General features: G+C 52.3%; 4 protein-coding genes across 7 annotated transcripts; 2 read left to right on the forward strand and 2 right to left on the reverse strand.

Moving 5' to 3' along the window:
• Nucleotides 1-13,029: 13,029 nt before the first annotated feature.
• On the forward strand, nucleotides 13,030-24,924 carry KAT5 (lysine acetyltransferase 5; the record flags this gene model as incomplete). Of its 4 annotated transcripts, XM_080707639.1 has the most annotated exons (14): nucleotides 13,030-13,047; nucleotides 13,147-13,213; nucleotides 13,516-13,584; nucleotides 13,672-13,808; nucleotides 14,071-14,253; nucleotides 14,343-14,417; nucleotides 14,524-14,598; nucleotides 15,115-15,363; nucleotides 15,436-15,525; nucleotides 21,416-21,556; nucleotides 21,636-21,729; nucleotides 24,371-24,530; nucleotides 24,628-24,709; nucleotides 24,790-24,924. In XM_080707639.1, 14 exons carry the CDS (start codon nucleotides 13,036-13,038, stop codon nucleotides 24,922-24,924), a joined length of 1,569 nt encoding a protein of 522 aa, XP_080563765.1. The 4 variants fall into 4 exon arrangements, with proteins under 4 accessions (XP_080563765.1, XP_080563762.1, XP_080563763.1 ...); XM_080707636.1 differs by having other exon boundaries at nucleotides 13,036-13,213; XM_080707637.1 differs by having other exon boundaries at nucleotides 13,036-13,213; nucleotides 14,098-14,253.
• A 545-nt stretch (nucleotides 24,925-25,469) lies between these two features.
• RNASEH2C (ribonuclease H2 subunit C) lies at nucleotides 25,470-26,381 on the reverse strand (the record flags this gene model as incomplete). The annotated part of the gene is made up of 4 exons (XM_080708230.1): nucleotides 25,470-25,496; nucleotides 25,779-25,898; nucleotides 25,970-26,088; nucleotides 26,213-26,381. The coding sequence occupies 4 exons, from the start codon at nucleotides 26,379-26,381 to the stop codon at nucleotides 25,470-25,472; spliced, it is 435 nt and encodes a 144-aa protein (XP_080564356.1).
• Nucleotides 26,382-37,654: 11,273 nt separating this feature from the next.
• Nucleotides 37,655-40,636, reverse strand: AP5B1 (adaptor related protein complex 5 subunit beta 1; the record flags this gene model as incomplete). The annotated part of the gene is made up of 2 exons (XM_080693033.1): nucleotides 37,655-40,198; nucleotides 40,487-40,636. 2 exons carry the CDS (start codon nucleotides 40,634-40,636, stop codon nucleotides 37,655-37,657), a joined length of 2,694 nt encoding a protein of 897 aa, XP_080549159.1.
• Nucleotides 40,637-51,420: 10,784 nt separating this feature from the next.
• Nucleotides 51,421-61,763, forward strand: OVOL1 (ovo like transcriptional repressor 1; the record flags this gene model as incomplete). The annotated part of the gene is made up of 4 exons (XM_080707994.1): nucleotides 51,421-51,520; nucleotides 59,309-59,526; nucleotides 61,126-61,315; nucleotides 61,468-61,763. The coding sequence occupies 4 exons, from the start codon at nucleotides 51,421-51,423 to the stop codon at nucleotides 61,761-61,763; spliced, it is 804 nt and encodes a 267-aa protein (XP_080564120.1).
• Nucleotides 61,764-69,662: the final 7,899 nt, after the last annotated feature.

Consider the following 69,662-nt stretch of genomic DNA (forward strand, 5'->3'; position numbering starts at 1 on the left):
GGCCTGCACAACTCAGTGAGACCCTGTTTCAAAAACTAACAAATAGCCAGGCATGGCAGCACACATTTGTAATCCTGGCATTCGGGAGGCTGAGATCGGAGGATCACAGTTTGCGGACAGCCTCAGTTACTTAGTGATGCCCTTTGCAATTCACTGAGACCCTGTTCCAAAAAAAAAAAAAAACAAAAAAAAAAACTAAGCCGGGCGTGGTGGCGCACGCTTGTAATCCCAGGATTCAGGAGGCTGAGACTCTAGGATCTTGGTTCGCAGACAGCCTCAGCTACTTAGTGAGGCCCTACACAACTTAGTGAGATCATGTTTCAAAGTAAAGAATGAAAAATAGGGCAGGCGGTATAGCTCGGTTGAATATACCTGGGTTCCATCCATAGACTTGCAAAAAAAAAAAAAAAAAGACTAAAAATTAGGACTGGGAGTGTAGCTTGGAGGTAGAATGCCCCTGGGTTCCATCCCCAGTACACAACACAAAAACAAATAAATATAAATATAGCTCGGTTTGTAGCTCAGTGGCTACAATATCCAATAACACTACACACACACACACACACACACACACACACACACACACAGAGGCTGTGTGTGCACTTTCTGTCTGTCGCCCGGTTGACTTCCTTTCCTGTGATCTGCCTAGTTCCTGGCCCTGGGAACCAGACCCTCTGGCCCATCTCCAGCACTGTTAACAATGGCCAGTGTTTACTGGGCACGGGCTTTGTGCCAGAGGTGGCTAAACTTTATACAAATGTTATCTCTGATCAAATGCTCAGTCCAGCCCTTACAGGAGGACCAGTGGCATCTCCCCACTGTGGACGATAGAGACAGTGGGCGGCACACCCAGGAGCCACGGCATGGCTGAGGGCCCGGTACTTACACCTCGTTGCCATCTCAGTTGCGGTTCTTGTCACAATGTGGCTGGGGACACAGTGGCTAGAAGGGCCCTTCCAGGACTTCCGGAAGCCTCGCAGTTCCTCTGGCTCCACACGTGCAGCTCAGGTAGCAGAATGCTCTCAGCTGTGGCCGTCGGGGTCCTTTTCCATTTGGGGTCCAGATCTACATAACTCCAGCTTCCATTAGATGGCCCCCTTCTGACCATCTATGGGGCCTTAGAACCACGAGCTGCCCGGGTGTGCTGGCGTATGTGGGTCATCCCAGTGCCTGGGAGGCTGAGACAGGAGGACCGCAGGTTTGAAGTCACCCCAGCAACATGGTGAGGAGACCCTGTTTCCAAACAAACAAACAAATTAAAAAGGGCTGAGGGTGTAGTTCAGAGGTAGAATGCCCCTGTATTCAATCCCTAGCACCACAAAACTAGTCCTCTATAACTTAATGAGACTCTTGCTTAATTAAAAAATAAAATAGAGCTGGATGTGGTGGCACACGCTTGTAATCCCAGAATTTGGGAGGCTGAGACCAGAGGATCAGGGTTCGAAGACAGCCTCAGCTACTTAGTGAGGTCCTTAGCTACTTAGTGAGGCCCTCTGCAACTTAGTGAGACCCTGTTTCAAAATAAAGAATAAAAAATAGGGCAGGGGTTGTAGCTCAGAGGTCGAATGACTTGGGTTCTATCCCCAGACACACACACACACACACACACACACACACACACACACACACAAATTAGGCCTGGGGATGTAGCCCAGAGGTAGAAAACCCTTGGGTTTTATCCCCAGTACCACAAAAGAGAAAAAAATAAAAGAAATAAAATTAAGCTGGGGTGTAGCTCAGAAGTAGAATGCCTCTGAGTTCAATTCCCATTACACACACACACACACACACACACACACACACACACACAGATGATATTGCCACGGAGAAGCGTTGTGTGTGTGTGTGTGTGTGTGTGTGTGTGTGTGTCTAGGGATGGAACCCAGGGGCAATCAACCTCTGAGCTACAAACCCTGCCCTATTTTTTATTCTTTATTTTGAAACATGGCCTCACTAAGTAGCTGAGGCTGTCTGCGAACCATGATCCTCTGGTCTCAGCCTCACAAATGGGATTATAAGCATGCGCCATCATGCCTGCTAGAAGGGCTGATTTAAGTCAAGACCTGCAAGGTCTTTATGTGACGAAAAAGAAATTCAATAAGCACCAGAGACATAAAGATTTATTTCAGCAAATAAAAAATATACATTTGAGGGGGAATATGGGCCACCTTAAAATTGAGAGGTGCCTTTAGGGGTTCATGGCTCTTCTTTTATTATTTTTTGTATACTGGTACTGGAGATTGAACCTGGGGGACATTTTACCTATGAGCTACGCTCCCAGCCCTATTTTATTTATTTTCTTTTTTGTGGCACTGGGGATTGAACCCAGGGGAATTCTACCTCCAAGCTGCACTCCCCAACCCTATTTTTATTTTGAAACAGGGTCATGCTAGGTTAATAGTTTCACTATCTGCTGAGGCTGTCCTCATGTTTGCAATCTTCCTGTCCCAGCCTCCTAAGTCCTGGGACTATAGGTGTGCCACCACGCCCTGCCATAGCTCTCCTTTGCAGGACACTGTGATGGGTGGGTGCAGAAAACTGTGAAGACGACCTCAGTCCCATGGTGATAAGGTGTGGCCTGGTATGGTGTCACCCATCCTCAGGACCTCAGGGCAACCCTGGTCTCTACTCTCTAACAGATAAGCTGCAAAGTCCCCACAGTACAGGTTGCTCAAGATACATTATCTGTCTTGCTAACAGTGCACATGGCAATTACAATGTCTTGTTGTTGTTGTTGTTAACTTTAAGATTTACAGATTTCCCAGGAATTTGGGAGAGACAGGTCTGAGAGAGAGAACTGGTTTAAGGAGTAAAGGTATGAGGAACTTTAGCACCACATTCTTATAACACATACATTTATGTGTTTTTATATATTTATGTACATAAAAATAGGGCTGGAGCTGGGTATGGTGGCACACACTTATAATCCCAGTACTTGGGAGGCTGAGACAGGAGGATCTCACATTCCTGGACAGCCTTGGCATGAGATCTTGTTTCAAAATAAAAAAGAAGAGTCAGACATGGTGCCGCACGCTTGTAAACCCAGTAGCTTGGAGGTAGAACGCCCCTGGGTTCCATCCCCAGGACCACAGAAACAAAAAGCAAAACCCAAAAGTCCAAAACAGTGCTATAGAGCCGGGCATGGTGGCGCACGCTTGTCATCTCAGCATTCAGGAGGCTGAGACCGGAGGATCGCGGTTCGCAGACAGCCTCAGCTACTTAGTGAGGCCCTCTGCAACTCTGTGAGACCTGGTTTCAAACTAAAGAATAAAAAATAGGGCAGGGGGTGTAGCTCAGAGGCCGAATGCCCCTGGGTTCCATCCCCAGACTCAGAAAACAAACAAAAAAAGTGCTATAAATTGAGCTTGATTATACTTGTAATCTTTTGCATTTTTTTTTTTTTAATGGTACTGGGGATGGAACCCAGGGGCTTTTCTACCTCCGGGCTACACTCCCAGACCTATTTTATATTTTATTTTTTTGTTTGGAAACAGGGTCTCACTAAGTTGCTGAGAGCCTAAGTAGCTGAGGCTGGCTTTGAACCTGGGCGATCCTCCTGTCTCAGCCTCCCAAGGGTTAGGATTACAAGCGTGCCCACCACGCCGGCTCACTTTTAATCTTAATACTTGAGAGGCTGAGACAGCCACAGAAATCTAGGGAGACTTTCAGTAATCTGTCATAGCCCTTTTTTTTTTTCCTGGTACTGGGGATGAAACCCAGGGGCATTCTACCTCCCAGCTACATACCCAGCCCTATTTTTTATTCTTTATTTTGAAAGGTCTCACTGAGGTGCAAAGGGCCTAAGTAGTCGAGGCTGTACTCGAACCAGGATCCTCCTATCTCAGCCTCCCAAATGCTGGGCTTACAAGTGTGCGCCACCACGCCCTATGTTTTTTTTTTTTTTTTTTTTTTTTTTTGTGGTACTGGGGTTCCTGGAAGCCCTTCTACCTCCAGACTACACTCCCTGACTTATTTTTACATTTTTATTTGGAAACAGGGTATCCTGTCTCCTAAGCCAGCATGCATGGCTGGCTTCGAACCTGCCCAATCCTCCTGTCTCTGCTTCCCAAGCATGGGGATTACAAGCGTGCGCCATCACGCCCAGCTTCCAGCCCTATTTTTTATTCTTGATTTAGAAACCGGGTCTCACTGAGTTGCAGAGGGCCTCACTAAGTAGCTGAGGCTGTCCATGAACTGCGATCCTCCTGTCTCAGCCTCCCAAAAGCTGGGTTTATAATTGTGTGCCACCATGCCCGGCTGGTTCTCCTTCTTTATTTTTTTCTGTTTCTCTGAAATATTTTCTTCCAGGTATCTGCATGGTTTACCCCTTCACCTGTTTAAACCTTTACTCAGGCCTGCCTCATGAACTTTTATCTTTCTTTCTTTTCTTCTTCTTTTTTTTATGGGGATTGAACTCAGAAGCATTCTACCTATAGCACTTTTTGGTTTTGAACAAGATCTCACTAGGTTGCTGAGAACCTCACTAAACTGCTGAGGCTAGGCTTGAACCTGAGATATTCCTATCTCAGCCTTCCATTTATAGGCGAGAGCCACTATGTCTGGGAGGTGCCTATTCTATCTTTAATTGCAACTTCCCAGCCCAGCCTCTTTTTTTTTTTTTTACATCAACTAAAACTTTTTTCTTTAATAGTTTTTCCTTTTCTTTTACAAGAGAATAATCATTTTATTAATATTATACTACAAAATTATGTAGACCCCATAATTAAAAAATGTATACAAGTAATAGCATTTTCTCCAATAATTCACAATTTTTTACAATTTCTGCTTTTTTTTTTTTTTTTTTTTTTAGTGGTACTGAGGTTCCTGGAAACCCTTTTACCTCCAGGCTACACTCCCAGACACCAATTTTTTTATATTTTTATTTGGAAACAGGGTCTCTTAAGCCAGCGAGGCTGGCTTAGAACCTGTGTGATCCTCCTGTCTCTGCCTCCCAAGCTTGGGGATTACAAGTGTGCGCCACCACGCCAAGCATAATTTCTGCTATTTTGAAACAAGTGTTAAAATTCTCACAATTTGAGTTGTGCATGGTGGCGCACGCATGTAATCCCAGCATTTGGGAGGCTGAGACAGGAGGATCACGGTTTATGGACAGCCTCAGCTACTTAAGTGAGGCCCTCAGCAACTCAGTGAGACCCTGTTTCAATATAAGGAGTTAGCCGGGCGTAGTGGCGCACACTTGTAATCCCCACGCTTGGGAGGTGGAGACAGGAGGATCGCGCAGGTTCGAAGCCAGCTGCGCTGGCTTCAGAGACCCTGTTTCAAAAATATAAAATAGGTCTGGGAGTGTAGCCCGGAGGTAGAGGGGCTTCCAGGAACCCCAGTACCACCAAAAAAACAACAACAACAACAACAAAATATATATATATAAGGAGTTAATAATAGGGCTGGGGTGGGGCGAGGCCGGGCCTGGAGCCAGCGAGGCTGGGCCTGGAGCCTGAACTTGGGCCTGCTCCACAGCAAAGGGAGAGTGGGTTTCTTCAGCTGTGTGGCCAGGAAGCACTAGAAGCTGCTGCTGCCTCACCTAATCTCTTAGCAGATTTCCAGAACCAAGTGACCTCTATTTAAAAAAAAATGGTTGTTGCCGGGCGTGGTGGTGCATGCTTGTAATCCCCGTGCTTGGGAGGCAGAGACAGGAGGATTGTGCCGGTTCAAAGCCAGCTGCGCTGGCTTAAGAGACCCTGTTTCCAAATAAAAAAGTATATTAAAAAAAATAGGTCTGGGAGTGTAGCCCAGAGGTAGAAGGGTTTCCAGGAACCCCAGTACCACTAAAAAAAAAAAAAAAAAAAAAAAAAAATTGGCCGTTGAGTGGATCATCCTGTCAAAGTTACTCACCTTCTGGCTTAACTGTGGAGAAATAGAAGCTCTAATACATTGTTGGTGGGATTGCAAATTGGTTCAACCACTTTGGAAAACAGTATGGAAAATCCTCAGGAGGAAAATTAACTTATCATATGATCCAGCAATACCACCTCTGGGTAACAACCAAAAAGAATGAAAACCAAAATACCCAACTAATGCAAAAGCAACCATGTTCATAGCTGCACAGTTCACCATTGCGAAACTATGGAACCAGCCAAGATGTCCTTCAACAGATGAGTGGATTTCAAAGCTATGGGATGTGTACACAATGGAATTTTGCCCAGTCATAAGGGAGAACAGAATTATGGCATTTACAGTGAAATGTCACCAAAAAAATAAATCAGATGCTTTTTTTAATGTGCAAAGTATTAGCAGGAGGAACTCTAGATGAAGAAGGGACCCTGTAGAGGAGCAATGAAGGTGACATATCTGAGGGGATAAGAGGGAGGATAAGGGAAACTCTTTAGAGCACATGATGTACTTAAACATATCAAAGTCAATCAGGAAGCCAGGCATGGGTAGGAGGGAGGGAGAGGGAAGGGATCAGAGATTGGGTAGGGGCAGATTGGGTGATGTGTGCATGTATATCTCCACAAGTTTTTTTATCCCATTGAGATGTATGACTACAATGCACCAATAAAAATTTATAAAAAAAAATAGGGCTGGGGATGTCGCTCTGAGGCACAATGCCCCTGGGTTCCATTCCCAGTAATGAAAAAAAAAATCTCACAATTTAAGTATCATTAAATATGAATTGAAACACTTAGTATCTCAAAGAATTATCAACAATGGTAGAACTTGTAATTAACTCTATAACTTAAGACTGGTAATACAGCTCCCCTTGCTTATTTTATCCCTTAAATACATTTTACTATATTGTTTTCAGGAGTTCATCTGGGTTGAAAAATTATATCAATTGTGAAGAATCTCCAAGTTGTACAATTTTGTTAAATTTTATGATAACCAGACTCAGACCATGTCTATTTTGTGTGTGTGTGTGTGTTTGTGTATGTGTGTCTCACTGGGGACTGAACTCAGAGGTATTTTACTCTCGGACTGATTTATTTGGAAACAGGATCTTATTACATTGCAGAGGGCCTCACTAAGTTGTTGAAGCTGGCATTGAACCTGTGATCCTCCTGTCTCAGTACTAGGATTACAAGCATGCACCACTACACCTGCCTAGTTTCATGTCTCACTATTGCTGTTATAAAATAATCACCTTGGGGAAGATGGTGACTGAGAAAAGCAGCGTTTACGAGCCCTGCTAAAACTTAAACTGTATTGCCATAAATCAGTGCTGTTCATAGCCAGAAAACACCATCAGCAGAGAAATAAAAAATGTAAACACAAGGGACAGAGAAAAAAAGACTAGTAGAAGAACAACCAGAGACTAGAAATCAAGCCCACAATGCAGCAGTGGGGCTGCGCCAGCACCATCTTCCCTCACAGCACCAGGATCCAGAGAGGAAGGTAAAGGAGCTGAAGTGAGCAGCTGCGGTTCATTCGGGTATAATTCAGCAGTTCTTTCAGGGCAAAGAACGTCTAAAACTCCCAGTGGTCAAGCTCATCACCCCTTCCAGGGGCTCAGAACAGAGCTCAAAACCAGAAAAGAAATACGCCAGCCTCACAGCCGAGGGCGTGGCAGCGGCGCCATATTGCCAGCAGTGCCAGCCTCATGGCTGAGGGCGTGCCAGCGGTGCCATATTGCCAGCAGTGACAGCTAGTTCACCGCGCCCTCGACAGCTCCTGATTAACACACACAATAACCGTGAGTGAAATTGTGGCCCCTAAAGGAGAAATCCCTGTACTGCACACCCAGGGACTTTGCTAATCTCCCTGGGTCTGAGATTTTGCAGTCCAACCCAGTGAAGGAGTAGCGGTGGCAGAGATACCACACCCTAGTCGCAGCTCCCCGTGGGAAAACGCCCAGCCCGAGACCCCCACGGTCTAGTGCAGCCTCGATTAACTTCCTGGGTCTGAGACTTTGTGATACAACCCAGTAAAGGAGTAGTGGCGGCTGAAATTACCACAGACTTGAGATACAGAGCACCCTAAGTGAAGTCATAGTGATCCAGGGAAGGCACAAACTTCTGAAATCATGGGAAAGAGGAACAATAGTAGAGCAATGAATGCCCACAACCCCATATTATCAGAACCTGATAACTCCGAAATTCAGAGATCTCCAGATCAAATCAGGAATATAACTGTAGAAATAATACAGGACCTTTGAAAAGAATTTAGAGAGAGTCTAAAAGGCATAAAGGATGCAATCATTGAGGCCTCAATTCAAAGTATAAACAATCTATTAGACCACATGGAGAATAGAATCTCGCTCCTAGAAGATGATCACTCCAAAAACGAACGCATAATCTATACCTTAGGGAAAAAAAATCAGACAGCAGGAATCTGACATTGAAGAAATATGGGCCCATGTTAAGAGAGCTAACCTAAGAATAATCGGAATAGAGGAGGGAAAAGAAGATGAAACCAAAGGGATCAATAATCTATTTAAAGAAATAATAGCAGAAAAACTTCCAAACACAGAGCAAGAGGTCGATACATAGGTCCAGGAAACGTATAGAATTCCCTTTAGACAGGATCAGAGAAGAGGTTCCCCACGCCACATAATTGTCAAAATGACCAATGTGGAAGCCAAGCAGAGAATCTTAAAGGCAACAAGTGACATTCAGAACCAATTAGAATCACTCCAGACTTCCCAAACCAAGTCATGAAAGCCAGAAGGGCTTGGAGTAACATATTCCAAACTCTGAAAGAAAACAACTTCCACCCAAAAATTTCCTACCCAGCACAACTATCTATCAAATTAGATGGGGAAATAAGAAGCTTCCATGACAAACAGAAACTGAAGGAATTTGTCTTCAAAACCAGCGCTAGAGAAAATACTCAAAGAGATTAACTACAAAGAAGAAATAGGTAATACACACCAGAACCAGAGAAACAAGATTTTCCATCCAGCAGACAACTAAGCAAAGAATATATTCGTGTGTTTATTGGTTAAAATCTTTGGAGATTCATTATTTATTTTAGTCTTTTACCCATTTCTAAATTGTATTGTTTGCTTTTATTGTTGCTAATTTTTAGGATTTCTATTTGGAATACTAATATACCTTCAGATATAGCATTTGGAAATATTTTATCCCATTCTATCCATAACTTTTAACTCTGTTTACATTGTCTTTGGATGTACAATATTTTTAGAAAGTTTGTTTGTTTATTCTGTTGTTGCCTGTGCAACAACATCATATCCAAGAAATCACTGCCAATTTCAATGTTGTGAAGTGTTATGACCCAGGTTTTCTTCTAAAAGTCTATAGTCTTAAGATTTACATTTAGGTCTTTTATCTATTTTGAGTTAATATTTGTATATGGTATTAGGTAAGGGTCCAACTTTATTCTTTTTCATGTAATTATTATTTTTCAACAATATTTAGTAAAAGGATCATTATTTCCTTCACCAAATGTTCTTGGAAACCTTGTCAAAAACAACTTGACCATATATGGAAGAATTTATATATAGGCTTTTTATTTTACTCCACTGGTTTATATATCTGCCTTTATAGAAGTACTACACTGTTTCAATTAATGTAGCTTTATAAGGTTTGAAATCAGAAAATGTACATCTTCTAGCTTTGTTCTTTTTTGAGATTGTTTTGGGTATTTAGAGTTCATATTTCATGTTAGGATAGATTTTTTCTGGAAAAAATGTATGATAGTTTCACCTTAAAAAAAAAAAAAGAAATATCCTCTGGTAAGAAAGAAAGCAAAAAGAAATATCGAAATGTTATCTCTAAGTGATCAAAAGTTTGATATCAGACAAAATGAATCTGTTACGTGAGATTATCATTGTTAATTTTGGATAAATTGCTATAATATTAGATGTCAACCACTAAGCCAAGCATGGGAAGGAGGAGGGAGTGGGAGGGAATGGTGTGGGGTAGGGGCTAACTGGGCGATGTGTGCATGTATATTTACACAAGTTTTTTATCCCATTATGAATTATGAATACAGTGCACCAATTAAAAAAAAAGATCATTAAATGGAAAAAAAAATAAAATAAAATAATCACCTTAAATCTTATGAAGATGAGTGGAATTTAAATTAATTTTACAAAGGTTGCCCAGCCTCTTTACCTTGTTTGATTTTTTGTTTTCTCATAATTAAAGTAATTTACTTTTGTGTGTGTGTGGTGCTGGGGAATTGATCCCGGGGCAGTCTACCTTTGAGGTATACCCCCAGCCCTATTTTATTTTTTATTTGGAAAGAGGGTTTCACTAAGTTATTGAGAGCCTCGCTGAATTTGCGGAGGCTGCGTTGGAACCTGTGATCCTCCTGTCTCAGCCTCCCAAGTACTAAGATTACAAGCATGTACCAACCTGCCTGGCTAAATAATTTAAAAAAAATTTTTTTTTTTCGGTACAGTGGATGGAACCTAGAGGCTTTCTACCACCAAGCCACAACCAAACCCTATTTTTTATTTAATTTTTTTATATTTTATTTTTTGTGGGTCTGGAGATGGAACCCAGAGGCATTTGACCTCCGAGCTATACCCTCTGTCCTTCATTTTTTTTTATTCCTTATTTTGAAACAGGGTCTAAGTTGCGAAGGGCCTCACTAAGTAGCTGAGGCTGTCTGCGAACCATGATCCTCTGTTCTCAGTCTCCTGAATGCTGGTATTACAAGCGTGAGCCACCGCGCGTGGCTTTTTAATTTTTATTTGGAACCAGGGTCTCACTAGGTTGATTAGAGTCTCACTACTTGCTGAGGCTGTCCCTGAACCTGTGATCCTCCTGTGTCAGCTTCCCAAGTACTGGAATTACAAGTGTGCACCACCAAACCTGGCTTCCCAGCTCTGTATTTTATTTATTTTGAAATGGTCTAAGTTGTAGAGTGCCTCACTAAGTAGCTGAAGCTGGCTGTGATCATGGGATCCTTCTGTCTCAGCCTCCAAGTACTGGGATTACAAGCATGGGTCACCACACCCAGCTAAATAATTTAATTTTCAATTTATTTATTAACCCCTCAGAAGTGTAAGCTCCATGCCAGGCAAGGTGGTGCATGCTTCCAATCCCAGCATTCGGGAGGCTGAGACAGGAGGATCGCGGTTCGCAGACAGCCTCAGGTACTTAGGCCCTCTGCAACTTAGTGAGACCCTGTTTCAAAATAAAGAATAAAGCCAGGCATGGTGGCACACACTTGTAATCCCCGCACTTGGGGGGCAGAGACAGGAGGATCACGCAGGTTTGAAGCCAGCCATGCTGGCTTAAGAGACCCTGTTTCCAAATAAAGAAAGTCAGTCTACCACCAAGAGTGTAGCTCAGAGGTCGAATGCTCCTGAGTTCCATCCCAGACACACACACACACACACACACACACACACACACACACACACACACACAAAAGTGTAAGCTCCACAAAGACAGAAATCTATTTTGTTCTGAAATGAATTCCAGGCTCTTAGAATAGTTAGTGCTTTGCGCATGGTGGCAGTTTACTAAATAGGTGCTGAGTGTATGAATGAGTAATGTGTACTATTTTCAGTATCAGAAGCCTCAAATACAGCAAAGCCAGGCATGGTGGCGCACGCTTGTAATCCCAGCATTCGGGAAACTGAGAACGGAGTATGGCAGTTCGCACAGCCTCAGCTACTTAGTGAGGCCCTCCCCAACTTAGTGAGACTCTGTTTCAAAATAAAGAATAAAAAATAGGGCAGGGGGTGTAGCTCAGAGGTAGAATGCCCCTGGATTCCATCCACAGATGCGGAAAAGAAAGAAATAAAGAATGAATCTTAGCTGAGTGTGGTGACACTTGCCTGTAGTTCCAGTTGGGAGGCTGAGATCGGAAGATTAGCAGTTCGAAGCCAGCCTCAGCAACTTATTCAAACTCTGACCAACCTATCGAGATCCTGTTTCAAAATTTAAAAAAATATATGAGCCGGGTGTGGTGGCCCAAGCTTGTAATCTCAGCATTTGGGAGGCTGAGACAGGAGGATCCAGTTCGTGGCCAGCCTCAGCTACTTAGTGAGGCCCTCCACAACTTAGTGAGACCCTGTTTCAAAAAACAAACAAACAACAACAACAACAAAAAACAGGGCTGGGAGTGTAGCTCAGAGGTAGAATGTCCCTGGGTTCCATTCCCAGTACCGCAAACTAAATAAATAAACATTTAAAAATAAATAAAATTAAATCGCTGCGGTGGTGGCACACGCTTATAATCCCAGTACTTTGGAGGCTGAGACAAGAGGATCAGCGCTCATGGACAACCTCAGCTACTTAGTGAGACCTTGTTTCAAAATAAAGAATAAAAAATAGGGCTTGGGGGTGTAGCTCGGAGGTAGAATGTCCCTGGGTTCCAGCCCAGTTCCAAAAAATACTCGTATATAATCATATATATGTATATAAATACACAAAAATAGATATATAAATATACATAAATATAAATAAGTGCATATGTAAATAAAAATTCAATTATACACAAAAATGCATATATGATTATATACATGTGTGTATAAATAAATGTATACATGTATTCGTGTATATAAAATACATTATAATCGTAACAGGATATATTATAATCTACTGGAGGTGGAACTCGAAGGTAAACTGAGTCTGAGTTCATTTCCCCCACTAGGAAAAAAAAACCTTCCGTGAGTCTCATCGCCCTCGGAATGAAGTCCACGAACCTGGCGGGGCACTCACGTCCCTTCAGTCCCACCTACTCCTCCGGCGTCCAAAACAACTCCCCGCCCTCCAGGCTCCCCCGCCGCGAGCACGCGCAGCGCGCTCCCGGCGACGCCTCCCGCCGCCACCAGGAGACGCGCCCGCACGCGCGCCGCGGGACCCAAACACAAGTTCACGTGACGCGCGTCGCGCCCCGTGGGCGTCACGTGACGGACTCAGTTTTCCTCCAATGGCCGTGCACGTTGCGGGGGGTCCGCCCAGGACCTGGCCCGCGGCTCCGAACGCCTCGTCCTTCCGCCGGCCCAACTGGCCGGCTCCCCGCTCCCACCAGACCCGCGACGCCCCTCAAAGGCCCCGCTCTCCAGCGGCTTCTGGAGGCGCGGGCCTGGGGCGCGCTCGGTCCCGGAAGTGACGTCTCCCAGAGGGGCCGGAAGTGGCAGTGGAGGGAGGGAAGATGGCGGAGGTGGTGAGTCCGGTGCCCGGGGCGGGGCGGAGGGAACCAGGGGAGGTGGGTAGAGCCCGAGGACCCCCAGTAGCCGACCCTGGCGCCGCGCTGTCTCCCCAGGGGGAGATAATCGAGGGCTGCCGCCTACCCGTGCTGCGGCGGAACCAGGACAACGAAGATGAGTGGCGTGAGTGACGTCGGGGGGCGGGGCCAAGGGACCTGCGGGCGAGGGGCGGGAGGGAGTGAACCCGAACCCCGGGACGGGGCGGGGCCTCTGCATCCCGGGGCGGGCGGGGCCAGATCCTCCTGTGGAGGGGCGTGGCTCCTCGCTGTTCCGAGATGGACCGGGCGGGGCTTGGGAAGGGGGTGGCACTTGGAGATTGAAGGGTGCTTGGGCGAGAGCTGCTTGAGTGCTGGGCTTCGGGCTCTGGCTGAAGGGTGGAGCCTCGTGGCTTGGCCCATCTAAGACTCCTGCCTGTGTTGTTCTAGCCCTGGCCGAGATCCTGAGCGTGAAGGACATCAGTGGTCGGAAGCTTTTCTACGTCCATTATATTGACTGTGAGTTCTGGGTTTGGGTGAGGTGGGGCTGCGGGGTAGGGGGGGCAGCCGCTGGCATTCCTTCCTGAGCCATTCCCACTGCTGCAGTCAACAAACGTCTGGATGAATGGGTGACCCACGAGCGTCTGGACCTTAAGAAGATCCAGTTCCCCAAGAAAGAGGCCAAGACCCCCACCAAGAACGGACTTCCTGGGTCCCGGCCGGGCTCTCCAGAGAGAGAGGTGGTGAGTAGGCCCCTGATTCACCTTTTCTCTCTTGCCTCCTCCTTCTCTTATGTCTTGGCTTTAGGGCCTCCTGGATGGGCAGGAGGCAGCACCCTCCCTTCCTGATTTCAGCTTGCAAAGGATGGGGGCTAAATTACAGATGTAGCTTCCAGGGCCCAGTGGCTATTCCTGTATCCGAGAGAAGGCAGAGGGTGGGATTTGATCACTTCATGCTGAGGGGCCCCACCTCCCCCTCGCCATCCCACCACCATCCCCACCCCAGAGGAAGACCCTGGACCTATCTCTACAGCCGGCCTCCGCCCAGGCCAGCGGGAAGACCTTGCCAATCCCGGTCCAGATCACACTCCGCTTCAACCTGCCCAAGGAGCGGGAGGCCATTCCCGGTGGCGAGCCCGACCAGCCGCTCTCCTCCAGCTCCTGCCTGCAACCCAACCACCGCTCAACGGTACCCTCAGCAATTCCAGGGACCTTGCTTTCTTCTCAGGTCCCACCTTCTCTACCTTCTGACCCACCTTTCTTGGTTTCTCTCTGCAGAAACGGAAGGTGGAGGTGGTTTCACCAGCAACTCCGGTGCCCAGCGAGACAGCTCCATCCTCGGTGTTCCCCCAGGTAAGCTCCCCAAAATCTCTTCTTCCCTCCCATCTTCTGCTCTCTGGCAGCCTCTCTCAGGCTCATTTCACAGTCTCCCATTCTGTTCTTCTCATCCCATCCGCAGAATGGGTCAGCCCGGAGGGCAGTGGCCGCTCAGCCAGGACGGAAGCGAAAGTCAAATTGCTTGGGCACTGATGAGGTGGGTCCGTGAAGCAGCACCAAGGAGGGCTGGGGGGGCGGAGGTTAGTCAGTGACTAGTGTAGAGAAAGGGTGCACGTCTGTGATCCCAGTATTTAGGAGGCTGTGACAGGAGGATCGCAGGTTCGAACCAGCCACAGCCACTCAGTGAGGCTCACATTAACTTAGCAAGACCCTCTTTACAAGTAAAAATAAAATTGCGCTGAGGGTGTAGCTCAGAGGTAGAATGCCCCTGGGTTTAATCCCTAGCACCACACACGCACACATCCACACACAAAGGGTGGTGGGCAGTGGTGGTACCAGTGGGAGTAGGAGCCAACCACAGCATGGTTCAGGTTGGTCACCAAGTGAACATTTCCAAGTTATGTTTTGTAGTTTTGTTTCCTTTATTTTGGAAAGTGGGGATTATGGTACTTTCTTCATAGAGCTGCTGTTAGGCTTGAAGGAGGAAACTTGTGGTGGGGCTGTGAGCTGTGGTGTCTCCTGTAACCTGGTGCCTTCTACTTGCCCTGGGCAGGACTCCCAGGACAGCTCAGATGGAATACCATCAGCGCCACGCATGACCGGCAGCCTGGTGTCTGACCGCAGCCACGACGACATCGTCACCCGGATGAAGAACATCGAGTGTATTGAGCTGGGCCGGCACCGCCTCAAGCCGTGGTACTTCTCCCCATACCCACAGGAGCTCACCACACTGCCTGTCCTCTACCTGTGCGAGTTCTGCCTCAAGTACGGCCGCAGCCTCAAGTGTCTGCAGCGTCACTTGGTATGAGGGCTCCTGGGAGGCTGCCCTCCCAGTGCCCCCACACCTCGCCCTCACCCGACCTCTTCCCTGCAGACCAAGTGTGACCTGCGGCACCCACCAGGCAATGAGATTTACCGAAAGGGCACCATCTCCTTCTTTGAGATCGATGGACGGAAAAACAAGGTCAGTGAGACCTGGGATATGTCAGATGAGCAGCTCCCTCCTGTCCAGTACACTAACCAGTCTGACCAACAGATTAGTTCAGCCTGTTTTTTATTCTTTCTGAAGGGCAAATGCTGGAAGTCTCTGTTCCCTGAGAGTTCATAGTCCATGGAAGACAGAGTTCCCAGTGTGATAAGTGTCATGAAACAGGATGGGTTAGTAGCATCCAAAGGAAGTGGTCATCAGAGCTTCACAGAAGCCACGCGTGGCAGTGCACGCTGTAATCAAAATACTAGGGAGGCTGAGACGGAGGATTGTAGGTTTAAGGACAGCCTCAGCAATTTAGCAAGGCCATCACAGTGAGACCCTGTTTCAAAATAAAAAGTAAAATAGGGCTGGAGGTATAGTTTACACAAAGAATGCCCTGGGTTCAATCCCCAGCAAAACACCCCCCCCCCAAAAAAAAAACCAGCTTCACAAAGATGAACTTTGAGCCTTTACATGAAGGAGAAAGTGGGTAAGAGAATTCCAAGTAATGGAGTTCTGGGGGCAGGCGCGGATCCAGAGAGCACCTGTGTGAAAAGCAGAGGTCCCTCGTGCTGAGTGCAGAGGAGCAGGAGGCAGGGCTATTACAGGGGCAAAGTTCAGGCGACAGGAAAGGGGCAGTGGGGCAGAGCGAGCAGGTTTGGGTCTCTGCTGGTGGGAAAGAGGAAGAATCTGGAGACCGCTCAGAGATTTTCCTTCTGGGGCAGTGGGTGGGGGAACCAGGCTTCTCAGCTGGTGGCAAAGCTCTGGCTGGGAGGGGAGCTGAGCAGGTGTGCATTAAACACCACTTTGTACTGTTAAGTGTGCCTGGGTACCCTACAAGGTAGGCCCAGCAGGTGGTTTAAAAAGTCTGTCGAGCTGCTTGTGATGGCGCACGCTTGTAATGCCCGCACTTGGGAGGCAGAGACAGGAGGATCACGCTGGTTCAAAGCCAGCCTCGCTGTTTCCAAATTTAAAAACATATAAAATAGGCCTGGGAGTGTAGCCTGGAGGTAGAAGGGTTTCCAGGAACCCCAGTACCACCAAAAAAAAAAAAAAAAAAAAGTCTGTCTTAATCAGGCATGGTGGCGCACGCTTGTAATCCCAGCATTTGGGAGGCTGACACAGGAGGATCATGGTTCATGGTCAGCTTCAGCTACTACGTAGTGAGGCCCTTTGCGACTCAGTGAGACCCTGTTTCAAAATAAAGAATAAACACGCTTGTAATCCCCATGCTTGGGAGGCTGAGACAAGAGGATTGCACCGGTTCGAAGCCAGCCTCAGCTACTTAGTGAGGCTCTCAAGCAACTTAGTGAGACCCTGTTTCCAAATAAAATATAAAATAGGTCTGGGAGCATAGCCTGGAGGTAGAAAGCCTCTGGGTTACACCCCCAGTACCACCAAAAAATAAATAATAAATAAAAATAATAAAGAATAAAAAAGAATAGGGCTGGGTGTATAGCTCAGAGGTAGAATGCCCCTGGATTCCATCCCCAGTACCACACACACAAAAAGTCTGTCTTAGCTGGGCTTGGTGGAAGATGCTTGTCATCTCAGTACTTGGGAGGCTGTGACAGGAGGATCAAAGGTTCAAGATCAACCTCAGCAATATAATGAGACCCTGTTTCAAAATAAAAAATAAAATAGGGCTGGGGGTGTGGCTAAGAGGTAGAATGTCCCTGGTTTCCATCCTCAGTATCACAAAAATAAAAAATATGGTGGTACATGCCTGGAATCCCAATACTTGGGAGGCTGAGACAGGAGGATTACAGATTTGCAGCCTCAGCAATTTAGCTAGACCTTGTTTCAAAATAAATAAAAAGGCCTACGGGTGTAGCTTAAAAGGTAAAATGCCCCCCCAGGTTCGATCACCAGTACCACAGATAGATTAGGTAGATAGAAAGACAGATAGACAAATAGATTGGATAGACAGACAAACAGAAAAGCCAGGGAGGTGTATGTCCTGTAATATAAGTATTGGGAAGGATGAAACAGAAGGATTGTAGGTTCGAGGCCAGCCTTAGCAACTTAGTGAGACTCTACAACCTAGTAAGACCCTCTTTTTATTTTATTTTTTTTTTGGTGGTACTGGAGGTGGAACCCAGGGGAAATTTTAACCTCTGAGCTACATCCCCAGCCCTATTTTTTATTCTTTATCTTAAAAGAGGATATAACTGAGTTGCAGAGGGCCTAAGAAGCTGAGGCTGGCCACGAACCGTGATTTTTCTGTCCAGCCTCCCAAATGCTGGGATTACAAGCGTGAGCCCTATATATATATATATATATTTTTTTTTTTTTTTTTTTTTTTTTTTGGCGGGTTCAGGGATGGAACCCAGGAGCATTTGACCTCCAAGCTACACCCTGTTCCCTTTTTAATTTTTTTTATTTTGAAACAGGATCTCACTAAGTTGCAGAAGGCCTCACTAAGTAGCTGAGGCTGGCCTTGAACCTGGGATCCTCCTGTCTAAGCCTCCTAAATACTGGGATTACAAGCATGTGCCACCATACCTGGCTTTCGAGAGCCTGTTTCAAAATTTAAAAAAAAAGGGCTGGGGTGAGCCAGGGCATGATGGCACACGCTCGTAATCCCAATACTTGGGGAGGGCTAAGACAGGAGGATTGCAGGATCATGGTCAGCCTCAGCAATTTATTTTATCTGGTACTGAGGATGGAACCCAGGGGCATTCTACCTCCAAGCCACACCCCTAGCCCTATTTTTTATTCTTTATTTTGAAACTGGGCCTCACTGAGTTGCAAAGGGCCTCATTAAGTAGCTGAGGCTGTCTGTGAACTGCAATCCTCCTGTCTCAGCCTCCCAAATGCTGGGGTTACAAGCATGCGCCACCCCACATGGCTACACCTCAACAATTTAATGAGGCCCTCCGCAAGTTAGTGAGACCCGGTTTCAAAAATAAAGAATAAAAAATAGAAACCGGGCGTAGTGGCGCACACTTGTAATCCCCGCTCTTGGGAGGCAGAAACAGGAGGATCGAGCAGGTTCGAAGCCAGCCCCGCGTGCTGGCTTAGGAGACCCTGTTTCCAAATAAAAATGTAAAAAATAGGTCTGGGAGTGTAGCCCGGAGGTAGAAGGGCTTCCAGGAACCCCAGTACCACCAAAAAAAAAAAAAAAACAAAAAAAAAACCTTAGCCGGGCGTGGTGGCGCACGCTTGTAATCCCCGCGCTTGGGAGACAGAGACAGGAGGATCACGCAGGTTCGAAGCCAGCCGCGCGCGCTGGTTTAGGAGACCCTGTTTCCAAAATGAAAAATGTAAAAAATAGGTCTGGGAGTGTAGCCCAGAGGTAGAAGGGCTTCCAGGAACCCCAGTACCACAAAAAAAAAAAAGAATAAAAAATAGGGCTGGGGGTGTAGCTCTGAGGTACAATGCCCCGAGGGGGGAAAAAAGGAGGGCTGGGGTGTAGTCCCAAGGTAGTATGTTCTTGAGTTCAAGCCAGGCATGGTGTAATCTTAGTATTTGGGAGGCTAAGATAGGAGGATCTCAGGTTCGAGTACAGCTTCAGCAAGTACTAAGACTCTCATCAACCTAACAGACCGTTTCAAAATAAAAATAGACGCACTGGGCGTGGTGGAGCACACTTGTAATCCCAGCATTCGGGAGGCTGAGACTAGAGGATTGCAGTTTGTGGACAGCCTCAGCTACTCAATGAGGCCCTCTGCAACTTAGACCGTTTCAAAATAAAGAATAAAAACTAGGGCAGGGATTGTAGCTTGGAGGTAGAATGCCCCTGGGTTCCATCCCCAGACCTGCAAAAAACAAATTTAAAAAAAAAAGAGAGAGAAGGAACCTGGGCAAGGCAGCCCATGCTTATAATCTGAGCATGGGAGGCTGAGACAGGAGGATTGCGCAGGTTTGAAGCCAGCCTCAGCTATGTAGTAATCAGCCCATGCTTATAATCTGAGCATGGGAGGCTGAGACAGGAGGATTGCGCAGGTTTGAAGCCAGCCTCAGCTATGTAGTGAGGCTCTCAGCAACTTAGTGAGACCCTGTTTCTGAATAAAATATAAAATATAGGTCTGGGAGTATAGCCTGGAGGTAGAAAGCCTTTGGGTTCCATCCACAGTACCACCAAAAAAAAAAAAATATATATATATAGTATATATATAGGGCTGGGGGTGTGGCTCGGAGATAGAAAGCCTTTGGGTTCCATCCCCAGAACCGGAAAAAAAAAAATAATAATAATAGGAGCCTGGCTTGGTGATTGTAATCCTACTCCTGGGGAGGCTGAGATAGAATCGCAGGTTCGTGGCCAGCCTCAGCTACTTAGGCCCCCTGCAACTTAGTGAGAAACCTCTGCAACTTAGACCCTGTTTCAAAAAAAAAAGAACCAAAAAAAAAAAAGGAGGCTGGGGATAGCTCAGTGGTATAATGCCCCTGGTTTCAATCCCCAGTACCACATACACACATACAAAAGATAGAAATAGGGTAGGGGCGTCGCTAAGAGGTAGATGCCCCTGAATTCAATCCCTAGTATTAAAAAAAAAAAAGGAATAGGTTGCAAGTATAGCTTGAAGGTAGAGTGTCCCTGAGTTCAATCTCTTAAAGCTGTGTCTGAAATTTCTGCTGAAATTGTACGTGCACTTGAAGCAGCAAAATTCATGTTTGCTGGGGGAACCCTTCAGGCTGCTTTTCTGTTAAATTTCAGAATCCCTTGAGCAGGGCATGTGCACACCTTTGATCCCAGTATTTAGGAGGCTGAGGTAGGATTACAGGTCACAGCCAACCTCAGCATCCTAGTGAGACCGTTTCAAAAACAAAAATACACTTGTCGGGCATGGTGGTGTGCGCTTGGAAGGCAGAGACAGGAGGATCGTGCGGGTTCGAAGCCAGCCGCGCCGGCTTAAGAGACCCTGGACCCTGTTTCCAAATAAAAAGTATAAAATAGGTCTGGGCATGTAGCTCGGAGGTAGAAGGGCTTCCAGGAACCCCAGTACCACCAACAAAAAAAAAAAAACCAGAAAAACAAAAATACAAAAGTGTCTAGCTCAGGGATAACACGCCCCTGGGTTCCAACCTGTTTCACTCACTTCTAAGCTGAGCGTGGGGCACATACTTGTAATCCCAGCATTTGGGAGGCTGTGAAAGGAGGATCTTGGACAGCCTCTGTTACTTAGGCCCTTTTCTGTAGGACTCTGAACAGGATTTAGCTTCTCCAGGAGCTTACAGAAATAGGAATCTCCAATTTTGGAGTGTCTGATGGTCCTGGACCTGTAAAACCACAAGAATCACAGGTTCAACTTTATAGCATCTTCTAAGGACTTAAACGAGCCGGGCACGGTGGCGCACGCTTGTCATCCCAGCACTCAGGAGGCTGAGACCAGAGGATCGCGGTTCGCGGACAGCCTCAGCTATTTAGGCCCTCTGCAACTCAGTGAGATCCTGTTTCAAAATAAAGAATAAAAAATGGGGCTTGGGGTGTAGCTTGGAGGTAGAATGCCCCTGGGTTCCATCCCCAGTACCATAAAAACAAACTTACTTCTGCTGCAGAACAGGGTAGTTCCCAGCAGCTGTGTTAGTGTTTGCATTTTGACTGCCTGACTCCCACACAGCAGGGCTTCTCTCCTGAGCCTTGGTCTGAGTCCGACTCTGTGGAGAGGTCTCTGCTGATGGTGGTTAAGTAGAGCAGAGAACAGCAAAGGCCCCAGCAGGCTTGGGCAGAGGTATGGAGAGCAGGAGAAATGTGTCCAGCTTGCCAGCTGGTCACAAAGCAGAGCCAGGCCCCTGGACATTAAGAAGTGGCCGTGTCTGAGCAGCAGGGTGGGCCTGACGGGTGAAGGGGGCCCGGCCCCAGCATGCGTGCTCATGGCCCGTCTGCCTGGGATAGCGCAAGGAAGCTCCCAGAGTGGTGACGGGCTCTTTTTCTCGGCAGAGTTACTCCCAGAACCTGTGTCTTTTGGCCAAGTGTTTCCTCGACCACAAGACCTTGTACTATGACACAGACCCCTTCCTCTTCTACGTGATGACTGAGTACGACTGCAAAGGTTTTCACATCGTGGGCTACTTCTCCAAGGTCAGCACTTGCCTTGGCTGTCCCAGCCCCCTGCCCTGGGCCAGCTCCCTTTCCTCATCCTCTCCTGCTCCTCCTCCAGGAAAAGGAGTCCACAGAAGACTACAATGTGGCCTGTATCCTCACCTTGCCTCCCTACCAGCGTCGGGGCTACGGCAAGCTGCTGATTGAGTTCAGTGAGTATGTGTGTGTCCCCTGTGGGGGCTGGTTCTGGCAGACCCTGACTCATGACTAGCACAGCCCAGTCACCATGGAAGTCAGCAGAAATAACAGCTAGACTTAATCAAGGACCTCTTTCCTCAGGGCAACTACTGTCTCTGCCTCCCCAGTACTGTGATTACAGACATATCACCTGGCTCTTGCTGTTTGTCTATCAAATCTATTTGTCTGCCTTCACTGTTCCTTGGCCAAGGTTCTAAGTATCATCCAACTTCCCCAAATCTAACCCAGCTCTTGCCCAGGGCCTTGGGCAGCTTAGGAAGCTTTAGTTACCTGAGTCTTTGCCATGACAGTTTTGGGCAAGAACCAGTAGCTAACATGTCTTGGGTCCCCTTGAGCCTTGCAAGCAGCAGGTATTCAAGACTGTTAACTAGCCGGGCATGGCGGCACACACTTGTAATCCTGGCATTTGGGATGCTGAGACAGGAGGATTGCAGTTCACGGACAGCCTCAGCTACTTAGTGAAGCCCTTTGCAATTCAGTGAGACCCTGTTTCAAAATAAAGAATAAAAAATAGGGCTGGAGGTATAGCTCAGAGGTAGAATACCCCTGGGTTCCATCCCCAGTACTACAAAAACAAAACAGAAACAAAACAAGAAAACAAAGGCTATTAACTCACCAAACAGATGTAAGCATAGATTTTGGTCTTTTATTTCATCAGGTCAGAGCCCAGAAGTGACTCTGTCCTCCTCACATGCGGTCTCTTTAGTGCCTCCAACCCTGAGGTCACTCCCCCCACACTCGTCTAGCACTCTGAAGCCCAGGAATGACCAGGCTCCCACCTGGGAGACAGGAGGGAGCCTTTAGTTGTTGTCTGGTAGACACAGAAGTTTGACCTGACCAAAGTCATGATCCATTTGAAACATTTTATTGGTTGCATGGTACCAATGGGTCACATTCTCCGGAGAACTCAGCCTGGTAGAGTGGTGGATCCTAAAGGAAAGTTAGTCATAAGATCCCTGTGAAGATGGGGCAAGTTGCTTTTGGCACCAGGGCAGCAGAAGTATGAATCCAGGCAGTTTGAAGGGTGGGTAGATGGTCAGTGGGCAGAGCCAGGTCCCTGTTATGGAGGCCTGTGTGGCCTTGGGTGGATTCAGCAGGAAGGACAGGTGCACCCTGCAGCATTGAGTAGGAACCCAAGTGTAACCCTTGCTGTCTCTTTCCAGATGTCAGCCTGCCTGTCCCTCTTACACAGGTCATTTGGCTGAAGTCAGAGGAGATTGAGCAATACTCTTACTGGTGGGCTGACAAAGATGTGGCCAGCACAGGAAAACAGAAAGGCTAAGGTCTATTATGAGGCCAGCATGGCTGCAGGAGAGGAGGGACTTGACAAAGTAGCAGATGCCCCAGGGCACAGACAGGAGAGTGAAAGATTTGCCAAAGACTTGACAGCGTTGTGCATGGTGATCCCAGTACTTGAGAATCTGAGACTGGAGGACCACAGATTTGCAGCCAGCCTCAGCAATTTAGCAAGACCCTATTTCAAAAATGGAAAAATAAGCTTGTTTGTGGCACACGCATATAATCCCAGGATTCAGGAGGCTAACACCAGAGGATCACAGTTTGGGGAAAGAACCAGTAGCTAACATGTCTTGGGTCCCCTTGAGCCTTGCAAGCAGCAGGTATTCAGCTACTTAGTGAGGCCCTCTGGAACTTAGTGAGACTCTATTTCAAAATAGAGAATTAAAAAGAAAAGGACAGGGGTGTAACTTGGAGGTCGAATGCCCCTGGGTTCTATCCCCAGACCCACAAGAAATAAAAAATAATACCAGGGTGTGGTGGTGCATGCTTGTAATCCCAGTACTTGGGAGGCTGACAGGAGGATGAGGGTTCGCAGACAGCCTCAGCTACTTGGGCCCTGTACAACTCAGTGAGACCCTGTTTCAAAATAAAAGAATTGGGCTGAGGGTGTAGTTTGGAGGTAGAATGCCTCTGGGTTCAACCCCCAACACCACAAAAAACAACAACAAAAAAAACCCAGGTGGTGGTGCCTACCTGTAATCCTAGTACTTGGGAGGCTGAGACAGGAGGAGCCAGGAGGTTGGAAGATCTAAGATTAGCCTTAGCAACCTAGTGAGACAGTTTGAAAAAAAGGGGGTGGGGGCTGTGGTGTAGAGGTAGAATTTTCCTAGTTTTAGCCCAGCATGATGGTAAATGCTTGTAATTGGGAGGCTGAGACAGGAGGATACCAGGTTTGAGGATAGCCTCAGCAAATAGTAGAACTCATTAACCTAGATTAATCTAGCAAGACCCTGTTTCAAAAAAAAACCAGGCTGGGGGTGTGGCTCAGATACGAAGCCCCCAGGTTCAATGCCCAGTACCAAAAAAAAAAAAAAAAAAAAAAAAAAAAAAAAAACTACTCTGCTCTTCATGGCCAAAGGGTCTTGCCAGGAACTGCCTGGCAGCACCCAGAGGTCAGCAGAAGCAGGCAGGAAAGGGCCACTGTAGAGGCCAGCGGCCTGGCCATGAGGACGGGCCTCCCTGGGGCGCCAGGAGCACCTTGGTGCACTTTCTCTGCAGCCTGAGCTCATGTGTGGTGCTTGCCTGCAACAGCTACTGACCTCACCCTTTCCTACTCCTCCTACTCCATCACTTCAGGCTATGAACTCTCCAAAGTGGAAGGGAAGACAGGGACCCCCGAGAAGCCCCTCTCAGACCTTGGCCTCCTATCCTACCGAAGTTACTGGTCCCAGACTATCCTGGAGATCCTGATGGGGCTGAAGTCGGAGAGTGGGGAGAGGCCACAGATCACCATCAAGTGAGCTGGGCTCCGCCCACCAGGGGGGCATGGCATGTCTGTTCTTGGGGACAGATGAAGGGTCTCAGGGACCTGACCTTTACCCCCCCACACACAGTGAGATCAGTGAAATCACCAGTATCAAGAAAGAAGATGTCATCTCCACCCTGCAGTACCTCAACCTCATCAACTACTACAAGGTAGGTGTGCCCGGGAGACAGCTGGGGTGCAGAGGGCGGGCCTTGCACAGTCTGACCTGCTGGGCCCATCTCCTCCCTAGGGCCAGTACATCCTCACTCTGTCAGAGGACATCGTGGACGGGCACGAGCGGGCCATGCTCAAGAGGCTCCTTCGGATCGACTCCAAGTGTCTGCACTTCACCCCCAAGGACTGGAGCAAGAGAGGAAAGTGGTGACACGGCCCTGCCCTTTGCGGTACCAAGAGTCGACAGAACAGGCTGCCGGCCCGCTCCTCTCTGCCAAGGCTCCCAAGAGGCATGTCGAGGGAGCCAGGACTGCAGGCATCTCCAGAAGAGGGGAAAGGCCTGTTAAGAGCCAACTGGTGGCCAGCACCAAGGCGAGCTCAGGGCTCAGGCCGACTCCAAGGTCACCTGGGTGCAGGCCGGGCCTGCTATGAGCCAGGGACCAGAGCCAGGCAGTTGTGTATAGTGAGAATAGGGGTGGGGGGGCACTCTACAAAGGGCTGATGGTTGTAAAAATTTATTTTGTAAAGTAGAGCTGGGGGTGGGGTGCATACTGGTTGCAAAAATTCTGGCTGCTCTTACCCCCAGCAATAAATTGTTTCTATAGACCAGGTCTTTGTGGGATAGCCATGCCAAGCTCACAGGTCCTGTGAAGAGCTCATTTACTGGGATGATAAAATCAGTGTGTCCAATGTGAAGCGCTGGTTTACTGGCGCGACGTGAGGAGATCGGTGGCTTGCAATTTCAAGCTTTAGTTCTCAGTCCTCGGGCACTTGTGCGTGAATCTGCAATGGGAGTCTCCTGTACTTTGGGATCGCTAAGGCACAGTGGCTGGTGTCTAACGGGAGGGATTTAGCTGCTCAGAATGATACCCCATTCTAGAAAGGCCAGGGGAGAGTGGTAAGGGAAGTCATGTTTTCGACGCCGCTCTGTGTCACTCTCCAGAGGCTGGCTTCACGGGCCCCAATGGTGCTCTCAGCCCTAATGTCCCAAACCCAACTAGGGGCAGCGCTCAGGACCGGAGAACCGACAAGGGGCGGTACAGAAGAGGGTCTGTGTTCACTTACCGCTGCAGCGATGCGGGGCCAAGCCAGGGCCCCACGCACTTTGGCGTCGGGGCCGGGGACGGTCTCCAGGCCCCACAGGGTGAAGTGGCTGAAAGTGCCGGTGACTCGGATAAAGCGGTCCTGGAGAAGGGGCCAGGCTTAATCTATGGCCGCAGGGGCCGACCCCCGCGCGGCGCTCTCCCGGTACTCACGCAGCTCCGCTCCGGCTCCTCCCCCTTCTCCTCCGGCTCCAGCACGTACCCCTGGAGCCCGGGCGGCACGGCCACCTCCTCGCCCCGCAGGCAGCGGCCCCGGAAGGACACCTGGAGTCCTGCAGCGGGGAGGCGCGGGGCTCGAGCAGGGAGCGGGGCCGGCGCCCGCCCGCCCCCTGCGGCCGCCCCCGCCCCCGAGCCCGCCCGGGGGAGCGCGGGCGCCGGGACCGCGGGCCGGCTCACCGTCGGGGCCGCGGCGGACGGCGGGCGTGAAGAAGCGCCCCACGGGGGCGGGCCGGCGCCCCGGGACGCCGCACGGCAGGAGGTGCAGCGCGGCGGGGCAGGTGTCGCGCGGCGTGACCGGGCGCAGGTGGGTGCGCCGCGCCGCCGCCGCCTCGTCGCCGCCGTCCATGTCCGCGCCGCGCGGGGGCCCGGCCGGCGGGAGCGCGCGGGGCCTGTCGGGAGCCGCGCGGCGCGGAGCCTGCCGGGAAGGCCTCCTTCCGGGACGCCGCGAAAGCCCCGCCCACGCGCGCCGGGATTGTTTTTGTTTTTCCGTCGGTTCTGGGTTGAGCCCGGACGTTCTGCCTCTGAGCCACACCCCCGGCCGTGTTTTAGATATTATTATTATTTATTTTTTTTTGGTGGTACTGGGGTTCCTGGAAGCCCTTCTACCTCTGGGCTACACTCCCAGACCTATTTTATATTTTTGAAACAGGGTCTCCTAAGCCAGCGCGATCCTCCTGTCTCCGCCTCCCAAGCGCGGGGATTACAAGCATGCGCCACCACGCCCGGCTTATATATTATTTTAAAAGAGGGTTTCACTAAATGGCTGGCCGCGAACCTGCAAACTTCCTGTTTCAGCCTCCCAAGCACGGGGATTACAAGCGCCCCCCCCCCCCCGCTATTTTTGTTTCTTTTTAAAATACGGCACTTGCAGCCAGGCGTGGTGGCTCACCATGCTTGTAATCCAGTTTGGGAGACTGAGACAGGTGGATCGCAGGCTCTTGGTCAGCCTCAGCTACTTAGTAAGGTCCACTCGCAATTTAGTGAGATCCTGTTTCAAAAATAAAGAAAAAATAGGCCTGGAAGGCGGGCGTGGTGGCGCATGCTTGTAATCCCAGCATTCGGGAGGCTGAGACCGGAGGATTGCGGTTCACGGACAGCCTCAGCTACTTAGTGAAGCCCTTTGCAACTCAGACTCTTTCAAAGTAAAGAATAAAAAATAGTCTGGGGATGTGGCTTGGAAGTAGAATGCCCCTGGGTTCCATTCTTAGTACTGCCAAAAAAAAAAAAAAAAAAAAAAGACATGACCAAAGGCTACTAAAACCAGCTTAGAGAGCAAAAGTTTTACATTTTATTAAGATAATTCCCAGCCAGGCGTGGTGGCATACGCTTGTAATCCCAGCATTCGGGAGACTGAGACCGGAGGATCGCGGTTTGCGGACAGCCTCAGCTACTTAGCGAAACCCTCTACAACTCAGTGGACCCGGTTTCAAAATAAAGAATAAAAAATAGGGCAGGGGGTATAGCTCGGAGGTCGAATGCCCCATCCCCAGACCCGGGGGGGAAAAAAAAAAAAAAGATAATTTCCTGTGTTTCCTTCTACATATGGACAATGTTTTATATATTTGTGTTCCCAAAATGTATAGGACTTCTAAAATACCAAAATATAAGGTTATTAAGCTAATGTCATCTAAACAAAATGAAATAGTGATAGGTTTTACAGATTTATATTTATATATGTTTTAAGTACTGGGGATTGAACCCAGGGGCATTCTACCTCCAAGCTATACCTCCAGCCCTATTTTTTCTTTATTTTGAAGCAGGGTCTCACTAAGTTTTGGAGGGCCTCAATACTCAATAAGTAGCTGAGCCTGGCCACAAACCTGCAATCCTCCTGTCTTAGCCTCCTAAGCTTGGGTTTACAAGTTTATGCCTCCACACCCAGCTATATTTATGTTTCTAATTGCATTCTAACCATCTTCTTTATAGAAAGATACAAATGAGATTTGTTTTATCCCAGATAATTCGGTTTTGTGTTTTTCTTATAAAACTGTACAGCTGTTAACAGAAGTACAACACACAGTATCTTGAGATAATAGCTGTCACCTGCAAGACAGCTTAAAAGGATTGGTGAAACTGACCTTTTGGGTATTCAACAACTAAGACTTAGAGAACAATCAGGAAATAAAGAGCTAAAGAAAAACAGCCAGCAATCTAGTAAGACCCTGTTTCAAAATAAAAGAATAAAATAAGGCCCCTGGGTTCCATCCCTAGTAACACACACACACACACACACACACACACACACACACACACACACTCACATACTCACACACAAAGAATGAAAGGAAAAGAAAGAAAAAGGAAAAAAATAAAACAGCCAACATTTTGGCCCTAGATCATAGGACTTTGCTAAAAGCCCTGCGGACTCCAGTGAGGACTCTGACCTTCCAAAGCGGAGAGATTGTGAAGGGCCGCAGATCGGGGGCCACCAGCACATGCTCGGCAAGAACAAGGGTCATCGGCGCAAAACGTCCTCTCTGCTCCAAAGGAAGTCAAATGGTCAGTACGACCAAGACCTGTGTTGGCAGATGGCAAACCGGCAGAGGTGAAGCCTTACCAAGTCCCTGAAAATAACCCTGAGAAGTCTTGACTGACCTTAACAGCAAACATTTTTTTTTATTATTATTTTGGTGGTACTGGGGGGGGGGGGTAGAACCCAGAGGCTTTCTACTTCCAGGCTATACTCCCAGACTTATTTTCTATTTTATTTGGAAACAGGGTCTCACTAAGTTGCTGAGGGCCTCACTAAGTAGCTGAGGCTGGCTTTGAACCTGTGATCCTCCTGTTTCAGCCTCCCAAGCGCAGGGATTACAAGCATGCGCCACCACGCCCGGCTACAGCAAACTTTTTAGAACAATTTGCTTAGCACTGGGCTACCAGCTTGGTTTTGAATACGCAGCAGGACAGTGTAAGCAGAGGTAAGTGTGTTAATCCAGGGGTAACAAAAATGAGCTGTACTAAAGCCATTCATATAAAAGCATCTACTTCTCCCAGGCGTGGTGGCGCACACTTGTAATCCCTGCGCTTGGGAGGCTGAGACAGGAGGATTGCATGGGTTTGAAGCCAGCCTCAGCTACTTAGTGAGGCTCTCAGCAACTTAGTGAGACCCTGTTTCCAAATAAAATATATAAAAGGTCTGGGAGTATAGCCCGGAGGTAGAAAGCCCCTGGGTTCCACCCCCAGTACCACCAAAAAAAAAAAAAAAAAAAAAAATCTACTTCTAAACACACAGAAAAATAAGATGACACCAGTGCCCCAAATCTCCCTCCAGTTAAGTCCTTTTTTGGGGGGAGGTCTGGGGATGGAACCCAGAGGCATTGCACCTCCAAGCTACACCCCAAGCCCCATTTTTTATTCTTTATTTTGAAACAGGATCTCACTGAGTTGCAGAGGGCCTAAATAGCTGAGGCTGTCCGCGAACCGCGATCCTCCGGTCTCAGCCTCCTGAGTGCTGGGATGACAAGCGTGCGCCACCGCGCCCGGCTCGTTTAAGTCCTTAGAAGATGCTATAAAGTTGAACCTGTCATTCTTGAGGTTTTACAGGTCCAGGACCATCAGACACTCCAAAATTGGAGATTCCTATTTCTGTAAGCTCCTGGAGAAGCTAAATCCTGTTCAGAGTCCTACGGAAAAAAAAATTAATCTAAGTTAAAAACGACATGCTTTATAGGTTTCTGTAGTTCATAGGTGTAGCTTTTTCTGGAATATTCACTGCAACAAAGTATCAGGGGAAATAATTATAGATTCAGCTGCCTTTGGTAAAACTAGAAATAAGTAAGTGTAAATTTTACTCCCTACAAAATCCTGAGGGGAATAAATGGAGGATTCCCCCGTCTAGGATACTGATGCAAACAATTCCCAAAGTCCCTGGGAAATAATTTGTGATGCTATTTCTCACATGCTTATGTGTTTTGTTTCAGTGATTGCAAAGCCTTTGAGTACAGACTCCCCAACACGTTCCACTAGTGTTTCTCTTCTGCATAAAACACAAACTTGCCAGGCGTGGAGGGCGACGCAGCTCGCCGCAGCCAGCAGAAGGCACTGGTTCCTGTATTTATTTCATCCAGATTTCAAATCTATTTTTTATGCTGCTTGTCATATAGGGTTGACATGTGTCACAAGACGCTGCTACAAGCTGAAGTGGTGTGGTAACTATCAGAAAAAAATAAAGGAATGATACATGTGTTTCTTTCTTTCATTTTATTTTATTTTTTGTGGTGCTAGGGATGGAACCCAGGGGCTTTCTACCTTCGGGCTATACTCCCAGGCCTATTTTGTATTTTATTTGGAAACAGGATCTCACTAAGTTGCCGAGAGCCTCACTAAGTAGCTGAGGCTGGCTTCGAACCTGTGCGATCCTCCTGTCTCGGCCTCCCCAGCGCTGGGATTACAAGCATGGGCCACCACGCCTGGCTCATGTGTTTCTCTGAAAAACAAAACAAAACATACTTAGCCAGGCATGGCGGCGTAGGTTTGTAATCCCGGTACTTGAGAGGCTGAGACAGAAGGATCATGGGTTTGTGGCCAGCCTCAGCTACTTAGCGAGTTCCACTGCAACTCAGTGAGACCCTGTTTTAAAATAAAGAATAAAAAATAGGGCTGGTACTGCAGTCTCATCCCTGGTACTGCAGTCTCATTGAGTTGCAAAGGGCCTCACTCATGAACCCAAACCCCGCTCCTCCTGTTTCAACCTCCCAAATGCTGGAATTACAAGTACACACCACCATGCCCAGCTCATGCTTGCTTTTTTTTTTAAGGCTTTGTGCCACAAAAAATTTATAAGATGTATATATTATACTTTATACGATGTATATATATTATACTGTGGTCTACCATAAGTGGTTTGGCTTGTAATATATATAATATATAAAATCATTGCATCTTCATGGTCTGTTACAAGTGGTTTGGCTACCTGGCCTCCAATTTATTTATTTACTTATTTATTTTATTGTACTTGGGATTGAACCCAGGGGCATTCTACCTCTGAGCTACACACCCAGACTAATTTTTATTCTTTATTTTGAAACCAGTCTCACTAAGTTTCAGAGGGAGGGCCTCACTAAGTAGCCGAGGCTGGCCGCGAACCCACGACCTTCCTTTCTCATTCTCCCAAGTACTTGCATTACAGATGCACACCACCACGCTGGGCTCCGGCCTCCAGTTTAAATGCTAACAGGTGGATGGCCCAAGGTAATGGGTTAAGGCACAGTGACCCAAACAAAGCGAGAGCCCATAACTTTAGTTGCTGTGAAAGCATCAGCTACAGTTGCTACCAGTTTAACCATAAGAGTTGCCCTAAATGTAGCCTTAGTGGCCAACATAACTACCTCAGTGAGCAGTCAAAATCAGAATGGAAGACAAGTCAGGTAGCTGAAATAACAAGCCGCCACATCTCCTGCATCCCAGACATGGGAACAAATTCATAACATGTCCCCATGTGTTACTACATGGCTGCTGCTCCTTTGAGATCTTTGATCACATTAATCCTCCCTCTCTATTTGGTCTTCACATTCTTTATTTTATTTTATTTTTTGTGGTACTGGGGATGGAACCCAGGAACATTCTACCTCTTACCTACACCCCAACCCTATTTTTTTATTCTTTATTTTGAAACAGGGTCTCACTGCATTGCAGAGGGCCTCACTTAGTAGTTGAGGCTGTCCGCAAACCTGGCTCCTCCTGTCTCAGCCTCCCGAATGCTGTGATTACAAGTGTGCGCCACCACGCCCGGCCAGTCCTCACATTCTTAATCTACTAACCACATTCATCTCTTCTTGTTTAGAGAAAAAAAAGTCAAGCTGCAAATGGCCCTTCAAAGGGAGCCTCACGTCTACCTTCAAATGGCAGACTCCAGTCTACCGGGGCCACCTAAACTGCTCACCTCTGATAGGGTCCTAAACTGCGGCTGCCCCATGATGCCCCCTCACAGCCAGAGGAGCTAAGAACGGTCAGCACCCAATGTCCCGTCCCTAATGGCAGAGTTACCTAACAGGAGGGAGTACTGAGGAGGTAGAAAGAGCCAGAGGGCCACAGTAGAAAAACTTCACTTCCTGAGAGGCAACGTCAGATGCTAACCGGCTTCCAAATCTCCTGAGAGTGATAATGAGATCAAATGTCTCCTGAAAGTGACCAGAGCCTCACAAAACTCGTGATTTCTGCTGATCAGCATCCCAGGAGAGTCCAGGAAACAGCACCTGGAACCCCAACTCATAGAAGGAGACTGAAAGAAGACACGCTGAAAATATGCTGAGAATCCCAGGAGACGCCTCTGGACCCCAGCTGGAAGAGGGGACTCAGATCCCCGAGCCCCACACCAGCCACTCTAGTCAGTGTCTCCAGCTTGGGAACCCCTCCCTTCTGGGAGCTTGCCCCTCCCACAGCTCCAGTTGGCTTTGAAAGAAAGCAGAGAGCCGGGCGTGGTGGCACACGCGCTTGTAATCCCCGGCGCTTGGGAGGCTGAGACAGGAGGATTGCTCAGGTTCAAAGCCAGCCTCAGCTGGCTTAAGAGACCCTATTTCCAAATAAAATATAAAATAGGTCTGGGAGTGTAGCCCGGAGGTAGAAGGCCCCTGGGTTCCATCCCCAGTACCACCAAAAAAAAGAAAGAAAGAAAGAAAGAAAGAAAGAAAGAAAGAAAGAAAGAAAGCGGAGTATAGCTGACAGCACTCAGCCTGGGCAACTCTGGGGAGCGGCCAGAGGCATCCCTGCACACAGGCAGCGGCCTCCGTGGTCACCTGGCATCCCTGCACACAGGCAGCAGCCTCCGTGGTCACCTGGCATCCCTGCACGCAGGCAGCGGCCTCCGTGGTCACCTGGCATCCCTGCACGCAGGCAGCGGCCTCCGTGGTCACCTGCACCTCTCTTCCGACAGACCATGTGGACTTTGCAAGAGAGCAGTTTGCAATTGATGGCGCTTGGTGTGGGCTACTATCAAGTAGCGTCCACAAGGTAGGTGCTGGACACCTGGACCCCCGCTGTCCACAAGGGCACTCTGCCTCTTTCCCCCTCCCCATTCTCTTTACAGTAACTCACCTTTCTGTTTCCATGAGTGTCATTCTTCATACTTTGTAGACAAAATCCCAGAAAGGAAATGTCAGTCTCATCACTACTTGCTGAGGCTGTCCTTGAACTTGTGATCCTCCTGCCTCAGCATCCCAAGTGCTGGGATTACAGATGTGCACCTCCATGTCTCGGGCATGATTTTCTTTTGACATTTTTTGTTTCCTAGTTAGTGGCAGAAAATAGTTCCTATTATGCAAAATCAATCTGGAAATTAGGACTTACATAGTGGCTACAGAAAAATGTTCTATATTAATGTTAAATGTGATGTTCTACTCATGCTTTACTCTCCCCAAATACAGCATGGCAATTAGGGCTTCCTGAACTCCTTTTGACCAGGCAATGAGTACATCAGAGGAGAATGCCTGGTTTGTTTTTTGGGTTTTTTTTTTTGTTTTGTTTTGTTTTTGTGTGTGTGTGTGGGGGGGGTTACTGAGGATTAAACCCAGAGGCATTTTACCTCCAAGCTACACCCCAGCCCAATTTTATGTATTTGGAAGCAGGGTCTTGCTACGTTGCTGACAGCCTCGCTTAATTGCAGAAGCTGGTTTGAGCCTGAGATTCTTCTGTCTCAGCCTCCCAAGCACTGGGATGGCCAGCGTGCACGTCTGGCATCCTGTTACGCGGTGTGCCATGCTGTGCCTTGCCTTTTTCTTTTTTCTTGTGGCACTGGGTATTGAACCCAGGGGCATTCTAACTCCAAGCTACACCTCCAGCCCTATTTTATTTTATTTATTTATTTATTTTTTGTGGTACTGGGGGTGGAACCCAGGGGCTGTTCCACCTCCGGGCTATACTCCCAGACCTATTTTATACTTTATTTGGAAACAGGGTCTCACTAAGTTGCTGAGAGCCTCACTCAGTAGCTGAGGCTGACTTCGAACCTGCGCGATCCTCCTGTCTCGGCCTCCCAAGTGCGGGGATTACAAGAGTGCGCCACCATACCTGGCTCAGCCCTATTTTATTTGGAAACAAGGTCTCACTAGGTCTATGAGAGTTTCACTACTTGCCAAGGCTGTCCTCAAACCTCTGATCCTCCTGTCTCAGCCTCCCTAGTATTAGTATTCCAAGTGCGCACCACCATGCCTGGACCCCCAGCCCTATTTTTTTAATTCATTTTGAGACAGGGTCTCAGACTAAGTAGCTGAGGCTGGCTGCAAACGTGATCTTCCTGTCTCAGCTTCCCAAGTACTAGGATTTAAAGTGTGCGCCACCACGCCCAGCTCTTTTATAACCTTTCCCTTGGCCCAGGAGATAATCAGGGCTCACTTGTGGAATATGATTGTTAACTTTTTTTTTTTTTTTAATGGGGATGGAACCCAGAGGCATTCTAGCTCCGAGCTATACCCTCAGCCCTATTTTTTTTTTTTTTGAGACAAGGTCTAAGTTATGAAGAGCCTCACTATTTGCTGAGACTGTCCTCTAATCTGTGATCCTCCTATCTCAGCCTCCCGAGTACTGTGATTACAATTGCTTGTCACCCCACCCAGCTGCATCTCACTCTTAGGTAGACATTTGACTATTTTGCCACAAACAGAAACTGTAACATTTAAATATATGAATATTTGTTTTTATACTTCTTAAAAATATTTCTAGGAGTACAATGGTAAATTGCTATCAAATAATTTCTCTTGGCAAGTACTGTTGTGAGGATGGGAGAGGGTTCCACTGCCATGAACCTTTTTTTTTTTTTTTTTTTTGTATGTGGTACTGGGGGTGGAACCCAGGGAATTCTACCTCTCTTTATTTTATTTATTTTTTTGGTGGTACTGGGGTTCCTGGAAGCCCTTCTACCTCCGGGCTACACTCCCAGACCTATTTTATATTTTTATTTGGAAATAGGGTCTCTTAAGCCAGCGAGGCGGCTTCGAACCTGCGTGATCCTCCTGTCTCCATCTACCAAGCGCAGGGATTACAAGCGTGTGCCACCACACCCAGCTACCATTCTTTATTTTTATTTATTTTATTTATTTTTTTTGCGGGTCTGGGGATAGAACCCAGGGGCGTTCAACCTCCAAGCTATACCCCCTGCCCTATTTTTTATTCTTTATTTTTTGAAAACGGGTCTCACTGAGTTGCAGAGGGCCTCACTAAGTAGCTAAGGCTGTCCGCGAACCGCGATCCTCCGGTCTCAGCCTCCCAAATGCTGGGATTACAAGCGTGCGCCACCACGCCTGGCGAAAGTCTAGCATTTAACAGCTGATGTCTACATGATGAAACCACCATGAAACTCCGTGAACTACAGGGTTCAGAGCTTCAGACAGCTGAACACGGAGGTGCCCCAGGGTGGCACAGCCTGGAGGGGCTTGCGAGCTCCACGCCCTGCCCTGCGCCTCTCTTCCACCCGGCTGTTCATCTGTAATCCTCTGTAATATCCTTCCAGGGATGATGGCATACACTTGTAATCCCAGTACTTGGGATGCTACGACAGGAGGATCACAAGTTCAAGAACAGCCTCAGAAAATAGTGAGACTCATCAACCTAGTGAGACCCTGTTTCAAAATAAAAATAAAAATAATAGGGCTCAGGATGTAGCTCAGAGGTAGAATGCCCTGGGCTCAATCTGAAGTTACTTACACACACACACACACACACACACACACACATGAATAAATAAAATTTAAAATAAAATATGTAAACCAGGTGTGGCACATGTGATCCCAGTATTAGGAAGCCTGACACAGGAGGATCGCAGGTTCAAGGCCAGCTTTAGTAACCTAGTGAGACTCTTAGCAACCTAGCAAACCCTCTTTCAAAAACAAAAGATACTGGAGATGTAGCTCAGAGGTAGAACATCCCTGGGCTCAATTCCCAGTACCAAAACAAAAATAAATGGGTAAATTTAAGCAAAGTCTTGTCCTGAGCTCTGTGCACTCTCCTAGAAATGGCTAAACCCAAGGGGGAGGTAGTGGAAACTCCAATCTACAGCTTACTGGCCAGAACCAAAGGTTACAACTTGGGACTTGGAATTCGTGCCTGAGGTGTGTGGGGGTGGTCTTGTGAGACGGAGCCTTTGGCCTGCCTGCTCTGCTAGGGAATTAGAGGTCCACTGGTGTCCAGCCCTGGAGATGTGTGGATAAAATAGGTACACAGACGCCAACGGGGATCAGGCCTTACACACTATAAGTGTCTGAAGGGGTGTGTGTGGGGGGTGCCAGGGATTGAACTCAGGGACATGCTACCTCTGAACTTCAGCTCCAGTCCTTTTTTATTTTTTATCTTTATTTATTTATTTATTTATTTATTTATTTATTTATTTATTTTGCAGTACTGGAGATGGAACCCATGGGCGTTCTACCTCTGAGCTACACCCCCAGCCCTACTTTTTAATTAATTAATTAATTTATTTTTTTGCAGTACTGGGGGTGGAACCCAGGGGCATTCTACCTCCGAGCTACACCCCCTGCCCTATTTTTTTTTTATTCCTTATTTTGAAACAGGGTCTCACTATGTAGCTGAGGCTGTGCGCAAACTGTGATCCTCCTGTCTCCACCTCCCAAGTGCTGGGATTACAAGCGTGCGCCACCACGCCCGGCTTCCTGGCCCTTTTTTAAAAATTAATTTTGGCAGGGCATGGTGGCACACGCTTGTAATCCCAGCACTTGGGAGGCAGAGACAGGAGGATCACGCTGGTTCGAAGCCAGCCTTGCTGGCTTAAGAGATCCTGTTTTCAAAAATAAAATAAGTCTGGGAGTGTAGCCCGGAGGTAGGGCTTCCAGGAACCCCAGTACCACCAAAAAAAAAAAAAAAAAGGGGGGGGGGCTGGTAAGTTGGACATGGTGGCGCAAGCTTGTAATCCCTGTGCTTGGGAGGCAGAGACAGGAGGATCGTGCAGATTTGAAGCCAGCCTCGCTGGCTTAAGAGACCCTGTTTCCAAATAAAAATATAAAAATAGGTCTGGGAGTGTAGCCTAGAGGTAGAAGGGTTTCCAGGAACCCCAGTACCACCTAAATAAATAAATAAATAAATAGGGCTGGGAAGCCGAGCATGGTGGCGCACGCTTGTAATCCCAGCGCTTGGGAGGCTGAGACAGGAGGATCTCACAGGTTCAAAGCCAGCCTCAGCTACTGAGTGAGGCTCTCAGCAACTTGGTGAGACCCTGTTTCCAAATAAAATATAAAAAAGGTCTGGGAGTATAGCCTGGAAGTAGAAAGCCTCTGGGTTCCACCTCCAGCAACACACACACACACACACACACACACACACACACACACACACACACGGGCAGGAACCGGGCATGGTGGCTCACTTGTAATTCTAGTACTTTAGAGGCTGAGACAGAAAGATCATGTGTTCGAAGCCAGCCTCAGCTACTGCTGAGTGTGCCTCGGTGAGGCTAGACCCTCTCTGGGAAGCAGAGAGGATGTTCTCTCTCTCCTGCCTTCTGGGCAGATATTCCAGAGACTCGGCCTATCTGAGCAGGAAGGAACTGTGGAGCCCTGCCATCCTGGGGTTTAGACTAGAACTTTCATAGGGCCTATGACCCCACCCTAGTGAACCTACTCCTAACCAGGCTCCAAAAGAAAACAAGCCAGTGAGGGTTGTTGGTGAATGCGGTTTTTATGGCACAGGAGCTACAGGCGCCTTGAGCCGCTCTTCTGAAGCCAGACTGCCCCCCACCTGGCCTCCGGGGACTCCCTCCGCCTCGGAAAGCCCACGGAAATAGTCACCGACCAGAGGCAGCACAGTCCAGTCGTCCGTCCTCAGGGCCACTGGCACGCCGTCCACCTGGGCTGCCGCCAGTCGCAGCAGCAGCATGGAGTCGGGCGGCAGGCAGATGGCTATGTGGTAGCTGGTGGGGGGCTGGGCCACCACCACAAAGGGCTCTAGATGGCGGGACACCAAGGCCTCTAGTCCCTGGGGCCCAAGTGGACACCACACACGACTCTCTGCGCCCTTTGGCAGGCAGGAGTCCCACAGCCCCTCAAAGAAGTCCTGCTCGGCCCCCTCAGGGGGCTGGGGAAAGGGCAGAAAGAGGTCTGCAAAGTTCACGGGCAGGGGCGGCAGGTGGGCGTGGCACGTGAGGCCAGCAGGCGTGGTGTACAGGGCTTGGACATGCAGCCGTGCTGGGGCTGGGCGTCGGGGCTGCAGGGGCAGGAGCAGACGGCGGGCAGGGCGGCCAGGACACAGGCAGGGAACGTGGACAGCCCCCAGGGGTGCATAGAGTTGTCCTTCCACGCGGAAGCGCAGCTCCACGGAGTAGACCGGCTCCAGGGCCTCCGCCTGCAGCTGCAGCACGGGAAGCGGGCCTTTGGCCCTGTAGGGCCCTACGCTCAGCCGCAGCGGGGCCAGGGTCTCCTGCACCATCAGCGCTGCTGCAAAGCCCTGGTTCTCAGCCACCAGCGCAGAGGCCAGTGCAGGAGCAGCAAGTGAGGGACCCAGGGCCACCCCCAACTTGGGTCCTGCCAGGTGGGCCAGGAGAATGTAGTAGAGGCGGGCATGGTCCCGCCCATCAGGGTCCTCCAGCCGCCTGGCCAGTGCCTGCAACAAGTCGGCCAGGCCAGCACCGCCACCCACCCGCAGCAGGGCCCGGCAGACCCGCAGCAGGGCCTGCTGTAGGCCCCAGTGGGTGCAGTGGACGGCCGCAGCCTGTAGAAAACTGAGGGTGGTGCTCTGCGGACCCCCCTCGGCCACCTTTGCCAGCATCTGCAGGTGCCAACGAAGAGCTTCACTGCTGCCAGGCCTGGACACCACCTCCTGCCACAACACCACCCTGAGGGGCTCCCCAAGCTCGGGGCCCACCTGGTCCAAGAGGTCCACAAAGTGGGGAGCCAGGACAGGCCGAGCCCGGTACAGCTGCGCCAGTCCGTGGATCAAGGGTGCCAGCACTGCGGGCTGGCTGGCCAGGCAGCTGGCAACCAGGTACGAGGCCCGGAAGCAGAGCGTGGCCAAGGCCCGGGGGCCACCGTCCAGGGCTGCCCTCTGCTGCAAGCCAGCCAGCAGCTCTTCCAGGTACCGTTGTGGGTTCGGAACCTGGCCTTTTTCCTCTCCCTCGTCTTCCGCACAGAGCAGGCACAGCAGATGCAGGCGGGCCAGGAGGGCCATCGGGTCATGCAGGACACTGGGCATGAGGCCACGGCACAGCGGGGGCCCCAGCAGCATCGGGGCAGCCTCCTCACCTTCAGGGCCCAGTGGCCAATTCTCGGGGAAGCTCAGGAGGCAGTGCAAATAAAAGAGATGGGTGGGCAGGGGCAGGGCTGGGTGCTGGGCGGCCATGGTGAGGCGGTGGAGAAGCAGGGCTTCGTCCTGGGCGGTGAACAGCGCCTCCCCAAAGGCTGCCTTGAGGGCAAGAACCGCGTGCAGCAGCGACAGCTGGGCTGTGCCCAGCAGCCGCACCAGCTGTGGTTTGAAGAGGGTTGGTGGCTGTCCCCGCAGGCCCCGCAGGGCCCAGCCCAACAGCCACAGGAGCTGGGCCTGGGCCACAGGAGTGAGCAGGTAGGAGGCGTCCAGGAGCTGGGCCACCGCAGCCCTCAGCTCCCGGGCCTCCTCAGGGTCGGGCTCTCTCACTGCCAGGCCTCGCTCGCCCTCCTCGGCGGCGGGCCAGCTGGGCGCCTGGGGCCGAAGGTGGGCATCGCCCGCTTCTGCTAGTGTCCAGTCCCAGGGAGCAGCCCCAGGGGAAGAGCCCCTGGCCGTAAGCAGGCCCTGCAGGCCAGCCCCAGACCCGGGCCGCGCCACCAGCGCGTTGCGCAGAGCGAGCGCCAGCAGCAGGCTGAGCGGCTGCACCGGGCCCTCCGGCCCCAGCAGGCTCCGCAGCAGCCCCAGGGCGCCCCCCAGCAGGCCGGGCCGGCCGCTCTCGAGCTCCCGCAGGCACTCACACGCGGTGGCCTGCAGGGGCCGCTGCTCCGAGGCGGGGCCGACGCCGCGGCCCGCGGCCAGGCCGAGCAGCAGCGGCAGCAGCCGGCAGGAGGCGCCCGAGGCGGGGCCCAGCGCGCCCCCCGCCAGCAGCACCGCCGTGGCCGCCAGCAGCAGGGGCCGCCGGAGCGCGGAGGGCCGCGGGGGGAGGAGGGCCAGGGCGTCCAGCAGCGAGGAGGCGGCCGCCTCGGCCGCGGCGGCGTCGGGCCACAGCTGGGCCGGGTACTCCAGGCTCAGGGCCAGCAAGGAGACCTAGGGCGGGAGGGCGGCGGGCGGTGAGGACGGGAGGGCGGGAGGGCGGCGAGCGGTGAGGACGGGAGGACGGGAGGACGGGAGGACGGGAGGACGGGGAGGGCGGGAGGACGGGAGGACGGGAAGGACGGGAGGACGGGGAGGGCGGGAGGACGGGAGGACGGGAGGACGGGAGGACGGGAGGACGGGGAGGGCGGGAGGACGGGAGGACGGGAGGACGGGGAGGGCGGGAGGACGGGGAGGGCGGGAGGACGGGAGGACGGGGAGGGCGGGCGGCGCGGGGCCTACCTTGGCCGGCTCGCTCAGCCTCTCGCTCCGCAGGTCGCTCAGCAGGTCTCGACCCAAGTCCTCCCCTTCGGCGCCCGCCATGAAGGCAGCGGGGCCGGCCCGGAAGGCCGCCAGGCGCTGGGCCCAGGCCTCGCGGCCCGGGGGTGCCATGGCGGGCGAGGGGCGGCGGTAACGGGCGGCCGGCAGGTGCAGACCCGCCGGTTTCGCCGGGCTGAGTAACTGTCCCGCCGCGCCCGCCTCCCTCCGAAACCGCCGCGGGCCGGGCCGGGGCGGGCGAGCGGGGCGGGGAGGGCCGGGCCGGGGAGGGCGGGGAGGGCCGGGCCGGGGCGCCCCCCGCCGGCGCCGGGGCGCAGCACAGGCTGGGGCGGGCGAGGCGGGCGGACCGGCCGGACCGGCCGCAGCGGCCCCGCGTCCCCACGCGGCGGGCGCTGGGCTTGGGGCCGGGGTCGGGGTGGGGCCGGAGCCGCCGACCTTTGCCCGGCGGGGCGAAGCGGGCGGGGCCGGCCCGGAAAAGAGCGGGGCCGGAGAGCAGCGGGCCCGGCTGGGCGGGCGGCGTGGACGGCCCGGCTGGGCCCGGGCTCCCGAGCCGCGCGTCCCCCGCAGAGGCCCGGCCGCCCACCAGCTAACGCCTCCGGCTCTAACGAGCCGCTTTGAAGATGAACCGCCCCCATGGCAGTCCTGCCAGCTCGCCTCCCCGCCCCGCCGCCGCCGCCGCCGCTGCAGGTGGGAGTGGTGGGGTAGCGTGCTGGAGAGCAGGCAGTCTGGGCGCCCAGGGGTTGGGGTGAGGGATGGAGACAGGGTGCCACCCCAGCGACAGGTCCAGCCGGAAGACCTGGTTCCGGCTCCTCTGGGCTCTGGCTCCACAGTTGACTCATAGGCGACAGCCCCAATCTACTTCCCTCTAGGTGCCTCAGTTTCCCCACCTATAAAATGGGGAGTGATGACTCCCGCCCAAGGGGCTGCGGGGTGGAGCTCCTGGTTGATTAAGCCTGAGATGAAAGAGGCCAAGATGAGAGCAGTCTTGGGAGGGAAGGTGGCTTGGGCAGGAGCCCATCTGGTTTCCCTGTCTGAGGCCCAGAGGGCGCTGATAACTGCAGGTCCCAGCCCTCGCCACCCTTGTTACAGTTGAGAGGCTTCCAAGGGCCAGGGAATCTAACGCAGGCTCAGGGGCCCGCCTCTGCCAGCGTCCTCTGCCCACCCCCAGCCCACCTGGGCCTTGGTTCCTTGGGCTGGGGATTTGGAGGAAGGGGCCCCTGCATGTAAGGACCAATCCACATAGACCCACAGAGGCTCCTGGCAGCCCCGAGGCACCAAGGATACCTCGCACAGTGAAGGCACGGGAGACCACAGAGCCCCCGTCATTTACACCAAGGCCCGGAGCCCTCAGAGGTAGAGCTGGACTTAGCCAAGAGCCCCTCACTGCCCGAAGCCACCGTGCACACCTGCTTCCTGTAGCCTCTGGAGCATCCAGGTCCCTGGACCGCCCCGCTCTCACTTGCCAGGCACAGAGCCGAGCTCGGCCCAGCATTAGGCCCACCTGCCCTACCACAAATGGCAGGCAAGGAGTTTCCCATTCAGCACCCTTGCCTCTGTCCTCCTCTTCCTGCTGAGTGTGGCAGCCCAGTTCTGGGGAGCCCAGTTCTTGGAAAAAGCAATGTCAGTTTCCCAAGGGCTCTTGAGCCAAGGTTTTCTCACAATAAAATGGGGTTACAACTAACTCATCTCACTGCACTGGGTGCCAGGGATGTGGGCTGTTTTTTCTTTATTGTAGTACTGGGGATTAAATCCAGGGGCATCCTATTTGAATTACACCCCCAGCCCTTAAAAAAAGTATTTTTTTGTTTCAAAACAGGGTCTTGCTAAATTGCCAAACTGGCATGGAACATGAGATCCCCCGTCTCAGCTCCCCAAGTACGGGGATAACAGGAGTGCACCATCACACCTGGCTACAGGAATACTTTTTAAAAACACAAGTCAAAAAACAAAAACAAAAGCTGGGCGTGGTAATGCACGCTTGTAATCCCTACATTTGGGAAGTTCACGGCCAGCCTCAGGTACTTAGTGAGGCCCTCTGCAACTCAGTGCGACCCGGTTTCAAAATAAAGAATAAAAAATAGGGCAGGGGCTATAGCTCGAAGGTCAAATGCCCCTGGGTTCCATCCCCAGACCTGCAAAATAAAAAAATAAAAAATAGGTCTGGGTACCATGTAGCTCGGAGGTAGAATGCCTCTAGGTTCAATCCTCATACAGAAAAAAAAAAAAAAAAAAAGCCGGGTGTGGTGGCCCACGCTTGTAATCCTAGTACTTGGGAGGTTGACATAGGAGGATCGCAGGTTCTTGGCCAGCCTCAGCTACTTAGTGAGGCCCTGTTTCAAAATAAATAATAAAAGCTGGGCGTGGTAGAGCATGCTTGTAATCTCTGCATTCGGGAGGCTGAGACCAGAAGATTGCAGTTTTTGGCTAGCTTCAGCCACTTAGTGAGGACCTCTGCAACTCAGTGAGACCCTGTTTCAAAAATAAAGAATGAGCTGGGCGTGGTGGCGCACGCTTGTCATCCCAGCATTCGGGAGGCTGAGACTGGAGGATCGAGGTTCGCGGACGGCCTCAGCTACTTAGTGAGGCCCTCTGCAACTCAGTGAGACCTGGTTTCAAAATAATAAAAAATAGGGCAGGGGTGTAGCTCGGAGGTAGTGAGGAGGTAAAAGGAAGTAGGCAGATAGGGAAGAGGTCCCCCCCCCCCGTTTAGTAGAATGCCCCTGGGTTCCATTCCCAGACCCGCAATAAATAAATAAATAAATGCCGAGCGAGCGTGGTGGCGCACGCTTGTAATCCCTGCGCTTGGGAGGAGGAGACAGGAGGATCGCACAGGTTCGAAGCCAGCGCGCTGGCTTAAGAGACCCTGTTTCCAAATATAAAAGTATATATATAAAATAGGTCTGGGAGTGTAGCCCAGAGGTAGAAGGGTTTCCAGGAACCTCAGTACCACCAAAAAAAAAAAAAAAATTTGAGCCGGGCGTGGTGGCGCACACTTGTAATCCCAGCATTCGGGAGGCTGAGACCGGAGGATTGATGTTCTCAGACAGCCTCAGCTACTTAGTGAGGTCCTCTGCAACTCAGTGAGACCCGGTTTCAAAGTAAATAATAAAAAATAGGGCAGAAGGTGTAGCTCGGAGGTCGAATGCCCCTGGGTTCCACCCCCAGATTTGCAAAAAAATAAAAAAAACAAATAATGAAAAATAGCTTGGAGGTCGAATGCCCCTGGGTTCCACCCCCAGAACCCCCCAAAAAAGTGAAATCAGGCGACAAACAGCGGTGACTATGGGCATGGGGATTTAGGAGGGACACTGGAATGACGGCATTGCTTGAGGAGGGGTCGATGGTCACCAGGTTGAGAGAAATGGCCCAGGCAGGAGGAGCCACAGGAGACGTCAACTAAGAAGGCTGCAGAAGGGGGCAGAGGAGGAGTGGCCGCACACACATGGGGAAGCGCTGGGGGTGGTGTGGAGACACACACACACACACACACACACACACACATACACACACCCCGGAAGCGCTGTTCCAGGTGAGGGGGTGTGGTTTCATAGCTGGCTCTAGGGCAGGAGGCTGCTCCAGGGTCCAGGTGCAGTGTGCCAGGGGCTTGGCTCTGGGTGGTAACGGTGGCCTTGGTGGCACCCAACAATCTGGGGGCTGCTGGGACTTGCCGGTGTGTGTGAGGAGGCAGGTGGCTCAGGGCTGGGGGCCTTGGGCCCTTGGAAGCTGACAGTTCAGGTAGCCCCCCCCCATGCCCTGGCACCCCCAGAGGGCCCTGCTCACTGCAGCGGCTCCAGAGGCTCCGGCTGCCCCTTCTGCTCACTGTCCCCAGCCATTTGCCCCATGGCAGCGTCCCCTCCAGCAGGCCCTGGCAGGGATTCCAGACATGGAGGAGCCGGTGTCGCCCACAGCACTTCACAGCTTGCCAGGGCTTTGCAGCCTCCACCGCTGTATTGCCCAGTGAGGCTGGAGAGGCTGCTGCTTGAGTCAACCAGCAGTGCCAGAGGCCAAGCCATCAGCCTCCTTTAAGGCTGAGTCTGTCAGGAGTGCTGGGCGAAAGGAAGTCCAGAGCCTCTCCTGAGGGCCGGGGAAGAGGCAGAACCAGGAGCTCCGCTTCACAGACAGGGAAACTGAGGCCCCGAGAAGGCTGGTGGCTTGGCTCTAGTCCCCAGGGACTAGAAGTGTCCCTTCAGCCCATCCCGCTCCCCGGAGCCTCCAGGCCTCCAAGCCTCCCCATCCTGGCTCCCAGGGAGGCCTCCCCCAGAACGGAAGCTGTGGTTTCAAAGCCTCCCTCCCACCACAGGACTCCTCGGGATGGGAGCTAGGCACTGAATTCAGGCGGCATTTGTTGGGTTCTCACTTGCCTGCCGTGGCCTCTCCTCCACACCCTCATCCACTGTACTGACAAGAAACAGCCTCTCTACACACCAGGAATGGGCCCTCAGGCTCGCTCAGCATCCATATGTCTGCTGGGATGATTGCGGTAGCACCTACTCTAGTCCTCTAGACTCCTACCTTCCCTCTCCCCGACACACTCCTCTCTATTTGTATCAGGTCCTGCAGCTCCCACAACCCACCGCTTCCTACCCCTGGCCCACCTGCCTGGGCCCGCCTCCCTCCTCAGTCAGTCGGTTCCTACACATTTTTTTTTTTTTGGAAGTACCTGGGATGGAACCCAGGGGCATTGTACCTCCAAGCTACACCTCCGGACCTAATTTGTAGTCTTTTTATTTTTTGAAACAGGGTCTCACTGAGTTGTGAAGGGCCTCGCTAAGTAGCTGAGGCTGTCCATGAACCACAATCCTCTGGTCTCAGCCTCCTGAATCCCTGGGATTACAAGCGTGCGCCACCACGCCCGGTACCTGGTGTTGAACCCCTGGAATTCTACCTCTGAACTACACCGCTACCCCTATTTTTATTCTTTATTTTGAAACAAGGTCTCACTAAGTTGTGGAGGGCCTCACTAAGTAGTCCAGGCTGGCCGCGAACCTGCGATTCTCCTGTCTCAGCCTCCTAAGTACTGGAGTGTGCACCACCACACCCCGCTGTTCCTACTTTCCTTCCCCTCACCCCAGCTGCTGGGTACCTAGTGCACAATACAAGGCTCATTCCTTTTTTTTTTTTTTTTTTTTTTTTTTTTTACCCAGAGGCATGCATTCTACCTTTGAGCTACACCCCCAGCCCTATTTTACTTTTTATTTTGAAAATGGTCTCACTAAGTTGCCAATGTTTTCTATAAGTTTCTGTGACTGCCTGCAAACCAGTGGTCCTCCTGTCTCAGCCTCCCAAGTACCAGGATTCAGGCGTGCGTCACCACGCCTGGCCACAAGGCTGATCTTGCTTAGGACCCTTGGTGCCAGGTGTCCCCTGCCATCCATGCTCTTCCCGGCTCTGCAGAGCTGGCTCCCACCTCTCATCTGGGTCTCAGCACCCCCATCGGCTACCGTCACAGCACCTTAGTTAAAGGTTTTTTTTTCTTTTTCTTTTGGTGGTACTGGGAGTGGAACCCAGGGGCTTTCTACCTCCGGGCTATCCTCCCAGACCTATTTTATATTTTATTTGGAAACAGGGTCTCACTAAGTTGCTGAGAGCCTCACTAAGTAGCTGAGGCTGGCTTTGAACCTGCGCGATCCTCCTGTCTCAGCCTCCCAAGCGCAGGAATTACAAGTGTGTGCCACCACGCCCAGCTTAGTTAAAGGTTTTGTAACTCTTTTCTTTCTTTCTTTCTTTCTTTCTTTCTTTCTTTCTTTCTTTCTTTCTTTCTTTCTTTCTTTCTTTCTTTCTTTCTTGTACTAGGAATGGAACCCAGGAGCCTTCTATCTCCAAGCTACACTCCGAGACCTATTTTATTTTATTTTGCAGGTCTGGGGATGGAACCCAGGGGCATTTGACCTCTGAGCTACACCCCCTGGCCTATTTTTTATTCTTTATTTTGAAACCAGGTCTCACTGAGTTGCAGAGCCTCACTAAGTAGCTGAGGCTGTCCACGAACGGCGATCCTCCGGTCTCAGCCTCCCAAGTACTGGGATTATAAACGTGCGCCACCACGCTTGGCTCTGTTTCTGTATTTCTTTGCCTTGCATGGCAAAATCCTGGCACTTGGCATATTGTAGGCACTCAGAAATAGTGGGCCCGCAGGTGGCTCAGTGACTGAGCACTTGCCTAGCCTGCATGAGGCACTGGGTTCAATCCCCAACACCACAGGAACAAAGAAAGAGAAGTATCTGTTGACTGAATTAAAGGATGAATGAGCTGAGTACAGTGCACCCTTCTAATCCCAGTACTTTGGAGGCTGAGACAGGAGGATCGCAGGTTCAAGGCCAACTTCAGCAACTCAGCAAGACACTATTTCAAAGTAAAAAAAAAAAAAAAATTTAAAAGTGCTAGGAAAGCCGGGCATGGCGGCACACACTTGTAATCCCAGTATTTGGGAGGCTGAGGCAGGACAATCGCAGTTCGTGGGCAGCCTCAGCTACTTAGCAAGGCCCTTCACAACTCAGTGAGACCTTGTTTCAAAATAAAGAATAAAAAAAAAATAGGGCTAGGGGTGTAGCTTGGAGGTATAATACCTCTGGGTTCCATCCCTAGTACTGCAAAAAAAGGGGGCTAGGGGTGTAGCTGAGAGGGTGAGTACCTCTGGGTTCCCCATTACCCCCTCCACACACAAAAGAATGTTAGCTAACATCAAAAATTAGTAGGTTTCACCTGCAAATCTGAATTTCTGGCTTTTTAAAAAATGTCAAAGAGCCGGGCGTGGTGGCGCACACTTGTAATCCCAGCATTCAGGAGGCTGAGACTGGAGGATCGAGGTTCGCAGACAGCCTCAGCTACTTAGTGAGGCCCTCTGCAACTCAGTGAGACCCAGTTTCAAAATAAAGAATAAAAAATAGGGCAGGGGGTGTAGCTCGGAGGTCAAATGCCCCTGGGTTCCATCCCCAGACCCACCAAAAAAAAAAAAATGTCAAAGAGTGGCCACATCGTGTTTGTGTACCCATTGACACTGGCGATTGCCTACTAGATGGGCGTGTTCTCCAGTCCCTACCTCCCTCAGTCTCCCTGACAGCCAGCACCAGCCGCCTTTCACCACTGACCACCTGACGCTATTTCCCACTAATAAGGAAATTTGCTCCATATCTATCCCTACCAAGAGCTGGAAATGAAAGGACAGTGGGTCACATGAGTCAAGAAAATGGGATTTTTTTTTTGTGTGTGTGGTCCTGGAGATAGAACCAAGCACATTCTACTGCTGAACTCCACCCGGGGGTCACCATGGCCAGCCGAGATACATATACGGAGCCGGGCGCGGTGGCGCACGCTTGTGATCCCAGCACTTGGGAGGCTGAGACAGGAGGGTCGCGCAGGTTTGAAGCCAGCCTCAGCTACTTAGTGACATCCTGTTTCCAAATAAATATAAAATAGATCTGGAGTGTAGCCTTGAGGTAGAAAGCTCCTGGGTTCTATCCCCAGTACCACCACACAAAAATATACATATACATATATGTATGTGTGTGGTATATGCAGTCTATCTCCAAATTACAACTCCAGGTCGTTTTTGATAGATTTTGTGTGTGTGGTACTGGGGGTAGAACCCACGGGCTTTCTACCTCTGGGCTATATTCCCAGCCCTATTTTTTTAAATATAATTTATTTGGAAACAGGGTCTCACTAAGTTGCTGAGAGCCTCACTAAGTAGCTGAGGCTGGCTTCGAACCTGTGCGATCCTCCTGTCTCAGCCTCCCAAGGGCTGGGATTACTAGTGTGTGCCACCACACCTGGCCTCAACTCCAGTTCATTTTATGTTTTGGGATACTAGGGGATTTCTACCTCTGGGCTACACCCCCGGGCTTTTTTTCTTATTTGTTTGTTTTTGTGGTGCTAACGATGAAACCCAGGGGCATTCTACCTCCTAGCTATATCCCCAGCCCTAATTTTTATTCTTTTGTTTTGTTTTGTTTTTGTGGGTCTGAGGATGGAACCTGGGGCATTCTACCTCCAGGCTATACCCCCTGCCCTATTTTTTTTTTTTATTCTTTATTTTGAAACAGGGTCTCACTAAATTGCAGAGGGCTTCACTAAGTAGCTGAGGCTGTCCGCAAACCACAATCCTCTGGTCTCAGCCTCCCAAATGCTGGGATTACAAGCGTGTGCCACCATGCCTGGCTTTTATTCTTTATTTTAAAACAGTGTCTCGCTGAGTTGCAAAGGGCCTAAGTAGCTGAGGATGGCTGCAAACCCTGATCCTTCTGTCTCAGCCTTCCGAATGCGGGGATTACATGCCTGCCCAGCTTATTTTTTATTTTCGTATGTTAAAACAGGGTCTGCCGGGCATAGTGGCGCACATTTGTAATCCCAGCATTGGGAAGCCTGAGACTGGAGGATCACGGTTTGCGGACAGCCTCAGGTACTTAGTGAGCTCCCCTGCAACATAGTGAGACCCTGTCTCAAAATAAAGAATAAATAATAGGGCAGGGAGTGTAGCTTGGAGGTCAAATGCCCCTGGGTTCCATCCCCAGACCTGCAAAAAAAAAAGGCCTGAGCTGGGCAGCTGGCTTCAAACCTGTTCAATCCTCCTGTCTCAGCCTCCCAAGCGCTGGGATTACAAGCTTGTGCCACCTAGCCTGCACTTTTGAGTTGCTCCACTGATGAGAAAGCCGGTCTGTGACCAGGGTTATCTGTAGCCTCTTCATAGGCTCCATTGGGCACCCACTGCGTGCCAGCCCATCAGAGGTTAGCACCATAAAAGTGCTCAAGACAGATTTTTGTGTGTGTGTGGTACTGGGGTTCCTGGAAGCTCTTCTACCTTCAGGCTACACTCCCAGAACGATTTTATACTTTTTTTTTAATTTTTGGAAACAGGGTCTCTTAAGCCAGCTCGGCTTCGAACCTGTCCTATCCTCCTGTCCCGACTCCCAAGCGCGGGATTACAAGCATTCGCCACCACGCCCGGCTTTCAGGACAGATTTGTGGAATGGGTGAGCTACACTCCCCTCTCCTAGACAGACTTTGATAACTCCAAGATTTACCGCTAAAGATTACGGAGGTAGGTGGTAGTCGCTCACTTAATGTCGGCAGGAGGACAGGGTCCGGGGTCAGAGGACGGTGGACAGGGGGTGGGTTTCATGAAGGTGAGAGCCTGGGGGGAGGAGCAAACGTTAGCACCCCCTGGCCGCATCCTCCCAGTGGTCCCCGGAGGGGAGGGGAGCGCATTCCCTGAGGCCACAGGAAGAAAGGCCTTTGGGCAAACAGGCTGCGGAGTGAGGGAAGAGCCCGCAGCCCCCGAAGTTAGCTCTTCTCAGCCCCTGGGGGCCTCCGCATTAGCGCCGCGGCAGGGAAAGGACCTCTGGAAGCCAGCTCCCCACTCTTGAAGGCACGGTCACCTCCAACTAGCTGCCTCGGCCTCCTTAGCAGTCTCTCTCGACTCCTACTGGGAGAAGTCATTTATCAGATTCGTTTCCTCACTATCTATCCCAGCAAACATTCAATACATCTAGGAAAGGCTCCGGCGCTGCAGGAGCCCTACCGTGTTGGGGGTGGGTCCCATCTGCCCTTAGCGGCTCCTCTGGAGCAGCAGCCCAGCCGGGCCGCCCTCGGGCGCTGCGGGGAGCACCCCGCGCGGGCCCGGCGAGCGCAGAGCGGGGGGCGGGACCTCGCCGGGCCGGGGGCGGCGGCCGCGGCCTCCTCCCGCCTCGCCGCGCCTGGAATCCCGCTTCCTGGGCTCGGGGGAGCCGGGCGGGCGCGTACAGCCAGTGCCCGCGGCGCTGGGGCGGCGGGTGCGGTGGGCTCTGCCCCTGCCTCCCCGGAGCCTTCAGGGGCAGAAGGCGCCTCCCCTCCCGCGGGGCCGGGGCCTGGCGCCGCCACGTGCGCCCGCGGCCGCACAGGTGGGGCTGCGCCCGCGGCCGGCCAGTTTCGTCTCATCGGCGGGGCCGGTGCACATAACGTTGCCCTCCTCCTCCTCCTCCTCCCCCGAAACCAGCCGGCCGCGAGGCGCCGCCCGCGGGAGGAACCGGTCCGACAGGTAGCGATAGGTGGGTTGTCACCGTTATTTCCCAACGCATGCGCCATCGCCGCCCGGCCACCCCGGCTAATTAGACCCGACCGCCGCCCGCCCGCCGCCAGCCATAAAGCGCCCGCCGCCCGCGCCCGGCTGCAGACGCGGGGCGGCCGCGAGCGGGGACCGCGGAGCGCGGCGCGGAGGAGAGGAGCAGAGGAGTGGAGCAGAGGAGAGGAGAGGAGAGGAGAGGAGCAGAGGAGAGGAGCAGAGGAGAGGAGAGGAGAGGAGCAGAGGAGAGGAGAGGAGAGGAGCAGAGGAGAGGAGCAGAGGAGCACAGAGGAGTGGAGAGGAGAGGAGAGGAGAGGAGAGAAGAGAGGAGCAGAGGAGTGGAGAGGAGAGGAGCACAGGAGGAGCGGAGAGGAGCAGAGGAGCACAGAGGAGTGGAGCAGAGGAGTGGAGAGGAGCTCAGAGGAGAGGAGAGGAGAGGAGCAGAGGAGCACAGAGGAGTGGAGAGGAGCTCAGAGGAGAGGAGAGAAGAGAGGAGCAGAGGAGTGGAGAGGAGAGGAGAGGAGCAGAGGAGCTCAGAGGAGAGGAGCGGAGAGCAGAGAGTAGCGCAGAGGAGCGGAGAGGAGCAGAGGAGCGGAGCACAGGAGAGAGAAGAGAGGAGCAGAGGAGCTCAGAGGAGAGGAGCGGAGAGGAGCACCGAGGAGTGGAGGAGAGGAGGCAGAGGAGCTCAGAGGAGTGGAGAGGAGCTCAGGAGCAGAGGAGCGCAGAGGAGAGGAGCAGAGAGAGGAGCTCAGAGGAGGAGCAGAGGAGGAGCAGAGGAGCACAGCGGGCCGGCTCCGCGCTCGCCCCCGCTGCTCGGCCGCCGGACCCCCGCGCCCCGCCGCCGCCGCCCGCGGGATCCAAGATGCCCCGCGCGTTCCTGGTGAAGAAGCCGTGCGTCTCCACGTGCAAGAGGAACTGGAGCGAGCTCCCGGACGAGGAGCGCGGCGAGATCTACGTGCCAGGTGAGCGGGGCCGCCCTCGTGCCCTCCGCACGCCGCCGCCTCCAGGGAGTGGGGCCGGGCCGCCGGGGTCGGACGGCAGCCTGGCGCGGGGGGCGGGCACGCGGGCGGGAGCAGCCCTTACCAAGGAGCCCACGGCCGCGGGCAGGCGGGCGCCGGCCGACTGGTGGAAGGCGCCTCGACGGCGTCGTCAACTTTGGGTGAGTGACCAGAGCTGTCTCTCCTCCGGCGGCATCTTCCCCGGGCCCTGAGGACACCTCTACTCCCCCCACCAACTCTTGGGTCAGGAGAAGGCTGGCTAACGGCTACCCCCCTCCCCGGCTTGGGGGTGGGGGCTGCTCAACGCCCTGCACAGCGCCTCCGAGGAGGGAGAGGTGGTAATTAACCAGCCGACTTTGACCCTTGATCTGCAGATTCCCTGGCACCGCCCAGCCTTGTAGAAAAGTCAGGAAATGAGGGCACTGGTGGTGGGGGTCCCTGTAGGGGCTCTCGCCTGCTTCCTTCCTGACTAGGCAGTTGGGGAGGGGGCAGAGGTGAGGTCTCTGTGTCCCCGCCTGCCAGATCCAATGGCCTGAGGTGGGGGTGGGATGTACTGAAGCTTAACCTTATCTCAAGGGGCTGGGCCACTCTTCTATAACTTCCTTAAGCAAGAGAATGTGCCAGAAGGCCTCAAGACCCCAATGGGGAAACCGAGGCGAAGGGAAGCGAGTGCCTCCCCACCTGAGGAGGGTAGTGTCCTGCTGGCCATATTCCCTGGCCGGCACTCCGCTCCCCTGCGGGAAGGGCCCGTGGGGCCCTGGCCCGTGTTTGACTTGCTGCTCAGCTGCTCCCTGGGATCTGATAAACCACACTTGGACTGTGTGAGAGGTGAGCTGCTGAGCCTTGAGCCAGGCCCAGTGTGCTGTTATTTTTAGTTTTATTTCACATCCCAATTAGTGACAGATCAGGTATGGACTTTAACAGAGACAAAGGAATTCTGTTGGAAGCCCTGACTTCCGAGGGCCAGAGTGACTTTTCCCACCATCATCCTGGTGACCACCGTGGAGTGGTGGCGGCGGCCGGAGCCCTCAGACGTCCCACCAGGGGCAGCGGGGGACTCTGGGCCATCCTGCCTGGGGATGCCATCCAGGTGAGGGGGCGCAGCGCTCAGTGCTGGCTCTGTGAGCTGGTCCTGGAAGACGCGCCCTCATGGCTCTAGGGAAGGAGCCTGCAGGTCAAGGAAAAGGTAGAAGGATAGAACTTAATTTTACCTTTATTTTACTTTTTGGTCATGAGGATTGAACCCAGGGATATTCCTACCTCCAAGCTCCACCCCCAGCCCTTGTTTTGTTTTGAAACGGTTTCACTAGGTTGCTGACAGTCTTACTATTGTTACTGAGGCTGTCCTCAGACCTTCTATTTTCCTTTCTTAACCTCCCAAGTACTGGGGTTATAGGCAGGTACCACCAATGCCAACTTTTTTTTTTTTTTACTTTGAAACAGCATCTTGCTAGGTTGCTGAGGGTCTTGGCTTAATTTTACCTTTAAAAGCTATGTGGAAAGCCTGGCGTGGTGGTGCACGCTTGCAGTCCCGGTACTTGGGAGGCCGAGACAGGAGGACCACGGTTTGCAAACAACCTAGCTACATAGTAAGGCCCTCCACAACTTAGTAAGACCCTGTTTCAAAATAAAAAAATTAAAGAAAATAGGGCTGGGGGTATAGCTTGGAGGTAGAATGTCTCTGGGTTCCATCCCCAGTACCAAAAAAAAAAAAAAAAAAAAAAAAAAAAAAAAAGCTGTGTAGAAGCTGAGCATGGTGGCGCACACCTGTAGTCCCAGTACATGGAAAGCTGAAATAGAAGGAGCGTGGGTTTGAAGCCAGCCTCAGCAATTCAGCCAGGCCCTTAGTAATTTAGTAATTTTCCCAAATAAAATAGAGTGCTGGTGGGGGGATAGTTTACAGGTAGAATGCCCCTGGGTTTGATCTCCAAGCACCACATACACACACAAGCCTCGTGAAGCTGGGAATGGTAGCACACGCCTATAATCCCACTACTGAGGGGCTGAGGAGGAGCCTCAGCAATTTAGTGAATAAAACCCTATTTCAAAATAAGAAATAAAGGTGCGGGGTATTGTGCTGCATGCCTGTAATCCCAGCACTTGGGAGGCTGAGACAGGAAGACCGCAGGTTCAAGGACTACAGCCAGACGGGGCGTGGTGGCGCACGCTTGTAATCCCCGCACTTGGGAGGCTGAGACAGGAGGATCGCACAGGTTCGAAGCCAGCCTCAGCTACTTAGTGAGGCTCTCAGCAACTTAGTGAGACCCTGTTTCCAAATAAAATAGAAAATAGGTCTGGGGGTATAGCCCGGAGGTAGAAAGCTCCTCTGTTCCACCCACAGTACCACAGGGGGGAAAAAAAAAGGACTACAGCCTCAGCAAATAGACTCTCATCAACCTAGTGCCTAGTGAGCCCTTTTTTCCAAATAAATAAAATGGGCTGGGGGTGTAACTCAAAGGCAGAATGCCTCTCAGTTCAATCTCCAGTACCTACATAAATAAATACAAATAAGAAATAAATCTGGGCATGGTGGTGCAATTCTATAATCCCTGTACTTGTGAGGCTGAGACAGGAGGATCACAGTTCTAGTACAGCCTCAGCTACTTAGTGAGGCCTTCTGCAACTTAGTAAGACCTTGTTTCAAAATAAAGAATAAAAAATAAGCCGGGCGTGGTGGCGCACGCTTGTAATCCCAGCATTTGGGAGGCTGAAACCGGAGAATCGCGGTTTGCGGACAGCCTCAGCCACTTAGTGAGGCCCTCTGCAACTTAGTGAGACCCTGTTTCAAAATAAAGAATAAAAATAGGGCAGGGGGTGTGGCTCAGAGGTCAAATGCCCCTGGGTTTCATCCCCAGACCCGCAAAAAAAAAAAAAAAAAAGAATAAAAAATAAGTCTGGGGACGTAGGTCAGAGGTAAAATGCCCCTGAGTTCGATCCCCAGTACTGAAAAAAAACAAAAGACTAGCCTCAGCAATGTAGCAAGACCCTGTTTCAAAACAAAATTTAAAAGGCTGGGGCCAGGCGTGGTGGCGCACACTTGTAATTCCCCGCGCTTGGGAGGCAGAGACAGGAGGATCGCGCAGGTTCAAAGCCAGCCGCGCGCTGGCTTTGGAGACCCTGTTTCCAAATAAAAATGTAAAAATAGGTCTGGGAGGTAGAAGGGCTTCCAGGAAACCCAGTACCACCAAAAAAAAAGAAAAAAAAAAAAAAAGGCTGGGGATAGCCAGGCATGGTGGGACACAATTGTAATCCCAGTACGTGGGAGGCTGAGCCAGGAGGATCACAGTTTAGAGGACAGTCTCAGCAAGTTGCAAGACTTTCATCAACCTAGTGAGACCTGTTTCCAAATAAGAAACAAAATAGGGCTAGGGGTTATAGCTCAGAGGTACAATGCCCCTGGGGTCAATCCCAAGTACCACAAAAACAAAACAAAAAGGGCTGGGGAGCAGAGAGGTAGAATGCTCTGGATTCAATCCCTAGGCCATGATAAATGAATAAAATAGGTCTGGAGTGTAGCTCAGAGGTAGGACATCCCTGGGCTCAATCCCCAGCTCCATAAACAAGCAAGTGCCCTGGGGCCCTCTGGACTTTTCCCACAGTTTTGGGGAATGGGACAGAGAATGTACTCATCCACGCTCGGGCGCCCCTGATGGCTGGGGGCAGGGTGGGGGAGTCAGTGCTGCAGTGGCCTATGGGCTGGCTGGGCCATTCCATCCCCAGCCAACCATGACCCCAGGAGCCACTGGGCACAGTTCCGGGCACGCTTCCTCCGCCCCACCTCCCAGACTCCCGCGCCGTTGTGACCAGCTACGCCCTGACCCGTTCCCACTAGGAGGGCTGAGGAGCCTGGGAGGGCCAAGCCCTGGCCTCCCCCCCAGGTCCCTGGGCCCCTCGGAGCCTCACAGAGACTCGCCATCACAGTGGCGGGGCTCTTTCCCTCACTCAGCCCCGCTGTCCTCTCAGAGCCGAAGACAGCCCCGGGACAGGCGAAGACAGCCCCTGGAGGCCGGGGACGAGAACCCAGCTGCCCTGGGGGCTGGGGAGGGTTCGTGGTGAGGAAGCCCCTTCTTAGGCCCTTGACCCCCCCCCCGTACCCCCACCCCTCCCCGTGTGAGCTTCTCAGTTGTCAGTATTGATGGGGGGGTGACAGGGTGGGATGCCGGGTTCTGGAAGGTAAACCCGGCACCTCAACATGGGCTCCAGCGGTTCAGAGCCAGGCTGTGGCTGGGTGAGGTCTCAGTGCCAGGAAAGCCCCTGGGGATAGACCCAGCCTGGAAGCTGGCACTACAGTAACATCCTGGGGGCCTCTTCCAGGCCTCTAAGCCCCCCAAGCCTTCCCTCCCTCTGCCGGGGAGGCCTGCCGGGCTCAGCGCAGCAGCCTGGGATTTTCTTTAGGTAATTCAGTCCAGCCTGGCTCTGGAGCTAGGTAATGTCGGAATTTGGCCACGTGTGTGGTTCTGGGGGTTGAACCATTCTACCTCTGAGCTTCACCCCCAGCCCTACTTTAATTTTTACTTTGAAATAAGATCTATCTAAATTGTGGAGGGCCTCACTAGGTAGCTGAGGCTGGCCTCGAGCCCGTGATCCTCCAGTCTCATCCTCCCAAGTACTGGGATTACAAGCATGCGCCACCACACTGGGGGTTGGCCACCCTTTTCTGAGCAGGTGGGGTTGGAGAGGCTAGGTCTCCAATGATGTCTACTTCTGGGAGTGCTGGGCAGGGGAAGGAGTCTGCTATGCCTAGGGAATGGGGCTGGGACAGAGGACAGCCCGCCAGTGCGTGGGGACAGAAGACCAACTCGGGCCCTGGCGGTGGGCTCGAGGTGCCTCCTGCTGTCCCGTGGGGCGCCGTCACCCAAGCTGCTAGGCTGTTTGTCCCAAGCCTGGGTATCCTGAGCCAGGAGCTGACAGACTGCCCCAGAAAGAGGTGAGGGCAAGTGGTCCGGGCAGGCACTGGAGGCTGGGGAGCCAGGCCCGGCCAGTGCCGGTGCTGGGTTCCTTCTTATCACTGTTCCCGGCGTGGCATCCTGAGTGTGGGGCATAAGGGCCCATGCTGGGCGGGAGGGGAAGGGATGCCGAGGAGTGCAGCTCCTGGCAGGCATGGGGGCCGCCGGCACTGGCTGAAGGGAAAGCAGTTGGGAAAGGGGCAGATCCTGCCAGAGAGAAGGACTCTGGGCCGACCAGATCTGTACAAAATAGCAAGACACCTGCTGTGTTCCTGCGTCGGCAGCACCGCTCCTGTCAGGTGATTGCTGGCTGGCACAGGGGGACCCCAGGCTTTGCTGCTAAGGGTACAACCTGGGCGGTGCAGACAGACACACATCCAAAACAGCTGGCCCAGCAGCAGCCCGAGGGCAGCCAGAGACCCTGGAGGCGGGGCGCTCCTTGCCTGGGCTTCAGCTGGGGTCAGCTCCTGCCAGTCCTGTCCTCAGGCCTTGGATACGGGCATTATCTGTCCACTATTTGGGCCCGTAGCTTTCAGTCCAGGTGAGGGGCCTTGCGGGAGTCGGGCAGGATGTGGCTGGTGGGTGGGCTGCCCTTGCGTGTTTGATCCGCTGCTCCAGGCCGGGGCCTCTACCCAGGTAGAGGCGCGGGCCGAAGGGAGCCCTGTGGAAGGAGGGAGACGGCCAGCTGCTCGGCTTGCCACACTCCACGGGTGTGGGCGGGTGACGAGCGGCCACCGCCTGGCCGGAAACATCTAATTAGGGGACAGAGAGCAGCGCCCGCAGTGTCCAACCAGTTCTTCTTCCTGCCTCCTGCCCTGGGCGACACTCAGGACGGGTGGCATGCCGATGCACCCTCCCTGTGCGTGCGGCCCGGCAGGGAGACAGGTTTGGTGGGTGGGGATGAGGCAAGCGCAGGCCCTGCAGCCTCACTGAGGTGCCAGCCCCGCCCTTCGTGCTCAGCACCAGCCCTTCCAGATGTGCTGGAAGGCACCGGACAACAGGCTTGCTCCCCAGCGGTGACAGCGACCCCCAGCTCAAACCCGTCCTCACCTGCTTCCCTCCCTTGCCACGCCATCGATGCGAGTGCGGGCCAGGGAGCAGCCGGCTCCCACTCTCAGTCCGTCTCCCTGACTCCAGCCCAACCTGACAGGCTGAGGGGAGAGGTCCCTGTTTGATTAATGGAAACAGAAATTGCCAGTCAGTTCAGAACTCCAGCCCAGGTCGCCGGTGGCCGGGCAGCGGGGCCAGAAGCTGCCGGCGCTGCGCCCTGCACTGCCCCGGTCCCTTGCGGGGCTCCCACCGGGGCTGACGAGCCACCGGCAGCCGAGCGTGGCCTGACACCAGCCTGCGTGGCCAGGGAGAGGCGGGACCAGCACTGAGTCAACCCCTGCAATGAGGCGGCTCATTAAAGTCCCCCGGACGGACAGACCGACGCCAGTGCCCGCAGAACGGGTTCTAGGCACGGGCAGGCACATTCTTCTGTCAGCCCTTTGTTGTGTTTTGAGGGGGCGAGAGCAGTTGAGCAGCTGGGCCTCTCCCGAAACTTTGGGGCCTTCACACTCACCCCTCCTCCATTACCGTGCTCATCCTCCGCCCAGGTCCCGGGGTGGGTCCCGGGAGAGGATGAGGTGGCGGCCCCCCAGATCGACCGCCCGAGCCTCTCGCTGACACCCACCGTCCCTGCTGCCCCGCCCCTCCTGATTTGTCTTTCCCAAGCTTAAAGGTTTTAAGCATAGAGCTCAGAACATACTGACTAGGGGAAATCTCGATTGAAAAATTAGGAGCTGGTCACGGTGGCGCGCACTTGTAATCCTGGCATTTGGAGGCTGAGACAGGAGGATCATGGTTTGTGACAGCCTCAGCTAGTTAGTGAAGCCTTTGCAACTCAGTGAGACCCTGTTTCAAAATAAAGAATAAAATAGGGCTGGGAGTGTAGCTCGGAGGTGGAATCCCCTGGGTTCAATGTTCAGTACCACAAAAAGAAAAAAGAAAGAAAGAAAAATTAGACCATCTGCCTTGCTCTGTTCAGGGTCCCTTTTCCTCCCATCAGCTCTGGGCCTGAGGCCTGTGGCCAGGCCCGCTTAGTGTGAGGTGTCTGCCACAGGGAGTGGCCGTGTCAAAGGGCTGCCAGGTATCGGTACCGCCACCGCCTGAGGCCCGAGGGAGCCCAGCCCAACTGACTGCCGCAGCGAGCGGTCTGCGGTGGGGGAGGGTTGCATAAGCGTGGGCATGCTGCCCGGAGACTGTTACGAGCATCCACCTGCCGCTCCCTGACCTCCTCCCTCCACCCACCTGGCCTGTTTGCCTGCAAAGTGGGGAGCCCGGAGCCTGGATGGGCTGCAGTGACGGAGAGAGGGAGGATGGGCTAGGACCACCAAGCCTCCAAGGCCAGCGGCCTAATCAGCCTGCAGCAGGGGCCCAGAGTGGCCCAGACAGCCAGGGGTGGCTATCAAGGAGCTGTCCCTGGCCAAGGCCAGTGGTGCCCTTTGTCCCTGCGGGAGTGTGAACAGGCCTGGAATCCAGAGGGACTGGCCCAGGTGGGGCTGGCGGGCAGCTCTGCCGCCATAATCAGCTGGGCAGTTGGGTCCTCCTAGTTCCGCTAAGACACAGATTACTCAGCGCGCAGTGGCGCTTGGCTGGCGTCACCTGTAATCACCTTAATGGGGAGGGAGGGAGGCGCGGTGCTCTACCCGTGCCTGCAAAGGGTGGGGTGGAGGCCATCTCCTTGCTGGGGCACCTTCCCCAAAGCCCGCTGGATAATATCTCCGCCTCACACCCTCACCTGGCCATTCTTTTCTGTCCCCAGTCAGCCTGGGCTTCTGCCCACCTCAGCCCTACCGGGAGCCAGAGCCGTCAGTGGCCGAGCCGCCTTCCTGCCCCATGGTTCTGGACATGAGCCTTCGGGACTCCAGCTACAGTGTGGCCCCCGGGCCCTGCGTGGTGGCCCAGCTGCCCCCTGAAGATGTGGGCCGCCTGCCAGAGCCCCAGAGCAGAGACCAGGCCTTCCTGCGTACCAAGATGAAGGTAACGGCCTCACGCTCTGCCGTGGACGGGCACACGTGGAGCCCCTGGCCAGGCCACAAGATGTGGCTCAAAGGAGACGTAGGCAGAGGCGGAGCCGGGCCCTGAGCCAAGGTCTGCGAGAACTCAGCTGGTAGGAGACTTGAAGTAGGTCCGCAGAGAGGGTGGCTAGCCTCTGGAGTCTGTCCGGGGATGTCCAGTTTAGCTTTTGGCCACAAGAGCAGGGAGCACTGAAGGCAGAGCCATCCCTTCACACAGGCCCAGGAAAGCCGTGAGTGAGCCACTCCGCCTGGGTGCCGCACCAAGGCTGAGGTCTGGGGCTGGTGCAGGGCCAGCTGCTCCCCACGGGAGGTGCCAGTGACCCTCTCACCCGTCAGCATCTGAGGACAGGCACGAGGGCAGCACAGACCCCTGCCTCAAGGAGAGGCCAGTCCCGGTCGGTCTGCACGGTGGGGCTCCGGGAGGGGATCTGTGGGCGCTGCGCTCGTGCCTGGCGCCCGGAGACACCCGGAGCGGAGTGCTGCCCCTTCCTCTCCTGGAGGGGAAGCACCGAGGCAGGTGCGGGTGGGTGGCCCCAGCCAGCGATGTCCAGTGTCCTTCCCTTGGTTTTAGACCACTGTGGGTAGCTAGGCCTGCATCCTGACCCGAAGGGGAACCTCCCTGGGTGCCAAAAACAGGACAGAACACACTCGTCCAGCGGTGCCCAGTGTGCCCAGGACCTGCTTCAGATGAGCGAGGCCGGGGGAAGGAGGCCCGCGACACAGAGCAGGACGGCTCTTAGCGATGGGCACAGACTCTTGATTCTCCTCTACTTTTGTATAAATTTGAAATTTTCCCTAATTAAGAAAAATGAAGAATCATAGGCAAGAGGATGGCAAAGGGGTGTGAACCATGCCGTGCCAGGGGTCGGGCCAGCCTGTGTGGGGACTCCAGGCTCAGAGAGTTGCTTTAGCCTGGGGAGGCTGCCACCAAGACCACTCTCCACAGTGGACATCTCCCCTGTCCTGGGGAAAGAACAAGAAAGAGTCAACAAATTATCAGAAGCTAGAGAGACAGATGTAGCTTCTGATAGGGTAAAGATGAGCTGGGTGTGGTGGTACCTGACTATGATCCTACTTGAGAGGCTGAGATAGGAGGATTGCAGGTTCGAGGCCAGCTTCAGCAACTTAGCGAGCCACTCGGCATCCTAGTGAGACCCTGTTTCAAAATAAAATGAAAAGGGCTAGAGCTGTTCTTGAAGGTAGACTGCCCCTGGATTCAATCCCTACCGCCACAGAAAATAAGTAAAAAATAAGGGCTAGGGGTATAGCTTGGAGGTAGAATGCCCCCGGGTTTAACGCCCAGTACTCCCCATGAAAAGTGATGCCCGACTCGGGGAGCTCGTCTCAGGGTGGGTGAGAGGGTCCGGGGTGACAGCCTCGGAAGGGAACTCATGAAGCCAGCAGGAGGCTGGGCCAGTGACCCAGAGGCTCTTCTGGACCCCCAGACTGTGCATCTCTGGCGGACGGCAGAGCCGCACTGGGGGCTGGCGTGACGTTCCCTCAGCCTGCCAGCCCACCGCCCCGCCTTCTGGGTGTCTCATGATGCGGTCCTCACCCACAGGTGACTCTAGGGGACAGTCCCAGCGGTGACCTCTTCACCTGCCACATCTGCCAGAAGGCCTTCACCTACCAGCGCATGCTGAACCGCCACATGAAATGCCACAACGACGTCAAGAGGCACCTGTGCACGTACTGTGGGAAGGGCTTCAACGACACCTTCGACCTCAAGAGGCACGTCCGCACCCACACGGGTAAGCCGCCGCCGGCCATCGGGAAGGTCCCTCGGGTGGCCTGGTCCCGGGCGCCTCGGGCGCGTCCTCCTGAGCTCCCTGACGAGCGCTCTGGGTTTGAGGGTCGCTCAGCGTGGTGCCGGACGCCCCTGACGCCGCCCCTGTCCCCGCAGGCGTGAGGCCCTACAAGTGCAGCCTGTGTGACAAGGCCTTCACGCAGCGCTGCTCCCTGGAGTCCCACCTCAAGAAGATCCACGGCGTGCAGCAGAAGTACGCGTACAAGGAGCGCCGCGCCAAGCTGTACGTGTGCGAGGAGTGCGGCTGCACGTCCGAGAGCCAGGAGGGCCACGTCCTGCACCTGAAGGAGCACCACCCCGACAGCCCGCTGCTGCGCAAGACCTCCAAGAAGGTGGCCGTGGCCCTGCAGAACACCGTCACGTCCCTCCTGCAGGGCAGCACCCACCTCTGAGGCCCGCCGCCCGCCCGCAGCCACTCACCTCCTTCTTTCTGTACGCCCGCCCTGCGGGCCGAGGACGCCTGAGGGAGAGCGGCTGGGCTTGGTCTGCGCACGGAGGCAGGCGCGGATTCCCTGGCAGCGGGGCCTCCTTCCCAGAGGGGCTGCGGGCCAGCGGTCAGGAGCGCGCCCTGCAGACAGCCAGGTGGGGACAGGCGAGGCTCACACACCCACGGCTGGGGTGCCCTGCCCCTCAGACGGAGCCGCAGCCTTGAACGCGCGTGTGTGCAGCCTCACTGCTCTGTTCACACGTGCGTGCACACAAGAGGCCTTTCCACATATCACCTCATTTTCTAAAAATCAGCCACATGGTGCCAAGGAGGTTTTATTTCCTTTTTTTAAAGATGAAAAATGTACAGATATTAATATATATATATATATTTTTGGTGCCCACAGAGACTGTTTTTAAGGGGGTGGAGCTGGCTTTTCTCCACCCCAGTGTGGTTCTATGTATCCTGGACATTTCAGACTCTCTGTGCCTTGGCTCTGGGGTGGCTGCCCGCCCCACCCCCACTCGTAGAGATACTCAACTGAGGCCTCCTCCAGGCCCTTCTCCAGGGTGGGCTGCTCCTCTGTCTTCCCTTCTGCCAACAGCATCTCGCTCCCTCCACATCCTTTGCTGCAAGCCCCGGGTTATCTGGAGAGCCTGCCTGCTCCAGACGGATACTCACGGTTCACGGCTGGATGGTTGGGTTCGTTTGTGGTTCGGGTCTGAGGGCGCGTCCCGCAGGCCGGCCAGGTGGATGTCAAGTGCGACACCCAGTCTGCTGCCTCAAGACCAAGGCAGGCTCAGAGCTGGGCTGGAGGGCTCAGTCTTTCCTGGGTGATTCAAAAACCCTAGCCCAGCAGCAAACAACTGGGACAGAAAAACAACACATTAGAAACTGGCAGAGGGAGGAGAATATTAGATAGTTAACAAACTCTTTGTGGCCTTTTTTCTGACTGTTCCAAATGGCTGGGCTGAGTTTTGAGTGCCTGTGGAGAGAGCCGTGGCTGTGCTGTGGGCCCCTCTGAGGGGGTGGCCCAGGCCCCCAGGGTGAGCCCGGTTTCCGGCTGCTATCAGGAAAGGGCTGTGGGTCAGCAGTGAGCAGGGGTTACAGCCCACCTGCCCAAGAGCGAGCTGGCAGGCTCAGAAGAAGGCCACAGAATGCGGCAGGTGGGCAGCCAGGGAAGCCCCTGGAAGCCAAACCCCAAGAGAACCAGCCGTGGCCTCCCCACCGGAGGGCGCGTCACCCACTCCGACTCATTCGGCCCCGGCTCCTGCCTGACACAGGAGAAAGAAGCCCTGTGGACGGACTCTGAGCTGTGTGTACACCGACTCTGAAGACTCGTTTAATTTTACGTTAGCACATCTGGGAAGCTGCTGTGTTCTGGAAGCTCTAGAGTATAAAATGCTATTATCTGTTTGCGTTTACATTTCTGTACCCCTGGGTTCGTTGCCAATCTCAAGCAGTTATGAGGCTCTGTGTCGTCTGTCCTGTTTTATAACCTCCCTTCCCACTAGTAAAATCAAAGAACTAACATTGTCCAGGTTTCTGGCTTATTATCTTTTTTTTTTTTTTTTTTTTTTTTTTGTGGTACTGGGGGTGGAACCCAGAGGCTTCCTACCTCCAGGCTATTCTCCCAGCCCTATTTTGTATTTTATTTGGAAATAGGGTCTCACTAGGTTGCTGAGGCTGGCTTTGGACCTGCGCGATCCTCCTGTCTCAGCCTCCCAAGTGCGGGGATTACAAGCGTGCGCCACCACGCCTGGCTGGCTTATTATCTTTTGGGTCTCTTTCCACACCATGTAATGAAATTCACCAAAGCAGTTGGTACAGCTGGGCATCGTGGTGCACACTTGTAATCCCAGTACTTGGGAGGCTGAGACAGGAGGATCACGCAAGTTCGAAGCCAGCCTCAGCAATTTAGTGAGGCTCTCAGCAACTTAGACCCTATTTCCAAATAAAATATGAAATAGGTCTTGGAGTGTACCCTGGAGGTAGAAAGCCCCTGGGTTCCATCCCAGTAGTGCGCGCGCGCGCGCACACACACACACACACACACACACACACACACACGGTACATGCTGGCTGGGCCTTGTCCCTCTGCAGTGACCAGTGGGCTCAAGGGGGCAGGCGGCAGCCTGGGCCAGCTGGATAAAGTGACCGCTGGGGTCGCAGCAGAGATGGCAGCTGGGGCCTCTGCCTGGAGACCCTTCTCTCCCCAAGGTCCCTTCTTGGTCCCTTCTTTCCCTGACACTCCTGCCTCCTGACTAAGGGCCTCGGCTCTCCCTGTGACAAGAGCCAGTGGCAGCCGCCTTTCTCGGCACCCTGCCACAGGAGGGGGAGCCACATTCCTGACAACAGAGCACAACGTCCATGCCCCTGCTGGGACGTTGGGCCTTGGGCGGCCTGGCTGGGTCGCCCCAGGGCGGCAGCTCACACTGCCCTTGCGGTGCCATCACGCTCTGAGTGGTCTTGGCAGGCTTGCTCGCCTGATCCTGCGTCTGCCCTCGGAGCACAGAGAGCTTTGGGAACTGCCCTAAGTGCCAGGACCGCTGGGAGAGGAGCTGGGACAGCAGGCGGCAGCCTGGCCCTTTGCCTGGAAGCAGGCACATGCTGCCGATGCAGGGCTGGGAGAAGCCCTGGTGGCACCTCTGGGCATCCAAGTGAGAGGGAATTTGGAGGTGACCTGGCCCTGCGCATCACCTACCTAGGAGACGGATCTCTCTGGGGACTCTGGGCCCTGAGTCATGTTCTTCCATCACACAAGGAGGACGGGCCAGGCCTGGGCTTCCGCTGTAGGTCCAGGGCATTTGAAGGGGGCACCTGGCCTCTGTAAGGAGAAAGAAAAGTGTCGATCTGACCTCCAAGGCTCATTATGAGAAGCCCAGGGGGCTGGGAAGGGCCCCAGGAAGGGCCCCAACCCTGCTGTGGGAGGATTTCTCTTCTCTGGAAAAGCTTCCATTGTGAAAGGTCAACCAAGCCAGGCGTGGCGGTGCCACTGTAATCCCAGTCCTGGGGAGGCCCTAACGGGAGGATCGCAGGTTCAAAGCCAGTCTCAGCAACTTAGTGAAGCACTCAGTAACCTAGTGGGACTCTGTTGTAAAACAAAAAATTAGAAGCTGACGTAGGAGGGTCACAGGTCCAAGACCAACCTCAGCAATGTAGTGAGGCTCTCAGCAACCTAGAGATACCCTGTGTCAAAATAAAAAATAGAAAGGGCTGGGGGTTCATTCCCAGCACCGTGAAATAGACAGATGCTGCCGAGGTGGTTCGGTGGTAGAGTGGTTGCTTAGCACCCATGAGGCCCTGGGTTTAATTCCCAGCGCTGCAGAAATAAATGATTAAATAAATAATAGGGTTGGGGGTATAGCTGGGAGGTACAATGGCCCTAAATTTGCCACACAAAAAAGAAAAAACCAAGCATAGTCCCAACATTCGGGAGGCTGAGACCAGAGGATCGCTGTTCGCAGACAGCCTCAGCTACTTAGTCAGGCTCTTTGCAACTCAGTGAGACCCGGTTTCAAAATGAAGAATAAAGCCGGGCGTGGTGGCGCACGCTTGTAATCCCCGCATTCGGGAGGCTGAGACTGGAGGATCGCGGTTTGTGAATAGCCTCAATTACTCAGTGAGGCCCTGTCTCAAAATAATAAATAGGGCAGGGGGCTTAGCTCGGAGGTAGGATGCCCCTGGGTTCCATCCCCAATACTGCAAATAAATAAATAAATAAACTGAGACTCTCATCAACCTAGTGAGACCCTGTTTCAAAATAAAAAAATAATAACAGGGCTATGGGTGTAGCTTAGAGGTAGAATGCCCTTGGGTTCAATCCCTAGTACCATATAAAAGAAATAAAGAAAAGTCAACCAAACCCCGTTTTACACATTCAAATGGAGCAGGGCCAGCGTCGGGGTTCCAGATGATGAACAGCCATGTCTACATAGGCCAGGGGAGCAGGGGCAGCTTCAGACAGCCAGGGCTGGAGGCAGTGAACTCCTGGCTCCCTTGAGCTCTGCCCCCCTCCTTGCTCCTCAGATGAGCTTAGGGCAGGACCCCATGTCCTCCTCCAAAGAGCACTTCCCAGCAGGGCTGAGCCAAGGGGTCACATTTTGAAGGCCTTAACGGTCTTAGGACTCTGCAGGGTAGCTGGGATGGTGGTGCATACCTGTAAATCGAGTCCTTGGGAGGCTGAGACAGGAGGACCCCAGGATGGAGGACAGCCTCAGCAAGTAGTGAGGCCTTCATCAGCCTAGCAAGACCCTGTTTCAAAATAAAAACAAAAAACAAACAAAAAAAAAAGGGCTGGGGGTATAGTTTGGAGGTAAAATGCCCCTGGGTTCAATTCCCAGTAGTACAAAAAAACAAAAACAAGGACTGTGTAGGGTGAGTGGGCGCAGGGAAAACAAGAACAGAAAAGGGCCTCAGCTGACTCTGAGGCAATAGGAAGGCGGGAGAGAGAAGAGATTAGCGCAGTCAATATGTAACTAAGGACAAATGGCGTGGCCAGACCACAAGCCCACGGACCCCAAAAGGAGTCTTTTGCATCTGAAAGGACAAAGACTTAGTGAAAGAGGAGGGCACCAGCTGGTAGAGGCCTGAGGCCCAGACCAGGGGAGAACGAAGGTGCCCCAGAGCAGGCTCGGTGGGAGAGCTGGAGGGCAGGGTGTGGCGGCCAGTCAGGCTGGCCCCAGCACCTGTCTGGAGGCCGGTAAGCAGCCGAGACACAACAGGCCCAGAGGAACGCAGAGCCAGCAGGGCTGATCAGCCGGGGAGCAGACCCCTACTGCTTTTCCCGAAACCTTAGGACTGCAAGGGCTACTCTGAATGTCCTTTCTGTTTTATAGTCAACAATATATTCTTTTTACGCTGGGTGTGGTGGCACTCTTGTAATCCCAGGACTTGGGAGGTTGAGACAGGAGGATCACAGGTTCGCGGCCAACCTCAGCTCCTTAGTGAGGTCTCCACAACTCAGGGAGACCCTGTTTAAAAGTAAAGAATAAAAAATACGGCTGGAAGCTGGGCGTGGTGGCACATGCTTGTAATCCCAGCATTTGGGAGGCTGAGACCAGAGGATCGCGGTTCGCAGATACCCTCAGCTACTTAGTGAGACCCTGTTTGAAAATAAAGAATAAAAAATAGGGCAGAGGGTGTAGCTTGGAGGACAAATACCTCTGGGTTCCATCCCCAGACCCGCAAAATAAATAAATAAATAAATAAATAAATAAATAAATAAATAAAAGTACGGCTGGAGGTATAGCTCAGAGGTAGACTATCCCTGGGTTCATTACCTAGTGCCACCAAAATACACACACACACACACACACACTATATATATATATATATATATATATATATATATATATATATATATTCAATCCCTCAGTTTGGAGTTGGTCCTCAGGTTAGGTCTTAAGGTAGATCTTAAATTTTTTTTTGGGGGGGCAGTATTAGGGATAGAACCCAGGGGCATTCTACTTCCAAGCTACACCTCTGGCCCTATTTTTTATTCTTTATTTTTGAAACAGGGTCTTAGTAAGTTATGGAGGGCCTCACTAAGTAGTTGAGGCTGTCCATGAACCGCGATCCTGATCTCAGCCTCCCGAATGCTGGGATTATAAGTGTGCGCCACCACGTCCGGCGTTGGATCTTAAATTTAAAAGTTCTTTTCTGCTAGCCAAGTGCAATGGCTCAGGCCTATAATCCTAATACTTGGGAGGCTGAGACAGGAGAATCACAGGTTCAAGGCCAGTATATGGTAACTTTTTTGGGGGGTTACTGGGGATGGAACCTAGGGGCATTGTACCTCCGAGATAACCCCAGCCCTATTTTTTATTCTTTATTTTGAAACAGGGTGTGAGTTGCAAAGGGCTGCACTAAGTAGCTGAGGCTATCCGCAACCCAGATCCTCCTGTCTCAGCCTCCTGAATGCTGGGATTACAAGTGTGCACCACCAAGCCCAGCTATGTGGTAACTTAATAAGACCCTGGAGTAGCTCAGAAGAAGAAAGCTCCTGGCTTCAATCCCTAGTAACACACACACACACACACACGAAAATAGTCTCTTTTTTCTATAAAAGTCTTTAGACCCATCTTGATAAAACACTGAAAAACCTGAGTGGCACAGGCCTGTAATCCTAGTACTTGGGAGGCTGAAACAGGTGGATCGAAGGTTTGATTACAGCCTCAGCAACTAGTGAGACTGTGTGTGTGTGTGTGTGTGTGTGTGTGTGTGTGTGTGGTACTGGGGTAGAACCCAGGGGGTTTATATTGCTGGGCTACACTCCCAGACCTATTTTATATTTTATTCGGAAACAGGGTCTCACTAAGTTATTGAGAGCCTAAGTAGCTGAGGCTGGCTTTGAACCTGTGTGATCCTCCTGCCTCAGTCCCAAGTACTGGGATTACAAGTGTGTGCCACCACGCCCAGCTTAGTGAGACTTTCATCAACCTAGTGAGACCCTGTTTCAAAATAAAAATAAGCTGGACATGGCTTATTATTAAATAAATAAATAATAGGTGATACATGCTTATAATCCCAGTCCTTGGGAGGCTGAGATAGGAGGATCACAGGTTCATGGCTAGCCTCAGCTACTTTGTGAGGTTCTCTACAACTTAGACCCTGTTTCAAAATAAAAAAATAGCCGGGCGTGGTGGCGCTTGTAATCCCCGCGCTTGGGAGGCAGAGACAGGAGGATCGTGCAGGTTCGAAGCCAGCCGTGTGCGCTGGCTTAGGAGACCCTGTTTCCAAATAAAAATGTAAAAATAGGTCTGGGAGTGTAGCCTGGAGGTAGAAGGACTTCCAGGAACCCCAGTACCACAAAAAAATAAAAATAAAAAAATAAAATAAAATAAAAATTGTACTGGGGCCAGGCATGGTGGTGCATGCTTGTAATCCCAGCATTCGGGAGGCTGAAACTGGAGGATTATGGTTCCCAGACAGCCTCAGCTACTTAGTGAGGCCCTCCGTAACTTAGTGAGAACCTTTTTCAAAATAAGGAATAAAAAATAGGACAGGGGGCGTAGCTCAGAGGTCGAATGCCCCTGGGTTCCATCCCCAGATCTGCAAAAAAAGAAAAGAAAAGAAAAGAAAATTGTACTGGGAATGTAGCTCAGAGGTAGCATGGCCCTGGGTTCCACCCCAGTACCCCAAAACACACACATATAAAGGGGCTTTAGAGGTAGAACAGCCGAGTTCAATCCCCAGCACCACCATCCCACAAATCAGGAATCTTAGAATAACCTGGGAGATGTGTGGGGTGGGGAGCCAGGCCAAGGTGTAGCCGGCCCAAATCTCCAACGCAGGCACACTGACCAGTGCTCAGACCTCCCTCCCAACTTGGGACTTGAGGGACAGCCGCACGCCCCTCCGCCCAGGCAGAGGTTGGGTGAGCTGCTGCCTCAGCCAGCTGTGGGGGCTGCCTGTCAGTGTCGCAACCTCGTGTCCCATTACAGAACAAGGGAACCCAGCCTTTGGAGTGCAGAAACGCACCAAGAGGGGCCCCAGGAGTGCCGAGAGGCCACGCGCCACATACCTACAAACTCAAGAGTTCGCTGAGCAAGGTTTTGCTTGACACATACATGTAAACAGCCCTGTAACCGCAGCTAATCACCGCTTGCATCTATTAAGCTCCTACTACGCGCGGGCAGCGCGCTGGGCTTCTCTCTGACTCATCGCTAATCCCCACAAAACCTGAGGAGGTAGCTATTATTGTGGCTATTGTTAGACAAAGAAATTGAGGCTCAGGAAGATTAGCCATCTTGCTCAAGGTCACACGGCTCCTGTAAATGCTGAAGCCGGCCCCTGATCTGAGGTCTGCCGGATTCCGGAATTTGGGCTTTGCTTCTCGAACCCCCCGCAACCTGCAACGAGA

This window comes from Muscardinus avellanarius (genome assembly GCF_963383645.1).
Source record: "Muscardinus avellanarius genome assembly, chromosome: 1".
Taxonomy (NCBI): domain Eukaryota; kingdom Metazoa; phylum Chordata; class Mammalia; order Rodentia; family Gliridae; genus Muscardinus; species Muscardinus avellanarius.